The 72,089-nt window shown below is 45.0% G+C and overlaps 1 protein-coding gene and 1 pseudogene across 1 annotated transcript; both read left to right on the top strand.

Moving 5' to 3' along the window:
* Positions 1 to 33,361: 33,361 nt before the first annotated feature.
* On the top strand, positions 33,362 to 38,085 carry LOC147974126 (uncharacterized; annotated as a pseudogene).
* A 27,662-nt stretch (positions 38,086 to 65,747) lies between these two features.
* LOC125506571 (putative glycosyltransferase 6) lies at positions 65,748 to 67,613 on the top strand. Its single transcript, XM_048671362.2, has one exon. It carries the CDS (start codon positions 65,995 to 65,997, stop codon positions 67,411 to 67,413), a length of 1,419 nt encoding a protein of 472 aa, XP_048527319.1. The 5' UTR covers positions 65,748 to 65,994; the 3' UTR covers positions 67,414 to 67,613.
* The last annotated feature ends 4,476 nt before the right edge of the window (positions 67,614 to 72,089 follow it).

Genomic DNA, 72,089 nt, shown 5'->3' with positions numbered 1-72,089 from the left:
TGCAGTGCTCAAGAGGTAGCAGTATGTGGTGCTTGTATTGCAGACCCGGACATGTTCATTACGTCTGAAGACTATCTTGGAGTATTCGGAAAGGGGAACCCGCCTTGCAATGCCGAAGACAATTTGCGCGCCGGACTCCTCGTCATTGAAGCCTGGTTCAGGGGCTACTGAGGGAGTCCTGGACTAAGGTGTCCTCGGGCATCCGACCTATTGGATATGGGCCGGACTGATGGGCTGTGAAGATACAAAGACCGAAGACTCTACCCGTGTCTGGATGGGACTCTCCCTGGCGTGGAAGGCAAGCATGGCGACTAAATATGAAGATTCCTTTCTCTGTAACCGACCTTATATAACTCTAGATCCCTCAAGTGTCTATATAAACTAGAGGGCTAGGACCGTAGATACACATCCTCATAATCATAGTCAGACAGGCTAGACTTTTAGGGTTTAGCCATTACGATCTCGTGGTAGATCAACTCTTGTAATACTCATATTCATCAAGATCAATCAAGCAGGAAGTAGGGTATTACCTCCATAGAGAGGGCCCGAACCTGGGTAAAACATTGTGTCCCCCGTCTCCTGTTACCATCGACCTTAGATGCACAGTTCGGGACCCCCTACCTGAGATCCGCCGGCTTTGACACCGACAATGATCACCATGACTCTTGTATAAGTGTAGAAGATAAAAGTGAAAGATAGGCCCTTCGCAGAGGGAAGCAGAGGTTGTCATGCGCTTTTATGGTTGGATGCACAAAATCTTAATGCAAAAGAATGTCACTTTATATTTCCACTTGTGATATGGACCTTTATTATGCAGTCCGTCGCTTTTATTTCTTCCACATCACAAGATCATATAAAGCTTATTTTCTCCACACTAATAAATCATACATATTTAGAGAGCAATTTTTATTGCTTGCAACAATGACAACTTACTTGAAGGATCTTACTCAATCCATAGGTAGATATGGTGGACTCTCATGGAAAAACTGGGTTTAAGGATATTTGGAAGCACAAGTAGTATCTCTACTTGGTGCAAAGAATTTGGCTAGCATGAGAGGGAAAGGCAAGCTCAACATGTTGGATGATCCAAGACAATATAACGTTTCGGATATAGGAAAACATAACCCATTAAGTTGTCTTCCGTGTCCAACATCAAACTTTTAGCATGTCGTATTTTAATGAGTGCTCACAATTGCAAAAGATGTCCAAGATAGTATATTTATATGTGAAATCTCTCTTCCTTCAATATTCTTTCATGAATTGTTCAAGTGACCAATTCTGCGTTTGCTAACTTCCAATAAGTTTACTAGCTATACTTATTATGTGTGAAGTCAGTACTCCCCATGTTGTAAGCATATGAAACATGTATAAATTCAGATTTATGATATTCAATTCATTCAACCATTTACTCATAGGATATATGTGAAGCACGTGAGTAAATGACAAACTACTCCAAAAAGATATAAGTGAAGAGTACTGAGTAGTCAAATAATTAAATATCCATGGGAGGATTATTTTTCATTCAAGATTTCAGATCCAATGATTTTATTCAAACTGCAAGTAAAATTTAAAATACGCTCCAAGAAAAACACATATCATGTGACGAATAAAAATATAGCTCCGAGTAAGGTATACCAATAGTTTTGAAGACGGAAGAGGGGTTGCCTTCCGGGGCATCCCGAAGCTTAGGCACTTGAGTCTTCCTTGAATATTACCTTGGGGTGCCTTGGGCATCCCAAAGCATAGGGTTTGTCCACTCCTTATTCTCCTCATATCGATATCTCAACCAAAGCTTGAAAACTTCAATCACACAAAACTTAACGGAACTTTGTGAGATAGGTTAGTATGATAAAGAATAAACCATTCACTTTGGTACTATAAAAGACAAGGCTCATAATTGTTCTCACACAATGCCTACTATAACATATCATTTCTACAATTTATATTGAGAAATATAAGCCATAGAAACTAGAAAACAAGCAAACTATGCAATGAAAACAGAATCTGTCAAAAACAGAACAGTCTGTAATGATCTGAACAGAAACCATACTTCTGCTACTCCAAAAATTATGAAATAAATTTGTGGACGTGAGGAATTTGTCTATTAATCTTCTGAAAAAAGAATCAACTCAATCGCACTCTTCTGTAAGAAATGACAGCTAATCTCGTGAGCACAAAGTTTCCGTTTTTTACAGCAAGATCACATTAACTTTCACCCAAGTCTTCCCAAAGGTCTTACTTGGCACTTTATTGAAGCAAAATCTATAATACATGATTACTACAGTAGCTTAATCATGAACACACAAAAACAGTAAGGCTAAATATTAGGTTGTCTCCCAACAAGCGCTTTTCTTTAATGCCTTTTAGATAGGCATGATGATTTCAACGATGCTCACATAAAAGATAAGAATTGAAACATAAAGATAGCATCATGAAGAATGTGACTATCACATTTAAAACTAACCCACTTCCTATGCCTAGGGATTTTGTGAGCACACAATTTATGGGAACAAGAATCAACTAGCATAGGAAGGCAAAACAAGTATAACTTCAGAACTTTAAGCACATAGAGAGGAAACTTGATATTATTGCAACTCCTACAGGCATGTATTCCTCCCTCATAATAATTTTCAGTAGCATCATGAATGAGTTCAACAATATAACCAGCACATAAAGCATTTTGTTCATGATCTACAAGCATAGAAAATTCACTGGTCTCCACATAAGCAAAATTCTCCTCATTCGGAATAGTGGGAGCAAACTTCTTCTAAATCCACTTTAGATGATAGTATCATTCATACTCCAAAAGATATAAGTGAAGTTCATGGAGCATTCAACAATCAATATAGACTAACCAATATCCAAGCTCAAAATATATAAGTGAAGCACACGAAGCATTCTATAAAACCATCCTCAAAAGATTTAAGTGAAGCACAAAGAGCAATTCTATAAGATCATACATAAAAGATATAAGTGAAGCACATGAAGCATTCTATAAATCAATGAAGGGCTATATCATACTAGCATGGTTCTTAAAGGAAAAACAAAAAACACAAATGACACAAATCATGTGAACAAAACAAAAACCGAGGTGTACCGATAATTGTTGAAGAAGAAAGATGGGATGCCAACCGGGGCATCCCCAAGCTTAGATGCTTGAGTATCCTTAGAATATTTACTTGGGGTGCCTTGGGCATCCCCAAGCTTGAGCTCTTGCCTCTCTTTATTCTTCTCACATCGGTGACTCCTCGTTCTTCGAACACTTCGTCCACACAGAACTTTAACAAAAACTTTGTGAGATCCGTTAGTATAATAAAGCAAATCACTACCTTTAGGTACTGTTTCAAACTCATTCCAATTTCATATTAGAACTATATCTACTGTATTCTAACTTCACCATGGTTCATACCCCCCGATACTACCCATAGATTCATCAAAATAAGCGATCAACACATAGAAAAGAGAATTTGTCAAAAATAGGATAGTTTGTAGTAATCTGGAAGTTTAGTAAACTTCTGTAACTCCAAAAAATTCTAAAAATGTGAAAATTTAAACAATTTGTACATAAGTAATGTGCAAAAAGTTTCAGACCCATTCAACTTTCCAGTAAAGAATGTAAAATCATGAGCTATAGCCACAGTTTTTGTTTTTGTACTGCACAAAGTAAACAAGCAATCTAATCATCCTAAAACCAGGGATTCACACATTATTTTATAATACAATGGATATATACAAGGGATAATTATTTTCAGAGAAGCTTCCATGAAATTTTTTACATTGTTTCCATGAGCATGAACACAAGTGTTCAAGGTCGACCCTCGTTTGTCCAATGCATAACCTTCCAATCACTTCTCTTATTGAAAAACTTTTTAGGTATGAGAGGCAAGTAATTTTTTTTGTATTTTCATTCTTTAAAAAAAAGCTTGATAATCCCCAAGTGCAGGGAATCATCGTAGAAATTCCCAATGGTGGAAGTGATAAGTATGGAGTGTCGAACCCACAAGGAGCTAAAGGTAAGATCAATATTCTCTCAACCCCTATCTGCCACTGATACGACTCTACGTACACCGAACGTTTGCTTCCAACTAGAAACGAGAAATAAAACTACCTTGTGGGTATGAAGAGGGTAACTTTGCATGGTATCGGAGAGATAAAATATAAAAGTAGGGGTTGTTATCATGAATTTGGAATATATTACTAAATATTATAAATAGCGAGTGTGGACTAATGATGGATCGGTGTGCGGAATTGTCTTAGGCAATTGTTAACAAGACCGGTGGTCGTCATTGCAATTTCATATGAGGGAGAGGCATAAGCTAACATACTTTTTCTTCTTAGATCATATGCACTTATGATTGGAACTCTAGCAAGCATCCGCAACTACTAAAGATCATTAAGGTAAAACCCAACCATAGCATTAAAGCATCAAGTCCGCTTTATCCCATACGCAACAACCCCCTTACTCAGGTTTATGCTACTGTCACTCAAGCAACCCACTATAAGTGAATCATGAACGTATTGCAACACCCTACATCGGGAATCCCTCACGCTTGCACGACATGCAGGGCACAATAGGACAGCACCAAAATAAAACATACAACTCGTACCAATCTGGATCATCAATCAACCCAAAGACAAAGGATATCTACTCAAAACATCATAGGATGGCAACACATCATTGGATCATAATATGTGGCATAAAGCACCATGTTCAAGTAGGGATTACAGCGGGGTGCGGGGGAGTGGACCGCGTAAAAGAGATGAGGGTGATGATGATGATGGTGATGTTGATGAAGACGATCACCGCGGCGATGATACCCTTCTCGATGGCACTCCGGTGCCACCAAGAGAGAGGAGGAGAGGTTCTCCCCTTGTGCTTCCTCTTCCATGGCCTCCCCCTGGATGGGGAGAGGTTCTCCCTCTGGTCCTCGGCCTTCATGGTGATGATGGCCCCTCCAGGATCCTCCTCCATAGCCTCCGGTGATGATGCCCCCCTCCGACAGGGTGCCAGAGAGGTCCTAGATTGATTTTTCATGGCTACAAAGGCTTGCGGCGGCGGAACTTCCGATCTAGGTTATTTTCTAGGGGTTTCTGTATTTATAGGAATTTTTGGCGTTGGTTTCATGCCAGGGGGGTCTCCAAATCGTCCACGAGATAGGGGCCCACTCCCAGGGGGGTAGGGCGCCCCCCACCCTCGTGGACAGCCCGAGACTCTTCTGGCCCAACTCTTTTACTCCGGGGCTTCTTTTGGTCCATAAAAAATCATCAAAAATTGGCACGTCAATTGGACTCCGTTTGGTATTCCTTTTTTGTAAAACTCAAAAACAAGGAAAAAACAGAAAGTGGCACTGGGCTCTAGGTTAATAGGTTAGTCCCAAAAATCATATAAAATAGCATATAAATGCATATAAAACATCTAAGATGGATAATATAATAGCTTGATTACTTCATAAATTATAGATACGTTGGAGATATATCAGAGATTTACCATGTAATCGAGTTAGTTTTGTTACAGTTTGATCCCTAGTATCCATTATGTTCTAAGATTGATGTTGCTATGACTTTGCTATGCTTAATGCTTGTCACTAGGGCCCGAGTGCCATGATTTTAGATCTGAACCTATTATGTTTTCATGAATATATGTGAGTTCTTGATCCTATCTTGCAAGTCAATAATCACCTACGATGTTTTATGATCCAGTAACCCCGAAGTGACAATAATTGGGACCACTCTCGGTGATGACCGTAGTTTGAGGAGTTCATGTATTCACTAAATGTTAATGCTTTGGTCCAATACTCTATTAAAAGGAGGCCTTAATATCCCTTAGTTTCCAATAGGAACCCGCTGCCACGGGAGGGTAGGACAAAAGATGTCATGCAAGTTCTTTTCCATAAGCATGTATGACTATATTCAGAATACATGCCTACATTACATTGATGAACTAGAGCTAGTTCTGTGTCACCCTATGTTATAACTGTTGCATGAGGAACCGCATCCGACATAATTATGCATCATTGATCCATTGCCTATGAGCTTTTTCACATATTGATCTTTGCTTAGTTACTTTTCTGTTGCCACCGTTACAATTGCTACAAAAACTGCTACTATTACTTTTGCCACCATTACCTTTACTTCCATACTACTTTGCTACTAAATATTTTGTTGCAGATATTAAGCCTTTTAGGTGTGGTTGAATTGACAACTCAACTTTTAATACTTGAGAATATTCCTTGGCTCCCCTTGTGTCGAATTAATAAGTTTGGGTTGAATACTCTACCCTCGAAAATTGTTGCGATCCTCTATACTTGTGGGTTATCAAGCCTATTTTCTGGCGCCGTTGCCGGGCAGCATAGCTCTATTCTTTGAGTCACTTGGGATTTATATCCTTTGATCACTATGAGGAACTTGAAAGATGAAAGAAACAAGATTTTTCCCTCAAGTACGAGGGGAGATAAGGAACTGCCATCTAGCTCTGCACTTGATTCACCTTCTGTTTTGAGTAAACTTGCGACACCTACTCCTGCTATTGATTCTGATATGTCGCATGTTATTGATGATGCCACTTCTTCTATGCATGATGCTTATGATGAAACTACTTCTATGCTTGATAATACCGTGCCATTAGGTGAATTTCTTGATGAACAACTTGCTAGGGTTAGAGAGAATGAAATTATTGAAACTGATAATACTAATGAAAGTGATGATGAAGATTCTCCCCCTAGATATGAATTGAAACTGATAATACTAACAATTATTGTGCCATTAGGAAAATTGACTCTCCATAATAAAGAACGGAGATCATCCTGTCTCCAAGTCTTGGCCTACGCACAATGTTGCTTCCAAGTAGCTCTATATGATGGTTCAGACATTTTTTGAAATCATTTATTATCATGGCTTCCTCGCTTTTAGAAATCCGGTATGGAGAGGAGTGATGTGGATACTGCGGCTGACCTGGCCGTGGTGGCCATAAGCTCATAACATTAACACGACCTCTCGTCAACATCAGATGAGGCACACAATCCATCGGGATTTTCTGTTCAAAAACATAGTAATAACTTTGTAGTTAGCAATATAGTTTAGTTTTAGAAGAATTTATGCAAAAGATGCACATATGTCGTAATAGTAGAAAATCTTACCATGATATCTCCATTGATGTTACCGTAGTTCAACACATTCACTAGTGGCACGTATTGACCATAATGTGGAGGAGTTTGATAATAGCTATTGTAATTCTCAATATCAGTAAAAAAATGCGATAAGACCATCTTGCTCCTTATAAGTTAATTGTGCTTCATCATGGTAGTAGTAGGTTCTGTCTACCATTTTCCGTACATTTTTTGAAGAATGAAAATAAGCTGTCAAATATTTTGAAATAAACAATATAAATTACTTAGTAAATATGTTTAAGAAACTCACACAGCGGTAGAACTGGAAGCGTGTCAACAAGGACCCAAATGGTCATATCGTTTTCGTCGATGTCAGGATCACCAAGATCGAAGTTGAGAAGCATACCCTCATGAAAATCATACGCCTTGCAAAGGGCTTCCCAATTCAGGCAACCAAAATTGGATGAGTCCACATAATTGTATAGATTTACAGCAAAATCATAACCATGATGGGTCCTCAGTTGAATTATCTTTGTCTCCATTCTTTCATGATCTTCAAAACCCATCTTCTCCAAGACATAGCGTCTTACATGGCATGGGATAATCTAGTCGAACTGTAAAAGACGGAAATTACACGTTGAAGAAGCAAAGAAGTCGTGCAAAAAATAACAAAAAACACTTGTCGTCGTTGCGTACCGTTTCAACATCGAAGGTCTCTTGGAGCTTGATGCTGAAGCGCCGACCTTCTACCAAGTGAGGCCTGTCACACAGACCACGCTCATCTTCGCAGTACTCGCACATAGTGAATTCCCTTTCGTCGTCAGACATTTCCTAATAGGTAATTAATAATCCATCATCGAATACATATATAGTAGTTTGTAGCAAAGATCATCATATAACAACTAAAACACCTAAAATTTGTAGTTTGTAGTAGTTTGTAGCAAAGATCAACATCGAACCTAGTTTGTAGCAAAGATCATCATACAATCCATCATCGAATACATATATAGTAGTTTGTAGCACAAACCGCGCTCATCTTTTGCATTCAATAAGCAAATAACTAATAGGTAATTAATAATCCATCATCGAATACATATATAGTATTTTGTAGCAAAGATCACCATATAACAACTAAAACACCTAAAATTTGTAGTTTGTAGTAGTTTGTAGCAAAGATCAACATCGAACCTAGTTTGTAGCAAAGATCATCATATAATCCATCATCGAATACATATATAGTAGTTTGTACCACAAACCGCGCTCATCTTTTGCATTCAATAAGCAAATAACTAATAGGTAATTAATAATCCATCATCGAATACATATATAGTAGTTTGTAGCAAAGATCATCATGTAATATTACTAATACATCTCGAATAATAGCTCCTCTAGGTTCAGTGGGCCACGGTGTACACCCAAAGAGAAGGAACCATCACCGGATCATAGCTCCGGTGAGATCCCCAAATAATCTGCCAGGTATTCGAGAACCGGCCATTTGCCAACGCAACCAAGTAGTGCTGGACGTGCGCGTTCTCCTCCGTGACACGGTGCTGTACCACCTGCGCGGGGGACCCAAGCCTCTCCACCGATGCAGGCCCACGTGACCGCCACCAAAGAAGCTCCGGGTCGACGATGGGCTGGCTCCTCACTAAGCTGCGCTCACCAGAAGGTAGCACAACCCAGTACCAGCCCGGCGGAGCCCAGTCCCGGACATGGCCCCTCGGCTCAACCAGGAGTCCTCCGCCGAGTCGACGACGAGGATGCGGGATAGGCATCATCGACGTCGAGAACTAAATGCTTAATTATGAAAACAAAATTAATAAACACTTAGCAAAATTTGGCATGACCTTTGCTAAAAATAGGACATATCAAGAGCCTGAAATTTGCCAGAACGTAAACGAATCAACATTTCTGGCAAAACATAGGCCACTTGGAAAAATATGAAATGTCCAAAATGTGACATGTTCAAAATATGACATGTCCACTGCAAATTTGCATATAACAGGAAAAATTGCTTTAACTAAAAAAATAACAACAATTGCTTTAACTAAAAAATACCTACAATTCCGTTAACTACACCTAAAACAACTAAAACACCTAAAATTCTGTTAACTACACCTAAAACAACTAAAACACCTAAATTCTATTAACTACACCAAATTAAAAACGTAGCTAAATTTCTGTCCTAACTTTAAAACCTAGCTAAATTTAAAAACCTAGGGTTCATATGAATTAACTAGGGTTCATACCTAATTATTCTAATAACCTACATTTTTTCAACTACATAGGATTCAAAATAACTACTATAATAACTATAACTAGGGGGAGGGAGGAGGAGGAGGAAGGAGAGGGAGGAGTACCTCTTAGTACGATGGAGGAGGGCCGGCGCGGGTGGCGGGGTGGCTGGCTTGGGAGGAGGCTGAATCGGGGGAGGGTGGTCGGCGAGGAGGAGGGCCGGCTCGGGCGAGGGCGGCCGAAGCAACAGGGAGGAGGGCCGGCCCGGGGGACGGCAACGTGCGGGTCGACGGCTGTGCGGGGGGGAGGGATTGAGAGGGAGGAGTGTGGAGTGTGAGTGAGCTTTAGTGAGAGATGAGGCAGGCTGGGCCGGGGGCGCGCGGGGGGAGAGGGAGTGGGCTTAACAACAGCGCGGGCAATGGGCCAGCGCTACTGCTAAGCCCACTAGTTGTAGCGCTGGCACAAAACAAACGCTACAGCTAAGTGGCCTGCCCTTTGGCCCCGGCGGCCCGCTAAACAGCAGCGCGGCCCACGCCAACCAGCGCTGCTACTACTCAGTAGCAGTAGCGCCCGTTCTGGCCGGCGCTACTGGTAAATACCAGTAGCGTGTGTGCCCAAATAGGCGCTACTGCTAAAATTCTATGTATAAGCTTTTTCCTAGTAGTGAGGCAATGACTATGAAATATAGGCATCACGTCCGTGTTAAGTAGACCGAAATGATTCTACATCTACTACTATTACTCCACACATCGACCGCTATCCAGCATGCATCTAGAGTATTAAGTTCATAAGAACAGAGTAATGCTTTAGGCAAGAAGACATGATGTCGAGGGATAAACTCAAGCAATATGATATAAACCCCATCTTTTTACCCTCGATGGCAACAATACAATACGTGCCTTGCTGCCCCTACTGTCACTAGGAAAGGACACCGCAAGATTGAACCCAAAGCTAAGCACTTCTCCCATTGCAAGAAAGATCAATCTAGTAGGCCAAACTAAACCGATAATTCGAAGAGACTTGCAAAGATATCAAATCATGCATATAAGAATTCAGAGAGAACCAAATATTGTTCATAGATAAACTTGATGATAAATCCACAATTCATCGGATCTCGGCAAACACACCGCAAAAAGTATTACATCAAATAGATCTCCAAGAACATCGAGGAGAACTTTTTATTGAGAACCAAAGAGAGAGAAGAAGCCATCTAGCTAATAACTATGGACCCGAAGGTCTGTGGTAAACTACTCACACATCATCGGAGAGGCTATGGTGTTGATGTAGAAGCCCTCCGTGATCGAATCCCCCTCCGGCAGATCGCCGGAAAAGGTCCCGAGATGGGATCTCATGGGTACAGAAGGTTGCGGCGGTGGAAAAGTGGTTTCGTGGCTCCCCTGGATGTTTTTAGGGTATAAGAGTATATATAGGCGAAAGAAGTACGTCGGTGGAGCTACGAGGGGCCCAGGAGGGTGGGTGGCGCGTCCTCCTGCCTCGTGGCCGCCTTGTTGCATCTCTGACTTCCACTCCAAGTCTCCTAGATTGCGTTTCTTCCAAGAAAGATCCTCGCGAAGGTTTCGTTCTGTTTGGATTCCGTTTGATATTCCTTTTCTACGAAACAATGAAATAGGCAAAAAGCAGAAACTGGCACTTGGCCTCTGGTTAATAGGTTAGTCCCAAAAATAAAATAAAAGTGCATATTAAAGCCCATTAAACATCCAAACCAGGTAATATAATAGCATGGAACAATCAAAAATTATAGATACGTTGGAGACATATCAGCATCCCCAAGCTCAATTCCTGCTCGTCCTCGAGTAGGTAAATGATAAAAACAGAATTTTTGATGTGGAATGCTTCCTAAAATAATTTTCAATGTAATTTTATTTATTGTGGCATGAATATTCAGATTCGAAAGATTCAAGACAAAAGTTTAATATTGACATAAAAATAATAATACTTCAAGTATACTAACCAAGCAATTATGTCTGCTCAAAATAACATAGGCAAAGAAAGCTCATCCCTACAAAATCATATAGTTTGGCGATGCTTCATTTTCGTCACACAAAATGCTCCCATCATGCACAACCCCGATGACAAGCCAAGCAATTGTTTCATACTTTAGTATTCTCAAACTTTTTCAACTTTCACGCAATACATGAGCGCGAGCCATGGACATAGCACTATAGGTGGAACAGAATATGATGATGGAGGTTGTGTGGAGAACACAAAAAAAGGAGAAAGTCTCACATCGATGCGACTAATCAACGGGCGGCTATGGAGATTCCCATCAATTAATGTCAATGCGAGGAGTAGGGATTGCCATGCAACGGATGCACTAGAGCTATAAATGTATGAAAGTTCAACAAAAGAAACTAAGTGGGTGTGCATCCAACTTTCTTGCTCACGAAGACCTAAGGCATTTTGAGGAAGCCCATTGTTGGAATATACCAGCCAAGTTCTGTAATGAAAATTCCCACTAGTATATGAAAGTGACAAAATAAGAGACTCTCTATCATAAAGACCATGGTTCTACTTTGAAGTTACATTGTCCCTTCTCTCTTTTTTCTCTCATTTTTTGGGCCTTTTTTTATTTGGCCTTTCTCTTTTTTTATTTCCTCACACGGGACAATGCTCTAATAATGATGAACATCAAACTTCTATTTATTTACAACTCAAAAATTACAACTCGATACTAGAACAAAATATGAATCTATATGAATGCCTCCGGCGGTGTAGCAGGATGTGCAATGATTCAAGAGTGACATGTATAAAAAATTATGAGCGGTGGCTTTGCCACAAGTACGATGTCAACTACATGATCATGCAAAGCAATATTACTATGATGAAGCGTGTCATAATAAACGGAACGGTGGAAAGTTGCATGGCAATATAGCTCGGAATGGCTATGGAAATGCCATAATATGTAGGTATGGTGTTGTTTTCAGGAAGGTAAATGATGGGTTTATGATACCGGCGAAATATGCGCGACACAAGAGAGGCTAGCAATGGTGGAAGGGTGAGAGTGCGTATAATCCATGGACTCAACAGTAGTCAGAAAGAACTCACATACTTATGGCAAAAATCTGCAAGTCATCAAAACCAAGCACTACGCGCATGCTCCTAGCGGGATAGATTGGTAGGAAAAGACCATCGCTCATCCCCGACCGCCACTCATAAGGAAGGCAATCAAAGAACACCTCATGCTTCAAATTTGTCACACAACGGTTACCATACGTGCATGCTACGGGACTTCCAAACCCCAACACAAGTATTTCTCAATTTAACAATTACTCAACTAGCACGAATCTAATATCACCATCTTTATATCTCAAAACAATTTTCAAGTATCAAATTTCTCATAGTTTTTTAATGCACTCTATATGAAAGTTTTTATTATACCCATCTTGGATGCCCATCATATTAGGACTAATTTTATAACCAAAGAAAATTACCATGCTGTTCTAAAAGACTCTCAAAATAATATAAGTGAAGCATGAGAGATCATTGATTTCTATAAAGTAAAACCACCACCGTGCTACAAAAAGATATAAGTGAAGCACTAGAGCAAAATTATCTAGCTCAAAAGATATAAGCGAAGCACATAGAGTATTCTAATAAATTCCGATTCACGTGTGTCTCTCCCAAAAGGTGTGTACAGCAAGGATGATTGTAGTAAACTAAAAAGCAAAGACTCAAATCATACAAGACGCTCCAAGCAAAACACATATCATGTGGTGAATAAAAATATAGCCTCAAGTAAACTTACCGATAGACGAAGACGAAAGAGGGGATGCCTTCTGGGGCATCCCCAAGCTTAGGCTTTTGGTTGTCCTTGAATTTAACCTTGGGGTTCCTTGGGAATCCCCAAGCTTAGTCTCTTTCAACTCCTTGTTCCAAAATCCATCAAATCTCTACCCAAAACTTGAAAACTTCACAACACAAAACTCACCAGAAAATCTCATGAGCTCCGTTAGTATAAGAAAGAAAACCACCACTTTAATATACTGTAATGAACTCATTTTTTATTTATATTGGTGTTAAACCTACTGTATTTCAACTTCTCTATGGTTCAAAACCGCCGATACTAGCCATAGATTCATCAAAATAAGCAAACAACACACGAAAAACAGAATCTGTCAAAAACAGAATAGTCTGTAGAAATCTGGATAGTTCGAATACTTCTGTGACTTCAAAAATTCTTAAAAATTAGGAAGACCTAAATAATTTTCATATTGATCTACTGCAGTTGGAATTGGTATTTTATCGCTCTCTAGTAGAAAATGAAAATTATTCTTGTGAGCGCATACTTTCTGTTTTTATCAGCAAGATCAAACAACAATCACCCAAGAAGATCCTAAAGGCTTTACTTGGCACAAACACTAATTAAAACATAAAAAACCCACTCATAACAGAGGATATATGATTTATTTATTACTAAACAGGAACAAAAATAAAATTGGGTTGACTCCCAACAAGCGCTATCATTTAACGCCCCTAGCTAGGCATTGACAATTTTGATGATGCTCACATGAAAGACAAGAATTGAAGCACAAAGAGAGCATCATGAAGCACGTGACAAACACATCTAAGTCTAACATACTTCCTATGCATAGACATCTTATAGACAAACAAATTATCATAGCAAGAGAAAACTAGCATATGCAAGGAAGCGGAAAGAAACAATAGCAATCTCAACATAACGAGAGGTAATTTAGTAACATGAAAATTTCTGCAATCATATTTTCCTCTCTCATAATAACTACATGTGGGATCATAAGAAAATTCAACAAAATAGCTATCACATAAACTCAAGCAATATGATATAAACCTCATCTTTTTATCCTCGATGACAACAATACAATACATGCCTTGCTGCCCCTACTGTCACTGGGAAAGGACACCACAAGATTGAACCCAAAGCCAAGCACTTATCCCATTGCAAGAAAGATCAATCTAGTAGGCCAAACTAAACCGATAATTCGAAGAGACTTGCAAAGATATCAAATAATGCATATAAGAATTCAGAGAAGAACCAAATATTGTTCATAGATAAACTTGATGATAAATCCACAATTCATCGGATCTCGGCAAACACACCGCAAAAAGTATTACATCGAATAGATCTCCAAGAACATCGAGGAGAACTTTGTGTTGAGAACCAAAGAGAGAGAAGAAGCCATCTAGCTAATAACTATGGACCCGAAGGTTTGTGGTAAACAACTCACACATCATCGGAGAGGCTATGGTGTTGGTGTAGAAGCCCTCGGTGATCGTATCCCCCTCCGGCAGATTGCCAAAAATGGTCCCCAGATGGGATCTCATGGGTACAGAAGGTTGAAGGGGTGGAAAAGTGGTTTCGTGGCTCCCCTGGATGCTTTTAGGGTATAAGAGCATATATAGACGAAAGAAGTACGTCGGTGGAGCTACGAGGGGCCCACGAGTATAAATCTTCACCTCCGGACTATTCCAGAACTCCTTGTGACATCCGGTATATCATCCGGGACTCCGAACAACATTCGGTAATCACATACAAATCTTCCTAATAACCCTAGCGTCATCGAACCTTAAGTGTGTAGACCCTACGGGTTCGGGAACCATGCAGACATGACCGAGACAACTCTCCGGTCAATAACCAACAGCGGGATCTGGATACACATGTTGGCTCCCACATGTTCCACGATGATCTCATCGGATGAACCACGATGTCGAGGATTCAAGCAATCCCGTATACAACTCCCTTTGTCAATCGGTACGTTACTTGCCCGAGATTCGATCGTCGGTATCCCAATACCTCGTTCAACCACGTTACCGGCAAGTCACTTTACTCATTCCATAACACATCATCCCGTGACCAACCCTTTAGTCACATTGAATCTCATTACGATGATGTCTTACCGAGTGGGCCCAGAGATACCTCTCCGTCATATGGAGTGACAAATCCCAGTCTCGATTCGTGCCAACCCTGTTGGGGAACGTAGTAATTTCAAAAAAAATCCTACGCACACACAAGATCATGGTGAAGCATAGCAATGAGAGGGGAGAGTGTCATCTACGTACCCATGTAGACCGACAGCGGAAGCGTTAGCACAACGCGGTTGATGTAGTCGTACGTCTTCACGGCCCGACCGATCAAGCACCAAAACTATGGCACCTCCGAGTTCTAGCACACGTTCAGCTCGATGACGATCCCCGGACTCCGATCCAGTAAAGTGTCGGGGAAGATTTCCATCAGCACGACGGCATGGTGCCGATCTTGATGTACTACCGTCGCAAGGCTTCGCCTAAGCACCGCTACAATATTATCGAGGATTATGGTGGAAGGGGGCACCGCACACGCCTAAGAATATGATCACGTGGATCAACTTGTGTGTCTAGGGGTGCCCCCTGCCCCCGTATATAAAGGAGCAGGGGGAGGTGCGGCCGGCCAGGAGGAGGGCGCGCCAGGAGGAGTCCTACTACCACCGGGAGTAGGATTCCCCCCTTTCCTAGTTGGAATAGGATTCGGGAGGGGGAAAGAGGAGAGAGAGAAGGAAGGGGGCGCCGCCCCCCTCTCCTTGTCCTATTCGGACTAGGGGGGAGGGGCGCGCGGCCCAGCCCTGGCCACCTCTCCTCTCTTCCACTAAAGCCCACTAAGGCCCATATACCTCCCGGGGGGTTCCAGTAACCTCCCGGTACTCCGGTAAAATCCCGATTTCACCCAGAACACTTCCGATATCCAAATATAGGCTTCCAATATATCAATCTTTATGTCTTGACCATTTCGAGACTCCTCGTCATGTTCGTGATCACATCCGGGACTCCGAACAAACTTCGATACATCAAAATGCATAAACTCATAATATAACTGTCATCAAAACCTTAAGCGTGCGGACCCTACGGGTTCGAGAACTATGTAGACATGACCGAGACACGTCTCCGGTCAATAACCAATAGCGGAACCTGGATGCTCATATTGGCTCCCACATATTCTACGAAGATCTTTATCGGTCAGACCGCATAACAACATACGTTGTTCCCTTTGTCATCGGTATGTTACTTGCCCGAGATTCGATCATCGGTATCTCAATACCTAGTTCAATCTCGTTACCGGCAAGTCTCTTTACTCGTTTAGTAATACATCATCTTGCAACTAACTCATTAGTTGTAATGCTTGCAAGGCTTATGTGATGTGCATTACCGAGAGGGCCCAGAGATACCTCTCCGACAATCGGAGTGACAAATCCTAATCTCGAAATACGCCAACCCAACATGTACCTTTGGAGACACCTGTAGAGCTCCTTTATAATCACCCAGTTACGTTTTGACGTTTGGTAGCACACAAAGTGTTCCTCCGGCAAACGGGAGTTGCATAATCTCATAGTCATAGGAACATGTATAAGTCATGAAGAAAGCAATAGCAACATATTAAACGATCGGGTGCTAAGCTAATGGAATGGGTCATGTCGATCACATCATTCTCCTAATGATGTGATCCCATTAATCAAATGACAACACATGTCTATGGTTAGGAAACATAACCATCTTCGATTAACGAGCTAGTCAAGTAGAGGCATACTAGTGACGTTTGGTTTGTCTATGTATTCACACAAGTATTATGTTTCCGGAAAATACAATTCTAGCATGAATAATAAAAATTTATCATGATATAAGGAAATAAAATAATAACATTATTATTGCCTCTAGGGCATATTTCCTTCAGTCTCCCACTTGCACTTGAGTCAATAATCTAGATTACACAGTAATGATTCTAACACCCATGGAGCTTTGGTGCTGATCATGTTTTGCTCGTGGAAGAGGCTTAGTCAACGGGTCTGCTATATTCAGATCCGTATGTATCTTGCAAATCTCTATGTCTCCCACCTGGACTAGATCCCGGATGGAATTGAAGCGTCTCTTGATGTGCTTAGTTCTCTTGTGAAATCTGGATTCCTTTGCCAAGGCAATTGCACCAGTATTGTCACAAAAGATTTTCATTGGACCCGATGCACCAGGTATGACACCTAGATCGGATATGAACTCCTTCATCCAGACTCCTTTGTTTGCTGCTTCCGAAGCAGCTATGTACTCCGCTTCACATGTAGATCCCGCCACAATGCTTTGTTTAGAACTGCACCAACTGACAGCTCCACTGTTTAATGTAAACACGTATCCGGTTTGCGATTTAGAATCGTCCGGATCAATGTCAAAGCTTGCATCAACGGAACCATTTACGATGAGCTCTTTGTCACCTCCATATACGAGAAACATATCCTTAGTCCTTTTCAGGTATTTCAGGATGTTCTTGACCGTTGTCCAGTGATCCACTCCTGGATTACTTTGGTACCTCCCTGCTAGACTTATAGCAAGACACACATCAGGTCTGGTACATAGCATTGCATACATGATAGAGCCTATGGCTGAAGCATAGGGAACATCTTTCATTTTCTCTCTATCTTCTGCATTGGTTGGGGATTGAGTCTTACTCAATTTCACACCTTGTAACACAAGCAAGAATCCTTTCTTTGCTTGATTCATTTTGAACTTCTTCAAAACTTTGTCAAGGTACGTGCTTTGTGAAAGTCCAATTAAGTGTCTTGATCTATCTCTATAGATCTTAATGCCCAATATGTAAGCAGCTTCACCGAGGTCTTTCATTGAAAAACTCTTATTCAAGTATCCTTTTATGCTATCCAGAAATTCTATATCATTTCCGATTAGCAATATGTCATCTACATATAATATCAGAAATGCTACAAAGCTCCCACTCACTTTCTTGTAAATACAGGCTTCTCCAAAAGTCTGTACAAAACCAAATGCTTTGATCACACTATCAAAGCGTTTATTCCAACTCCGAGAGACTTGCACCAGTCCATAAATGGATCGCTGGAGCTTGCACACTTTGTTAGCTCCCTTTGGATCGACAAAACCTTCCGGCTGCATCATATACAACTCTTCTTGCAGAAACCCATTCAGGAATGCAGTTTTGACATCCATTTGCCAAATTTCATAATCATAAAATGCGGCAATTGCTAACGTGATTCGGACAGACTTAAGCATCGCTACGGGTGAGAAGGTCTCATCATAGTCAATCCCTTGAACTTGCCGAAAACCTTTTGCGACAAGTCGAGCTTTGTAGACAGTAATATTACCGTCAGCATCAGTCTTCTTCTTGAAGATCCATTTATTCTCAATTGCTTGCCGATCATTGGGCAAGTCAACCAAAGTCCATACTTTGTTCTCATACATGGATCCCATCTAAGATTTCATGGCTTCAAGCCATTTTGCGGAATCTGGGCTCACCATCGCTTCTTCATAGTTCGTAGGTTCATCATGATCTAGTAGCATGACTTCTAGAACAGGATTACCGTACCACTCTGGCGCGGATCTTACTCTGGATGATCTACGAGGTTCAGTAGTATCTTGTTCTAAAGTTTCATGATCATTATCATTAGCTTCCTCACTAATTGGTGTAGGTGTCACAGAAACTGGTTTCTGTGATGTACTACTTTCCAATAAGGGAGCAGGTACAGTTACCTCGTCAAGTTCTACTTTCCTCCCACTCACTTCTTTCGAGAGAAACTCCTTCTCTAGAAAGTTTCCGAATTTAGCAAAAAAAGTCTTTCCTTCGGATCTGTGATAGAAGGTGTATCCAATAGTTTCCTTTGGATATCCTATGAAGACACATTTCTCCGATTTGGGTTCGAGCTTATCAGGTTGAAGTTTTTTCACATAAGCATCGCAGCCCCAAACTTTCAAAAACGACAACTTTGGTTTCTTGCCAAACCACAGTTCATATGGCGTCGTCTCAACGGATTTTGATGGTGCCCTATTTAACGTGAATGCGGCCGTCTCTAGAGCATATCCCCAAAACAATAGCGGTAAATCAGTAAGAGACCTCATAGATCGCACCATATCTAGTAAAGTACGATTACGACGTTCGGACACACCATTACGCTGTGGTGTTCCGGGTGGCGTGAGTTGCAAAACTATTCCACATTGTTTTAAATGTACACCAAACTCGTAACTCAAATATTCTCCTCCACGATCAAATCGTAGGAATTTTATTTTCTTGTTACGATGATTTTCAACTTCATTCTGAAATTCTTTGAACTTTCAAATGTTTCGGACTTATGTTTCATTAAGTAGATATACCCATATCTGCTTAAGTCATCTGTGAAGGTGAGAAAATAACGATATCCGCCACGAGCCTCAACATTCATCGGACCACATACATCTGTATGTATGATTTCCAATAAATCTATTGCTCTCTCCATAGTACCGGAGAACGGTGTTTTTGTCATCTTACCCATAAGGCACGGTTCGCAAGTACCAAGTGATCCATAATCAAGTGGTTCCAAAAGCCCATCAGTATGGAGTTTCTTCATGCGCTTTATACCGATATGACCCAAACGGCAGTGCCACAAATAAGTTGCACTATCATTATCAACTCTGCATCTTTTGGTTTCAACACTATGAATATGTGTGTCACTACTATCGAGATTTAATAAGAATAGACCACTCTTTAAGGGTGCATGACCATAAAAGATATTACTCATGTAAATAGAACAACCATTATTCTCTGATTTAAATGAATAACCGTCCCGCATCAAACAAGATCCAGATATAATGTTCATGCTTAACGCTGGCACCAAATAACAATTATTTAGGTCTAATACTAATCCCGAAGGTAGATGTAGAGCTAGCGTACCGACTGCGATCACATCGACTTTGGAACCATTTCCCACGCGCATCGTCACCTCGTCCTTAGCCAATCTTCGCTTAATCCGTAGTCCCTGTTTCGAGTTGCAAATATTAGCAACATAACCAGTATCAAATACCCAGGTGCTACTGCGAGCATTAGTAAGGTACGCATCAATAACATGTATATCACATATACCTTTGTTCACCTTGCCATCCTTCTTATCCGCCAAATACTTGGGACAGTTCCGCTTCCAGTGACCAGTCTGCTTGCAGTAGAAGAACTCAGTTTCAGGCTTAGGTCCAGGTTTGGGTTTCTTCTCTTGAGTAGCAACTTGCTTGCTGTTCTTTTTGAAGTTCCCCTTCTTCTTCCCTTTGCCCTTTTTCATAAAACTAGTGGTCTTGTTGACCATCAACACTTGATGCTCCTTCTTGATTTCTACCTCCGCAGCTTTCAGCATTGCGAAGAGCTCAGGAATAGTCTTATTCATCCCTTGCATATTATAGTTCATCACGAAGCTCTTGTAGCTTGGTGGCAGTGATTGGAGAATTCTGTCAATGATGCAATCATCTGGAAGATTAACTCCCAATTGAATCAAGTGATTATTATACCCAGACATTTTGAGTATATGCTCACTGACAGAACTGTTCTCCTCCATCTTGCAGCTATAGAACTTATTGGAGACTTCATATCTCTCAATCCGGGCATTTGCTTGAAATATTAACTTCAACTCCTGGAACATCTCATATGCTCCATGACGTTCAAAACGCCGTTGAAGTATCGATTCTAAGCCGTAAAGCATGGCACACTGAACTATCGAGTAGTCATCAGCTTTGCTCTACCAGACGTTCATAACATCCGATGTTGCTCCAGCAGCAGGCCTGGCACCCAGCGGTGCTTCCAGGACGTAATTCTTCTGTGCAGCAATGAGGATAATCCTCAAGTTACGGACCCAGTCCGTGTAATTGCTACCATCATCTTTCAACTTTGCTTTCTCAAGGAACGCATTAAAATTCAACGGAACAACAGCACGGGCCATCTATCTACAATCAAACATAAACAAGCAAGATACTATCAGGTACTAAGTTTCATGATAAATTTAGGTTTAATTAATCATATTACTTAAAGAACTCCCACTTAGATAGACATCCCTCTAATCCTCTAAGTGATTACGTGATCCAAATCAACTAAACCATGTCCGATCATCACGTGAGAGGGAGTAGTTTCATTGGTGAACATCACTATGTTGATCATATCTACTATATGATTCACGCTCGACCTTTCGGTCTCCATGTTCCGAGGCCATATCTGTATATGCTTGGCTCGTCAAGTATAACCTGAGTATTCCGTGTGTGCAACTGTTTTGCACCCATTGTATTTGAACGTAGAGCCTATCACACCCGATCATCACGTGGTGTCTTAGCATGAAGAACTTTCGCAACGGTGCATACTCAGGGAGAACACTTCTTGATAATTAGTGAGAGATCATCTTATAATGCTACCGTCAATCAAAGCAAGATAAGATGCATAAAAGATAAACATCACATGCAATCAATATAAGTGATATGATATGGCCATCATCATCTTGTGCTTGTGATCTCCATCTTTGAAGCACCGTCATGATTACCATCGTCACCGGCGCGACACCTTGATCTCCATCGTAGCATCGTTGTCGTCTCGCCAATCTTATGCTTCCACGACTATCGCTACCGCTTAGTGATAAAGTAAAGCATTACATCGCGATTGCATTGCATACAATAAAGCGACAACCATATGGCTCCTGCCAGTAGCCGATAACTCGGTTACAAAACATGATCATCTCATACAATAAAATATAGCATCATGTCTTGACCATATCACATCACAACATGCCCTGCAAAAACAAGTTAGACGTCCTCTACTTTGTTGTTGCAAGTTTTACGTGGCTGCTACGGGCTTAAGCAAGAACCAATCTTACCTACGCATCAAAACCACAACGATAGTTTGTCAAGTTGGTGCTGTTTTAACCTTCGCAAGGACCGGGCGTAGCCACACTCGGTTCAACTAAAGTTGGAGAAACTGTCACCCGCTAGCCACCTTTGTGCAAAGCACGTCAGGAGAACCGGTCTCGCGTAAGCGTACGCGTAATGTCGGTCCGGGCCGCTTCGTCCAACAATACCGCCGAACCAAAGTATGACATGCTGGTAAGCAGTATGACTTATATCGCCCACAACTCACTTGTGTTCTACTCGTGCATATAACATCAACACATAAAACCTAGGCTCGGATGCCACTGTTGGGGAACGTAGTAATTTCAAAAAAATTCCTACGCACACGCAAGATCATGGTGATGCATAGCAACGAGAGGGGAGAGTGTTATCTACGTACCCTTGTAGACCGACAGCGGAAGCGTTAGCACAACGCAGTTGATGTAGTCGTACGTCTTCACGGCCCGACCGATCAAGCACCGAAACTACGGCACCTCCGAGTTCTAGCACACGTTCAGCTCGATGACGATCCCCGGACTCCGATCCAGCAAATTGTCGGGGAAGAGTTCCGTCAGCACGACGGCGTGGTGACGATCTTGATGTACTACCGTCGCAGGGCTTCGCCTAAGCACCGCTACAATATTATCGAGGATTATGGTGGAAGGGGGCACCGCACACGCCTAAGAATATGATCACGTGGATCAACTTGTGTGTCTAGGGGTTCCCCCTGCCCCCGTATATAAAGGAGCAGGGGGAGGAGGGCCGGCCAGGAGGAGGGCGTGCCAGGAGTAGGATTCCCCCCTTTCCTAGTTGGAATAGGATTCGGGAGGGGGAAAGAGGAGAGAGAGAGAAAGAAGGGGGGGCCGCCCCCCTCTCCTTGTCCTATTCGGACTAGGGGGGGAGGGGCGCGCGGCCCAGCCCTGGCCACCTCTCCTCTCTACCACTAAAGCTCACTAAGGCCCATATACCTCCCGGGGGGTTCCGGTAACCTCCCGGTACTCCGGTAAAATCCCGATTTCACCCGGAACACTTCCGATATCCAAATATAGGCTTCCAATATATCAATCTTTATGTCTCAACCATTTCGAGACTCCTCGTCATGTTCGTGATCACATCCGGGACTCCGAACAAACTTCGGTACATTAAAATGCATAAACTCATAATATAACTGTCATCAAAACCTTAAGCGTGCGGACCCTACGGGTTCGAGAACAATGTAGACATGACCGAGACACGTCTCCGGTCAATAACCAATAGCGGAACCTGGATTCTCATATTGTCTCCCACATATTCTACGAAGATCTTTATCGGTCAGACCGCATAACAACATACGTTGTTCCCTTTGTCATCGGTATGTTACTTGCCCGAGATTCGATCGTCGGTATCTCAATACCTAGTTCAATCTCGTTACCGGCAAGTCTCTTTACTTGTTTCGTAATACATCATCTTGCAACTAACTCATTAGTTGTAATGCTTGCAAGGCTTATGTGATGTGCATTACCGAGAGGGCCCAGAGATACCTCTCCGACAATCGGAGTGACAAATCCTAATCTCGAAATACGCCAACCCAACATGTACCTTTGGAGACACCTGTAGAGCTCCTTTATAATCACCCAGTTACGTTTTGACGTTTGGTAGCACACAAAGTGTTCCTCCGGCAAACGGGAGTTGCATAATCTCATAGTCATAGGAACATGTATAAGTCATGAAGAAAGCAATAGCAACATATTAAACGATCGGGTGCTAAGCTAATGGAATGGGTCATGTCGATCACATCATTCTCCTAATGATGTGATCCCATTAATCAAATGACAACACATGTCTATGGTTAGGAAACATAACCATCTTCGATTAACGAGCTAGTCAAGTAGAGGCATACTAGTGACGTTTGGTTTGTCTATGTATTCACACAAGTATTATGTTTCCGGAAAATACAATTCTAGCATGAATAATAAACATTTATCATGATATAAGGAAATAAAATAATAACATTATTATTGCCTCTAGGGCATATTTCCTTCAAACCCAATAGACACTTCCGGAGATACCGTAGTGCACCTTTATAGCCACCCAGTTACGTTGTGACGTTTGGCACACCCAAAGTATTCCTACGGTATCCGGGAGTTGCACAATCTCATGGTCTAAGGAAAAGATACTTGACATTAGAAAATCTCTAGCAGACGAACTACACGATCTTGTGCTATGCTTAGGATTGGGTCTTGTCCATCACATTTTCCCCTTAATGATGTGATCCTGTTATCAATGACATCCAATGTCCATAGTCAGGAAACCATGACCATCTGTTGATCAACGAGCTAGTCAACTAGAGGCTGACTAGGGACATGTTGTGGTCTATGTATTCACACATGTATCACGATTTCCAGATAATACAATTATAGCATGAACAATAGACAATTGTCATGAACAAGGAAATATAATAATAACCATTTTATTATTGCCTCTAGGGCATATTTCCAATAGTCTCCCACTTGCACTAGAGTCAATAATCTAGTTGCATTGTGATGAATCGAACACCCATAGAGTTCTGGTGTTGATCATGTTTTGCTCGAGGAAGAAGTTTAGTCAATGGATCTATGACATTCAGGTCCGTATGCACTTTAAAAATATCTGTGTCTCCATTTTGAACATTTTCACGAATGGAGTTGAAGCGGCGCTTGATATGCCTGGTCTTCCTGTGAAACCTGGGCTCCTTGGCAAGGGAAATAGCTCCAATGTTGTCATAGAAGAGAGTCATCGGGCCCGACGCATTGGGAATAACTCCTAGGTCGGTAATGAACTCCTTCATCCAGATTGCTTCTTGTGCTGCCTCCGAGGCTGCCATGTACTCCACTTCACATGTAAATCCAGCCATGATGCTTTTCTTGCAACTACACCAGTTGACTGCCCCACCATTCAAAATATACATGTATCCGGTTTGTGACTTGGAGTCATCCAGATCTGTATTGAAGCTAGCATCGACGTAACCCTTTACGATGAGCTCTTCGTCACCTCCATAAACGAGAAACATATCCTTAGTCCTTTTCTGGTACTTCAGGATATTCTTGACCGCTGTCCAGTGTTCCATGCCAGGATTACTTTGGTACCTTCCTACCAAACTTATGGCAAGGTTTACATCAGGTCTGGTACACAGCATGGCATACATAATAGACCCTATGGCCGAGGCATAGGGGACGACACTCATATTTTCTCTATCTTCTAACGTGGTCGGGCATTGAGCCGTGCTCAATCTCATACCTTGCAATACAGGCAAGAACCCCTTCTTGGACTGATCCATATTGAACTTCTTCAATATCTTGTCAAGGTACGTACTTTGTGAAAGGCCAATGAGGCGTCTCGATCTATCTCTATAGATCTTGATGCCTAATATATAAGCAGCTTCTCCAAGATCCTTCATTGACAAACACTTGTTCAAGTAGGCCTTTATGCTTTCCAAGAATTCTATATCATTTCCCATCAATAGTATGTCATCCACATATAATATGAGAAATGCTACAGAGCTCCCACTCACTTTCTTGTAAACACAGGCTTCTCGATAAGTCTGCATAAACCCAAACGCTTTGATCATCTCATCAAATCGAATGTTCCAACTCCGAGATGCTTGCACCAGCCCATAGATTGAGCGTTGGAGCTTGCACACCTTGTCAGCATTCTTAGGATCGACAAAACCTTCTGGATGCATCATATACAATTCTTCCTTAAGGAAACCATTAAGGAATGTTGTTTTGATGTCCATTTGCCATATCTCATAATCATAGAATGCGGCAATTGCTAACATGATTCGGACAGACTTCAGCTACGCTATGGGTGAGAAAGTCTCATCATAGTCAACCCCTTGAACTTGTCGATAACCTTTAGAGACAAGCCGAGCCTTATAGATGGTCACATTACCATCTGCGTCTGTCTTCTTCTTAAAGATCCATTTATTTTCTATGGCTCGCCGATCATCAGGCAAGTCCATCAAAGTCCATACTTCGTTTTCATACATGGATCCTATCTCGGATTTCATGGCTTCCATCCATTTGTCGGAATCTTGGCCCGACATTGCTTCTTCATAGTTCGAAGGTTCACCATTGTCTAACAACATGATTTCCAGGACAGGGTTGCCGTACCACTCTGGTGCGGAACGTGTCCTTGTGGACCTACGAAGTTCAGTAGCAACTTGATCTGAAGTTTCATGATCATCATCATTAACTTCCTCTCTAGTCCATGCAGGCACCTCAGAAACATTTTCTTGAGCTGAGCCACTCTCCGGTTCAAGAGGCAATACTTCATCAAGTTCTACTTTCCTCCCACTTACTTCTTTTGAGAGAAACTCTTTCTCTAGAAAGGATCCATTCTTGGCAACAAAGATCTTGCCTTTGGATCTAAGGTAGAAGGTATACCCAATAGTTTCCTTAGGGTATCCTATGAAGACGCATTTTTCCGATTTGGGTTCGAGCTTTTCAGGTTGAAGTTTCTTGACATAAGCATCGCATCCCCAAACTTTCAGAAATGATAGCTTAGGTTTCTTACCAAACCACAATTCATACGGTGTCGTCTCAACGGATTTCGACGGAGCCCTATTTAAAGTGAATGTGGCAGTCTCTATAGAATAACCCCAAAATGACAGCGGTAGATCGGTAAGAGACATCATAGATCGTACCATATCCAATAGAGTGCGATTACGACGTTTGGACACACCATTACGTTGAGGTGTTCCAGGCGTCGTGAGTTGTGAAACAATTCCGCATTTCCTTAAGTGCGTGCCAAATTCGTGACTCAAATATTCTCCCCACCGATCTGATCGTAAGAACTTGATTTTCCTGTCACGTTGATTCTCAACCTCACTCTGAAATTCCTTGAACTTTTCAAAGGTCTCGGACTTGTGTTTCATTAAGTAGACATACCCATATCTACTCAAGTCATCAGTGAGGGTGAGAACATAACGATAGCCTCCGCGAGCCTCAACACTCATTGGGCCGCACACATCAGTATGTATGATTTCCAATAAGTTGGTTGCTCGCTCCATTGTTCCAGAGAACGGAGTCTTGGTCATTTTTCCCATGAGGCATGGTTCGCATGTGTCAAATGATTCGTAATCAAGAGACTCCAAAAGTCCATCTGCATGGAGTTTCTTCATGTGTTTGACATCAATGTGACCAAGGCGGCAGTGCCACAAGTATGTGGGATTGTCATTATCAACCTTACATCTTTTGGCATTTACACTATATATGAATATGTGTAACATCACGTTCGAGATTAAATGAGAATAAACCATTGACCAATGGCACATGACCATAAAACATGTCTCTCATATAAATAGAACAACCATTATTCTCAGATTTAAATGAGTAGCCATCTCGTATTAAACGAGATCCAGATACAATGTTCATGCTCAAAGCTGGTACTAAATAACAATTATTGAGGTTTAAAACTAATCCCGTAGGTAAATGTAGAGGTAACTTGCCGACGACGATCACATCGACCTTTGAACCATTCCCGACGCGCATCGTCACCTCGTCCTTCGCCAGTCTCCGTTTATTCCGCAGCTCCTGTTTTGAGTTACAAATATGAGCAACCGCACCGGTATCAAATACCCAAGAGGTACTACGAGCGCTGGTTAGGTACACATCAATAACATGTATATCATATATACCTTTGACATTGTCGGCTTTCCTATCCGCTAAGTACTTGGGGCAGTTCCGCTTCCAGTGACCGTTTCCCTTGCAATAAAAGCACTCGGTCTCAGGCTTGGGTCCATTCTTTGTCATCTTCCCGTCAGCTTGCTTACCGGGCGCGGCAACTCCCTTGTCGTCCTTCTTGAAGTTCTTTTTACCCTTGCCTTTCTTGAACTTAGTGGTTTTATTCACCATCAACACTTGATGTTCCTTTTTGATTTCCACCTCCGCTGATTTCAGCATTGAATATACCTCAGGAATGGTCTTTTCCATCCCCTGCATATTGAAGTTCATCACAAAGCTCTTGTAGCTAGGTGGGAGCGACTGAAGGATTCTGTCAACGACCGCATCATCCGGGAGGTTAACTCTCAACTAAGACAAGCGGTTGTGCAACCCAGACATTTTGACTATGTGCTCGCTGACGGAACTATTATCCTCCATCTTACAACTGTAGAACTTGTCAGAGACTTCATATCTCTCGACCCAGGCATGAGCTTGGAAAACCATTTTCAGCTCTTGGAACATCTCATATGCTATGTGTTGCTCAAAACGCTTTTGGAGCCCCGGTTCTAAGCTGTAAAGCATGCCGCACTAAACCAGGGAGTAATCATCACCGCGCGTCTGTCAGGCGTTCATAATGTCTTGTTCTGCTAGGAAAACAGGTGCTTCACCTAGCGGTGCATCAAGGACATATACTTTCTTGGCAGCTATGAGGATAATCCTCAGATTACGGACCTAGTCCGTGTAGTTGCTGCCATCGTCTTTCAGCTTGGTTTTCTCTAGGAACGCGTTGAAGTTGAGGGCAACATTAGCGTGGGCCATTTGATCTACAAGACATATTGCAAAGCTTTTTAGACTATGTTCATGATAATTAAGTTCATCTAATCAAATTATTTAATGAACTCCCACTCAGATAGACATCCCTCTAGTCATCTAAGTGATACATGATCCGAGTCAACTAGGCTATGTCCGATCATCACGTGAGACGGACTAGTCATCATCGGTGAACATCTTCATGTTGATCGTATCTTCTATACGACTCATGTTCGACCTTTCGGTCTTCCGTGTTCCGAGGCCATGTCTGTACATGCTAGGATCATCAAGTCAACCTAAGTGTATTGCGTGTGTAAATCTGGCTTACACCCGTTGTATGCGAACGTTAGAACCTATCACACCCGATCATCACGTGGTGCTTCGGAACAACGGACCTTAGCAACGGTGCACAGTTAGGGGGGACATTTTCTTGAAATTATTGCGAGGGATCATCTTATTTATGCTACCGTCGTTCTAAGCAAATAAGATGTAAAACAAGATAAACATCACATGCAATCAAATAGTGACATGATATGGCCAATATCATTTTGCTCCTTTTGATCTCCATCTTCGGGGCGCCATGATCATCATTGTCACCGGCATGACACCATGACCTCCATCATCATGATCTCCATCATCGTGTCTTCATGAAGTTGTCTCGCCAACTATTACTTCTACTACTATGGCTAACGGTTAGTGATAAAGTAAAGTAATTACATGACGTTTATGTTGACACGCAGGTCATAAATAAATTAAGACAACTCCTATGGCTCCTGCAGGTTGTCATACTCATCGACATGCAAGTCGTGATACCTATTACAAGAACATGATCAATCTCATACATCACATATATCATTCATAACATCCTTTTGGACATATCACATCACACGGCATATGCTGCAAGAACAAGTTAGAAGTCCTCTAATTGTTGTTGCAAGTTTTTTACGTGGCTGCTATAGGTTTCTAGCAAGAACGTTTCTTACCTACGCCAAAACCACAATGTGATATGCCAATTTCTATTTACCCTTCATAAGGACCCTTTTCATCGAATCCGATCCGACTAAAGTGGGAGAGACAGACACCCGCTAGCCACCTTATGCAACTAGTGCATGTCAGTCGGTGGAACCAGTCTCACGTAAGCGTACGTGTAAGGTCGGTCCGGGCCGCTTCATCCCACGATGTCGCCGAATCAAGATAAGACTAGTAACAGCAAGTAAATTGACAAAATCGACGCCCACAACAACTTGTGTTCTACTCGTGCATAGAAACTACGCATAGACCTAGCTCATGATGCCACTATTGGGGATCGTTGCAGAAAATTAAAAAATTCTACGCATCACCAAGATCAATCTATGGAGTAACTAGCAACGAGAGAGAAGGGAGTGCATCTTCATACCCTTGAAGATCGCGAGTCGGAAGCGTTGCAAGAACGCGGTTGGAGGAGTCGTACACGTAGCGATTCAGATCGCGACCGAATCCGATCTAAGCACCGAACAACGACGCATCCGCGTTCAACACACGTGCAGCCCGGTGATGTCTCCCGCGCCTTGATCCAGCAAGGAGGAGGGATAGGTTGAGGAAGAAGGCTCCAACAGCAGCACGACGCTGTGGTGGTGATGGAGTGGCAATTCTCCGGAAGGGCTTCGCCAAGCTCACGCGGAGGAGGAGAGGTGTTGGGAAGGGGAGGGGCTGCGCCTTGGATGTGGTGCTGCAGCCCTCCCCTCGCCGCTCTGTTTATAGGGACAAGGGGGAAGGGGCCGGCCCCTCTAGATGAGATCTAGGGGGGCGGCGGCCAAGGGGGAGGGGCCTTGCCCCCCAAGCAAGGGTGGCCCCCCCTTTAGGGTTCCCCCCAAACCCTAGGCGCATGGGCCCTAGGATGGGATGGCGCCCAGCCCACTAGGGGCTGGTTCCCTTCCACCTACAGCCCATAAGGCCCTCTGGGGTAGGTGGACCCCCGGACCCCCTCCGGTGGTCCCGGTACAATACCGACATACCCCCGAATATTTCTGGTGACCGTATGATGACTTCCCATATATAAATCTTCACCTCCAGACTATTCCGGAACTCCTCGTGATGTCTGGGATCTCATCCGGGACTCTGAACAACATTCGGTAATCACATACAAATCTTCCTAATAACCCTAGCGTCATCGAACATTAAGTGTGTAGACCCTACGGGTTCGGGAACCATGCAGACATGACCGAGACAACTCTTCGGCCAATAACCAACAGCGGGATCTGGATACCCATGTTGGCTCCCACATGTTCCACGATGGTCTCATCGGATGAACCACGATGTCGAGGATTCAAGCAATCCCGTATACAATTCCCTTTGTCAATCGGTACGTTACTTGCCCGAGATTCGATCGTCGGTATCCCAATACCTCGTTCAATCTCGTTACCGGCAAGTCACTTTACTCGTTCCGTAACACATCATGTCGTGACCAACCCTTTAGTCACATTGAGCTCATTACGATGATGTCTTACCGAGTGGGCCCAGAGATACCTCTCCGTCATACGGAGTGACAAATCCCAGTCTCGATTCGTGCCAACCCAACAGACACTTTCGGAGATACCCGTAGTGCACCTTTATAGCCACCCAGTTACATTGTGACGTTTGGCACACCCAAAGTATTCCTACAGTATCCGGGAGTTGCACAATCTCATGGTCTAAGGAAAAGATACTTGACATTAGAAAAGCTCTAGCAGACGAACTACACGATCTTGTGCTATGCTTAGGATTGGGTCTTGTCCATCACATCTTTCCCTTAATGATGTGATCCCGTTATCAATGACATCCAATATCCATAGTCAGGAAACCATGACCATCTGTTGATCAACGAGCTAGTCAACTAGAGGCTCACTAGGGACATGTTGTGGTCTATGTATTCACACATGTATCACGACTTCCGGATAATACAATTATAGCATGAAAAATAGACAATTATCATGAACAAGGAAATATAATAATAACCATTTTATTATTTCCTCTAGGGCATATTTCCAACAGGGAGTGCGGCCGCAGCGCGGGGCCGGAGAGGCGAGCGCCTCCGCGAGCGCCAGTCCCCAGAAGCCGCGGGGCGGGGGGAGCGGGACAGGCCCCGGGAGCCGTGGCGAGCCGGGGAGCGGCGCTCATGACGGCGTCCGTCACGGAGCGCGCGGAGCTCCCGCTGGAGCTCCTCCTCCCAGCACAAGGCATCAGGGGAGGGGCGGGCCTCCTCGTGCCGGTCAACCGAGCGCCGTTTGGGGCGGGACGCCCCGTTGTCCCACTCGCGCGGCATAGCCGGGAAAGGCGAGGGGGAGGGGAGGGCGGGGGAGAGGCGAACACCGAGGGAGGCTGGACGGAGGAGGCGACAGGTCGGGGGAAGGAGGGAGCAGGCAGGGTCGGGGGAGGCGGCGGTGTGAGGAACTGAGGCGGACGGAAGGCCACCTGGGAGCCAGATTGATGCCACCAGAGGCCTGGATCTAGGGCACGAAGCCAACCCAGGAGCAGCCGGCCGGTCCGGCGGATGGGGCGGGGGCCCAGGATCGGGGAGCCGAGGATGGGCCGGGCCACGGCCCAGGAGGCCGTCCACAGGTGAGGCGCGGGCCAGTAGGTCGTCCGCAGGCGAGGCGCGGCCCAACGAGCGAGGAGGAGCCACGGTCCGTAGGGTTTCCCCCCGGGAGCCGGACTCGCCGCCGTCGCTGCCGCCGGCGACCCGGCCGCAGGGACCAACCACGGACTATGCCAGGGAATGGATGCCCGGAAGCACAGCGTGGAGGAGCCGAAAGAGGCAATGAAAGGGCGGAAGAGCGATGCGCGTACCACCGAAGCCGCGAGGAGGAAATCACGGCGAGCCACTGGCAGGGCCGGAGACGCCGGGCTTCCGCAGACCACCGAGCGGCGCCACGACGAGCGAGCACGACCCTGGTCGGAGCGGCCAGCCACCCTCCCCAAGACCGCGGCCGACGGCGACGAACCCCTCCCGTGCGCAAGGACGTGCCTTGAATCCCACCGGCCCGAGTCGAGCTCGAGGGCGGCGTCGGCGTCCGCGGCGGCCGCGAGCCGGCGACTGAAACCCTCACGTGGGGGGCTGAGCCACCGGCCCGGCTGGGCCTAGCGGAGCGACAGGAAGCGACGGGCAGGGGAGAGGGGCGTCCAGTCAAGGGAGACAGCGGCTCCTTGTAGGCCAGATCGGCCCAGCGCACGCGAGGGACGGGGGCCGGGGCGGGCGAAGGGAGGGGAGGGACGAACACGTCGCTAGGCGCCGGTGAGGCGGGGGGTGCTCGGACACCGGGGGGACGTCGGAGCCCGGGGAGGCGGCGGGGGCGTCGACCAACGGAGGCGGGGGCGAGCCACCACCGCAGTCGCTAGGGCGCGCAGCAGCCATCTTTAAGCGTCAATTAGCCCCGGATCGTCCTGGTTTATTAGCCCCCCTCATATTTAGTGTCATACTTTGACCATGATTTTAACTAAGAAAAATATAAGTTATACATATTAAGAATAATATCAACGAAAACTATGTTTAAATATGAATCAAATGATATAATTTTTTTATAAAATGCGTTAATATTTTATTAGTTAAATCTATGATCCAACTTTAACATAAAATACAAAAAGGACTAATAAATCGAGACGGAGATAGTACACGCATAACAACTGTAGTTTTCCTAACAGTGTTATACGTGTGGCCCACATGTCCTGAGCTCCCTGTGGCTTAGTCCACGCAGCTGGCCTTCGGGGCCTTTTCTTGACCGAACCAGAAGAGATTCTTCTTAGTGCAAAACCATGGGGATTCTCTTCCCTGAACTGGCTGAGTTTTTTTATTATACGCATGACTTATTGCAACAAAATAGCTATTTTATTAACACAAATATTAACAACATAAAGTATAACTTTAGTTTTATGAGCTGTATAAACAATTGTCTGTTCTACCCAACAACTGTAGTGGGTGGCGAGTTACTATACAAGTTTGCAGATGAAGAGGAGGAGATGCATAGAGGCAAACAAACAGGAAGCAACGGTTAGGATGTTGTTAGAGCATCTCCAGCCGCGCCCCAGAAAGGACTCCCCAAGCGAGATTTTCATGTCGGCGCAGAAAAATCGGCCCAGTCGCGCCCTCAGAAGCCCGATTTTCGCCGACCTAGGCTGAAATTAACGCCGGCGGACCCGGGCCAAACCCGGCGCGCTGGGGGCGCTCGGAGACGCCGGGGCGAGCGGTTTTGGCGCGAAAAAGCCGTGGGCCCGCCGCGTCAGCGACACCGCGCGTCGTCTTCCCCCCCCCCTCCCCCCCCCCCCCACGCCTCGGTTTCCCGCGGGGAATCAATGGCAAGGCTGCCGCGGGTCAGCTTTACCATTGATTCCTCACGGGCGGCGCGTCACGGGACGGCGCCGATGCCTCCCCTCCCTCGCACGCGTACACACGGGCGCGACGCGGCTATAGAAAGCCAGCGGCTTCCCTCGCCTCTGGCCACACCAGCCCTAGCCCTAGCCGCCCTAGCCGCCGAGCTCTGCCTCTCCCGAGAGCCGCCGCCGAGCCCCCCTCTCCCGAGCACCGCCGTCGAGCCCTCGCTCTCCCTCCCTCTCCCGATGGCCGATCGTTTCCCCGAAGATGAGGCGGCGGCCAACGGCTTCGGCCGCCGCTCGCTCCGCGAACAGGAGTCTTGGCTCCTGTTCCAGGCGAACATCCCGGCGCCGCCGGACATGCGCGCCGGGCCGACGGGCTGGAAGCTCAGCAACGGGGGAGTGCCCATTCCCCTGTTGCCCGACGCCGTGGCCAAACCCGGGTACTTCGCGGAGGAGGTCGACGTCGTGCGCGCCTCCCTCACCGCCGCCCAACTCTCCCTCCCCCAGTACGCCGCCGACAACCATGCGGCTTGGGCGGCGTACTTCGAGCGCCGTCAGCAGCAGCGGCTGGCATCCACCAACGGCGCGGCGATGGTCGGCGGCATGAAGAACAGCGAGGGGCGCCGCCTGTGGTGGGGCGTCCCCGACCGCACACTCGAGGGCGTGCTGACGCACCTCGAGGGCGGCAACGACCCGCCGTTGGCGTACCCCCCAGCGAGGGCGGCCACCCAGGCGCACCATCGACGCGACGGGCCATGGGGGCCAAGGAGGTTCGGCTCCTCCTCTTCTTCCTCCTCCTCGCGCTCTTCGTCGCACTCCTCCGGCACTCCGGCGCTGCTCGGCGTCAAGGCCGAGCCCGCGGCGGAGTCGCCGCTCGGCCGGCGCACTCGCAGCGCCGGCATTGTGATCAACGAGGGCGGTCGGCGCGCCTCCTCATTGGCTCCTCCTCCGCGCTTCGTCAAGCCAAAGACGGAGTCGGGGCTCGCGCCGGTGAAGGCAGAGCCGGGGCTCGCCGCCGTGACGATGGAGCACGGCGAGGTCGAGCGCGATGACGACGCGGCCCTTGAATGGGCACGCCAGGACTCCCTCAAGATGGAGATGGAGCGTCAGTGCGCCGCCCTGCAGCGCTTCGCGGAGCGCCGCCGGGGCCGCGACGAAGTAGAAGTCGTCTTCATCGACGACAGCGACGACGACGACGCGCCGCCGCCGCCACCAGTCCGTCATGGCGACGCCGGGTCCAGCAGGGGCGTCAGCGTCAAGGAGGAGAAGGCCGCCGACGAGAATGGCGGCGACAACGGCGACTACTCGGTGTTCAGCAAGTTTCTTTTAGATTAGTTTATTATATATTTGCTATGTAATGAAAATCGGCGAACTTTGTCCAAATATATGCCCAAGTTGGCCAAAATTTGTCGTGTTTAGCCGAACTTCGCCGAACTGTGCCAAAATTTGCTATACTTTTTTTATTTAATCACGCCTGGGGGCGGCGGCTGGGGACCAACTTGCGCCTAGGCCCATTTTTTGCGCCGGCTCACCCCCAGGCAGCGATTTTAGGCGCCCCCTGGGGGGCCAACGGCTGGAGATGCTCTTACAGTACAAAAGCATGTGTGATACAAGAGAGGTAATGATATCTATCCTAAGATTTTAAGTTCATATTAAGATAAATCAGGTTACAGCGGAGCAATTTGTGTTCACCCAAAAAACCGTGTACTCATTTGGTATTTGTTTTGAGATCATGGATGAACCCAGACTAGCAATAATAACATAAGCTGAATAATTGTTTTATCCGATGCTAATAGCTAAGCAAACAAATCATGTGGAGATGGATCAAATCAATATTACGCTAATTTCTGAATAATAAGAGTAACAAGATAACTATTTCAGAGAAGACATGTTTGATAAACAAGCATGTATCTTTGCAGGTTAAGGCGCATTACATCACACATGATGACATTCTTGTTGGTCTTGTAAACTTGATAAAGAAGCTCAAAATAAAGAGAATTGTCATCGGTTCAAGGTGAGATCTTAAATGAACTCATCCCCCAAAAAAGAGCATTCCCTCTTGATATATGTTACTTGAGCAACATGTACACAATAAATGTATTAAGTTTCATGCATAAACCAGTAGAACCAAAAGTCCAAACTTCAACAACCCCTCTCACGTGTGGCTGGATAAGGCCTAACATGGACAAAAGGAGTGCAAGCAATTTTTTACTTAAATTCCGAAAACTGATATTTGAACCCAAGACCTCTTGGCATTGATACCACATTAAGTTCATGGACCAGCCAGTTTACCCAAAAGACCGTAGACCAAACTGATGGAGAAGGGCGGGCACTCCCCTCACTTCTAGGCTTCTTCAGGCCTTGGACGTGCGATTGATGTAGGATGCAACTATTTCTATTTAATAGTGCGTTGTCTAGGCCTTGAATTTGAGTCTTGGCTCTGATGTCATATTAAGTATCATGCACCAACCAGTAGAACCAAAAGCCTGAACTGATGAAAAAGGTTGGGCAATCCAAGTATACTTCAACAAAATGAATAGTACCTTAGCGCATATAACTGTATAACACTGAAGCAAGTTATGCAGGAAAATGGCAAAGCAAGAGGAGCTTCGCAAATGCTGTCGGGTTTGGGTCGTGCACAATGGAAAATACATGTCCACTAGGTATACTTTGTCTTAAGTCCATAACTGCAGATGAACTACTCTTGGTAACATCTGGATCAAATCCAGTAATTACTTGATGATCATTCCTAAGTGCAGTAATGATTATCTGAAGCATACGGGACACATTGGATATAGGAGGAGCTCTGATCTGTTGGCGTCTATACATGAGTTAACTCAGCTGACCGAGGAATCTGATGAATATGCAACACCACCAAGTGATTTTGTAAGTGACCTTTTAGTAAAGCATTACACACATTGTTATCCAAAAGAGCATTACATATATGCAAATACTAATAACTGTTCCAGTTTACAAGTTTATGACTATGGTTCAGAGTTTTGGTCCTAACTTGTGGTGTATTCTCAAGTATGTCTCATTTTAGACAGATGATATCATGAATGGGGACGGGGTTATTCAGATGGATGGTTTTGAATCAGCAAAGGTATAACTCATGGCGTTCAGGACAACTACTAAAACATGTCTTTCAGAAAATCTTCCCATAAACAAATATCCAGGGTTTTGTATTCTCTTTGCTCTCTCTTGCAAATATCCAGGGTTTTGTATTCCATGATGTACTATGTATTTGAGCTCAATGAAGATGGCACCTCGAGCGCCTTTTCCTGTTAAAAAAATGGCATTGTATTTGAATTCACTCTGCTTAAGCATGTTTGACCAGAACTATATTTACCACTGCTGCCACAAAGGCAGGTTGATAAACTATATGTGGTAAAAAAACAAAGTGCTACCTATGACTTTTGAAATGTGCAATTTGCGTAAATAACATTAAGTTTTGCTACATTCCAGGATGATGTGCAGGAAGCTGAACAAGGTGTCGAGGAATCAAATGCTTATGAGGAGGAGATGGAGATTTTTTCTGAAGATGGCGCTGATAAATCTGATGAGATACAGAGTGCCAGAAATATTTCTGAAGAAGCTGCAAAATTGATGGTAGAAGTCACATGATGCAACTTTTGTTACAGTCCATTCCTTTTGAAATGTGAAACGGTAGAGCTTGGACAGAAAAACATGGCTAGGTGAAGGTTCCAACATATGAGGACGATAACACATTCAAAATGAAATTAGTACTGACGAAGATAAGCTAGAGACGTTGCGTTTCACGAACAGAAAAATAGGTGATAGAAAATCATGGGAACAAGGTGTATATCACACAACATTGGTAGTTTGGTACACCGTACACCATTGAATCTCTTCTTCAGTATGCAGCTTTTTGTTTTGTGCAGGATGAAATGGAGAAACTCCAAAGGAAATTAAAAGATCTGCAAGATGAGGCCTATAATCATGAACAAAGTATCTTGTCACCCAGAAAAGGGAATGTTTTGCTGAGGGAGAGGACCTTATCAAAAAAAGATACCCGGAGCTGCACATTCCAGATCACATTGCAGAGTTCCCCATGTCGCGTATTGAGGAAGCGACCAATAACTTCCACTCACAAAATCTCATAGGAGAAGGAGGCTATGGCGTCATAGTGGCCGTCAAGTTGTTGGGACCCCATGGTAAACAAGGTTTCCCAGAGTTTCAGCAGGAGGTAAATATATCGGGTCATTCATTTAACTGTCTGAGTATGCACACAGAATGGCTTAAGATTAACTGCAGAGCAATAAGCAAGTAGTCCACCCTAAAAAAAAGCAAGTAGTTCTATCTGAACTGTAGTAGAATCCCGACAGGATCCCTGTTTCTTCACTTCTTTTATGAGAACTGTTTCCTCCTTTGCATATATAAAAGAACTTGCAGAAGTAGGTAACAGACCTGCATACCTGGCTACTTGGCGAGGCATCATGGACGCAGAAAGGTTTGTGCCCTTCTAGAATCTCCCCTGATTCATATAATACAATAACATAAATGAAAGAGTAATGAAAACAAGAATTAAAAAGTAAAAGAATTAAAAAAATTATTGAGTTGTGTGTTTCATAATTAACTAAATCTCACCAATCATAGAAATTAATTAACAATGTTTACATATTCCCCCCACCAAGAAACAAAAATAGAAAAGGTGAAAATAAAAAAGTTAAAAACATCAAGTAAAAAAGAATAATATAGAAAATAGAAAATAAAAAATAACATTTAGAAGGAAAAGAACAACACAAAAAAGAAATGCAAAAAAAAGAATTGAGCGCTCATCTTCTTCGAGCTCCACCCTTTCGTACAACCCATATATAGCCCATGACAAAACCAAAAAAAATAAAAAAGGCCAGCATTCATAATAAAGCCCATACCAACCAAAAAGAAAAAATCAGCAATAATTAATATGGATTGTAGGGAGTATTGTTGGGTTTCGTAGTAATTTCAAAAAATTTCCTACGCACACGCAAGATCATGTGATGCATAGCAACGAGGGGGAGAGTGTTGTCTACGTACCCAACGCAGACCGACTGCGGAAGCGATGACACGACGTAGAGGAAGTAGTCGTACGTCTTCACGATCCAACCGATCAAGCACCGAAACTACGGCACCTCCGAGTTCGGGCACACGTTCAGCTCGATGACGATCCCCGGACTCCGATCCAGCAAAGTGTCGGGGAAGAGTTCCGTCAGCACGACGGCGTGGTGACGATCTTGATGAACTACAGCAGCAGGGCTTCGCCTAAACTCCGCTACAGTATTATCGAGGTATATGGTGGCAGGGGGCACCGCACACGGCTAAGGAATAGATCACGTGGATCAACTTGTGTGTCTAGAGGTGTCCCCTGCCTCCGTATATAAAGGAGTAGAGGGGGGAGGCTGGCCGGCCAAGGAGGAGGCGCCAGGAGAGTCCTACTCCCTCTGGGAGTAGGATTCCCCCCCCCCCCAATCCTAGTTGGAATAGGATTCGCGGAGGGGGAAAAGAGGAGGAGGGGGCCGGCCACCTCTCCTAGTCCTATTAGGACTAGGAGAAGGGGGGAGGCGCGCAGCCCATCTAGGGCAGCCCCTTCTCTTTTCCACTAAGGCCCACTATGGCCCATATAGCTCCCGGGGGGTTCCGGTAACCCTCCCGGTACTCCGGTAAAATCCCGATTTCACCCGGAACACTTCCGATGTCCAAACATAGGCTTCCAATATATCAATCTTTACGTCTCGACCATTTCGAGACTCCTCGTCATGTCCGTGATCACATCCGGGACTCCGAACAACCTTCGGTACATCAAAATGCATAAACTCATAATATAACTGTCATCGTAACCTTAAGCGTGCGGACCCTATGGGTTCGAGAACAATGTAGACATGACCAAGACATGTCTCTGGTCAATAACCAATAGCGGGACCTGGATGCCCATATTGGCTCCTACATATTCTACGAAGATCTTTATCGGTCAGACCGCATAACAACATACGTTGTTCCCTTTGTCATCGGTATGTTACTTGCCCGAGATTCGATCGTCGGTATCCAATACCTAGTTCAATCTCGTTACCGGCAAGTCTCTTTACTCGTTCCGTAATACATCATCTCACAACTAACATATTAGTTGTAATGCTTGCAAGGCTTATGTGATGTGTATTACCGAGAGGGCCCAGAGATACCTCTCCGACAATCGGAGTGACAAATCCTAATCTCGAAATACGCCAACCCAACATCTATCTTTGGAGACACCTGTAATGCTCCTTTATAATCACCCAGTTACGTTGTGACGTTTGGTAGCACCCAAAGTGTTCCTCCGGTAAACGGGAGTTGCATAATCTCATGGTCATAGGAACATGTATAAGTCATGAAGAAAGCAATAGCAACATACTAAACGATCGGGTGCTAAGCTAATGGAATGGGTCATGTCAATCAGATCATTCAACTAATGATGTGACCTCGTTAATCAAATAACAACTTATTGTTCATGGTCAGGAAACATAACCATCTTTGATTAACGAGGTAGTCTAGTAGAGGCATACTAGTGACACTTTGTTTGTCTATGTATTCACACATGTATTATGTTTCCGGTTAATACAATTCTACCATGAATAATAAACATTTATCATGATTATAAGGAAATAAATAATAACTTTATTATTGCCTCTAGGGCATATTTCCTTCAGTCTCCCACTTGCACTAGAGTCAATAATCTAGATTACACTGTAATGAATCTAACACCCATGGAGCTTTGGTGCTGATCATGTTTTGCTCGTGGAAGAGGCTTAGTCAACGGGTCTGCAACATTCAGATCCGTATGTATCTTGCAAATCTCTATGTCTCCCACCTGGACTAGATCCCGGATGGAATTGAAGCGTCTCTTGATGTGTTTAGTCCTTTTGTGAAATCTGAATTCCTTTGCCAAGGCAATTGCACCAGTATTGTCACAAAAGATTTTTATTGGACCCGATGCACTAGGTATGACACCTAGATCGGATATGAACTCCTTCATCCAGACTCCTTCGTTCGCTGCTTCCGAAGCAGCTATGTACTCCGCTTCACATGTAGATCCCGCTAGACGCTTTGTTTAGAACTGTACCAACTGACAGCTCCACCGTTTAATGTAAACACGTATCCGGTTTGCGATTTAGAATCGTCCGGATCAGTGTCAAAGCTTGCATCAACGTAACCTTTTACGGTGAGCTCTTTGTCACCTCCATATACGAGAAACATATCCTTAGTCCTTTTCAGGTATTTCAAGATGTTCTTGACCGCTGTCCAGTGATCCATTCCTGGATTACTTTGGTACCTCCCTGCTAAACTTATAGCAAGGCACACATCAGGTCTGGTACACAGCATTGCATACATGATAGATCCTATGGCTGATGCATAGGGAACATCTTTCATATTCTCTCTACCTTCTGCAGTGGTCGGGCATTGAGTCTTACTCAACTTCACACCTTGTAACACAGGCAAGAACCCTTTCTTTGCTTGATCCATTTTGAACTTCTTCAAAATTTTGTCAAGGTATGTGCTTTGTGAAAGTCCAATTAAGCGTTTTGATCTATCTCTATGGATCTTAATGCCTAATATGTAAGCAGCTTCACCGAGGTCTTTCATTGAAAAACTTTTATTCAAGTATCCCTTTATGCTATCCAGAAATTCTATATCATTTCCAATTAGCAATATGTCATCCACATATAATATCAGAAATGCTACAGAGCTCCCACTCACTTTCTTGTAAATATAGGCTTCTCCGAAAGTCTGTATAAAACCAAATGCTTTGATCACACTATCAAAACGTTTATTCCAACTCCGAGAGGCTTGCACCAGTCCATAAATGGATCGCTGGAGCTTGCACACTTTGTCAGCTCCCTTTGGATCGACAAAACCTTCCGGCTGCATCATATACAACTCTTCTTCCAGAAATCCATTCAGGAATGCAGTTTTGACATCCATCTGCCAAATTTCATAATCATAAAATGCGGCAATCGCTAACATGATTCGGACGGACTTAAGCATCGCTACGGGTGAGAAGGTCTCATCGTAGTCAATCCCTTGAACTTGCCGAAAACCTTTTGCGACAAGTCGAGCTTTGTAGACAGTAACATTACCATCAGCGTCAGTCTTCTTCTTGAAGATCTATTTATTTTCAATTGCTTGCCGATCATCGGGCAAGTCAACCAAAGTCCATACTTTGTTTTCATACATGGATCTCATCTCAGATTTCATGGCTTCAAGCCACTTTGCGGAATCTGGGCTCACCATCGCTTCTTCATAGTTCGTAGGTTCATCATGATCTAGTATCATGACTTCCAGAACAGGATTACCGTACCACTCTGGTGCGGATCTTACTCTGGTTGATCTACGAGGTTCAGTAGTATCTTGATCTGAAGTTTCATGATCATTATCATTGGCTTCCTCACTAACTGGTGTAGGTGTCACTGAAACAGTTTTCTGTGATGAACTACTTTCCATTAAGGGAGCAGGTACAGTTACCTCGTCAAGTTCTACTTTCCTCCCACTCACTTCTTTCGAGAGAAACTCCTTCTCTAGAAAGGATCCATTCTTAGCAACGAATGTCTTGCCTTCGGATCTGTGATAGAAGGTGTACCCAACAGTTTCCTTTGGGTATCCTATGAAGACACATTTCTCCGATTTGGGTTCGAGCTTATCAGGTTGAAGCTTTTTCACATAAGCATCGCAGCCCCAAACTTTAAGAAACGACAACTTTGGTTTCTTGCCAAACCACAGTTCATAAGGCGTCGTCTCAACGGATTTTGATGGTGCCCTATTTAACGTGAATGCGGCCGTCTCTAGAGCATAACCCCAAAACGATAGCGGTAAATCAGTAAGAGACATCATAGATCGCACCATATCCAGCAAAGTACGATTACGACGTTCGGACACACCATTACGCTGTGGTGTTCCAGGTGGCATGAGTTGCGAAACTATTCCACAATTTTTCAAATGTACACCAAACTCATAACTCAAATATTCTCCTCCATGATCAGATCGTAGAAACTTTATTTTCTTGTTACGATGATTTTCAACTTCATTCTAAAATTCTTTGAACTTTTCAAATATTTCAGACTTATGTTTCATTAAGTAGATATACCCATATCTGCTTAAATCATCTGTGAAGGTGAGAAAATAACGATAGCCGCCACGAGCCTCAATATTCATCGGACCACATACATCGGTATGTATGATTTCCAACAAATCTGTTGCTCTCTCCATAGTACCGGAGAACAGTTTTTTAGTCATCTTGCCCATGAGGCACGGTTCGCAAGTACCAAGTGATTCATAATCAAGTGGTTCCAAAAGTCCATCAGTATGGAGTTTCTTCATGCGCTTTATACCGATATGACCTAAACGACAGTCCCACAAATAAGTTGCACTTTCATTATCAACTCTGCATCTTTTGGCTTCAACATTATGAATATGTGTATTACTACTATCGAGATTCAATAAGAATAGACCACTCTTCAAGGGTGCATGACCATAAAAGATATTACTCATATAAATAGAACAACCATTATTCTCTGATTTAAATGAATAACCGTCTCGCATTAAACAAGATCCAGATATAATGTTCATGCTCAACGCTGGCACAAAATAACAATTATTTAGGTCTAATATTAATCCCGAAGGTAGATGTAGAGGTAGCGTGCCGACCGCGATCACATCGACTTTGGAACCGTTTCCCACGCGCATCGTCACCTCGTCCTTTGCCAATGCCCGCTTATTCCGTAGTCCCTTGTTTCGAGTTGCAAATATTAGCAACAGAACCAGTATCAAATACCCAGGTGCTACTGCGAGCTCTAGTAAGGTACACATCAATAACATGTATATCACATATACCTTTGTTCACCTTGCCATCCTTCTTATCCGCCAAATACTTGGGGCAGTTTCGCTTCCAGTGACCAGTCTGCTTGCAGTAGAAGCACTCAGTTTCAGGCTTAGGTCCAGACTTGGGTTTCTTCTCCTGAGCAGCAACTTGTTTGCCGTTCTTCTTGAAGTTCCCCTTCTTCTTCCCTTTGCCCTTTTTCTTGAAACTAGTGGTTTTGTTAACCATCAACACTTGATGCTTCTTTTTGATTTCTACCTCCGCAGCTTTCAGCATTTGCGAAGAGCTCGGGAATAGTCTTGTTCATCCCTTGCATATTATAGTTCATCACGAAGCTCTTGTAGCTTGGTGGCAGTGATTGGAGAATTCTGTCAATGACGCAATCATCTGGAAGATTAACTCCCAATTGAATCAAGTGATTATTATACCCAGACATTTTGAGTATATGCTCACTAACAGAACTGTTCTCCTCCATCTTGCAGCTATAGAACTTATTGGAGACTTCATATCTCTCAATTCGGGCATTTGCTTGAAATATTAACTTCAACTCCTGGAACATCTCATATGCTCCATGACGTTCAAAACGTCGTTGAAGTCCCGATTCTAAGCCGTAAAGCATGGCACACTGAACTATCGAGTAGTCATCAGCTTTGCTCTGCCAGACGTTCATAACATCTGGTGTTGCTCCAGCAGCAGGCCTGGCACCCAGCGGTGCTTCCAGGACGTAATTCTTCTGTGCAGCAATGAGGATAATCCTCAAGTTACGGACCCAGTCCGTGTAATTGCTACCATCATCTTTCAACTTTGCTTTCTCTAGGAACGCATTAAAATTCAACGGAACAAGAGCACGAGCCATCTATCTACAATCAACATAAACAAGCAAGATACTATCAGGTACTAAGTTCATGATAAATTTAAGTTCAATTAATCATATTACTTAAGAACTCCCACTTAGATAGACATCCCTCTAATCTTCTAAGTGATTACGTGATCCAAATCAACTAAACCATAACCGATCATCACGTGAGATGGAGTAGTTTTCAATGGTGAACATCGTTTATGTTGATCATATCTACTATATGATTCACGCTCGACCTTTCGGTCTCCGTGTTCCGAGGCCATATCTGCATATGCTAGGCTCGTCAAGTTTAACCTGAGTATTCTGCGTGTGCAAAAATTGGCTTGCACCCGTTGTAGATGGACGTAGAGCTTATCACACCCGATCATCACGTGGTGTCTGGGCACGACGAACTTTGGCAACGGTGCATACTCAGGGAGAACTCTTCTTGATAATTTAGTGAGAGATCATCTTATAATGCTACCGTCAATCAAAGCAAGATAAGATGCATAAAAAGATAAACATCACATGCAATCAATATAAGTGATATGATATGGCCATCATCATCTTGTGCTTGTGATCTCCATCTCCGAAGCACCGTCATGATCACCATCGTCACCGGCGTGACACCTTGATCACCATCGTAGCATCGTTGTCGTCTCGCCAATCTTATGCTTCCACGACTATCGCTACCGCTTAGTGATAAAGTAAAGCATGTCCGTCATGTCCGTCTCGTCATATCAATCTTTACGTCTCGACCATTTCGAGACTCCTCGTCATGTCCGTGATCACATCCGGGACTCCGAACAACCTTCGGTACATCAAAATGCATAAACTCATAATATAACTGTCATCGTAACCTTAAGCGTGCGGACCCTACGGGTTCGAGAACAATGTAGACATGACCAAGACATATCTCTGGTCAATAACCAATAGCGGGACATGGATGCCCATATTGGCTCCTACATATTCTACGAAGATCTTTATCGGTCAGACCGCATAATAACATACGTTGTTCCCTTTGTCATCGGTATGTTACTTGCCCGAGATTCGATCGTCGGTATCCAATACCTAGTTCAATCTCGTTACCGGCAAGTCTCTTTACTCGTTCCGTAATACATCATCTCACAACTAACATATTAGTTGTAATGCTTGCAAGGCTTATGTGATGTGTATTACCGAGAGGGCCCAGAGATACCTCTCCGACAATCGGAGTGACAAATCCTAATCTCGAAATACGCCAACCCAACATCTACCTTTGGGGACACCTGTAATGCTCCTTTATAATCACCCAGTTACGTTGTGACGTTTGGTAGCACCCAAAGTGTTCCTCCGGTAAACGGGAGTTGCATAATCTCATAGTCATAGGAACATGTATAAGTCATGAAGAAAGCAATAGCAACATACTAAACGATCGGGTGCTAAGCTAATGGAATGGGTCATGTCAATCAGATCATTCAACTAATGATGTGACCTCGTTAATCAAATAACAACTTATTGTTCATGGTCAGGAAACATAACCATCTTTGATTAACGAGCTAGTCTAGTAGAGGCATACTAGTGACACTTTGTTTGTCTATGTATTCACACATGTATTATGTTTCCGGTTAATACAATTCTACCATGAATAATAAACATTTATCATGATTATAAGGAAATAAATAATAACTTTATTATTGCCTCTAGGGCATATTTCCTTCAAGTATATCATACAAAGGCACATCATGGCTCCCTAAAAGACAGAAAAAATCTCACCATAGGTATGGTGGGAGAAAAACAGACCAACACGAATCCCGGGACATTAATCAATAGATATGGAGTTGAATATGACTTAACTATTTCTCGGATGACTAAAAATCAGTGAGCCCGACATTAATCCAATAGATATGGAGTTGAATATGACTTAACTATTTCTCGGATGACTGAAAATCAATAAGGCCATTCAATTAATTTTTTTGCATGCGGCCTAGTAAATCGGGGCGTGGTTAGGTGGTTGGTGGCTAATGGATCTGAAAGAAGAGAGTAGAAAATAAATTCAATATTTTTGTAAGGCTATAAATATGAATTCAATTGATAGCTAACATTTATTTATTTTCATAAGTAATCACAGCAACAATAAAATGCCCTATTGCAGTTGCAATGACATGCAAGTATATATGTCTTTTTACACGGTATCAAGTCTACATAACATTTTAAAATTGACATCGACTATTTTGCTTTAAATAAAGATAAAAACCACTGGATTACATGTGTTATGCACACTCGAAAGAAAGAGTTCCAAATTCTTGATTCTTTGAGGGGGGGAGAAAATATCTCTGAAGCTATGTAACACCCTCGATGCGACTATATCTCCCACGTGTCGAGGCACGACTTAGAGGCATAATCGCATTGAAGGCATATGTCACAAGTGAGGTAATCTTCACACAAACCATGTAATATAATAAGGGAAAGAGGTTACATAGTTGGCTTACAATCGCCACTTCACACAATTAAATGAATAAAGCATTACATCATCCAAATACAATCAAGGCCCGACTACGGAGCCAAAATAAAAGAAGAACCCCAAATGCGACAAAGGTCCCCGATCGACCCCAACTGGGCTCCACTACTGATCAACTAGAATGAAACAACATAAAGGACAAGATCTTCATAGAGCTCCTCCATGAGCTGGGTTGCGTCATCTGCACGGACTCATCGGCACCTGCAAGCTGGTTTTGGAAGTATCTGTGAGCCACAGGGACTCAGCAATCTCGCACCCTCGCGATCAAGACTATTTAAGCTTATGGGAAAGGTAAAGGTATGAGGTGGAGCTGCAGCAAGCGACTAGCATATATGGTGGCTAACATACGCAAATGAGAGCGAGAAGAGAAGGCAAAGCACGGTCGATAAAAGTATGATCAAGAAGTGATCCTAAACAACCTACGTCAAGCATAACTCCAACAACCGTGTTCACTTCTCGGACTCCGCCGGAAAGAGACCATCACGGTTACACACGCGGTTGATGCATTTTAATTAAGGTCAAGTTCAGGTTTTCTACAACCGGACATTAACAAATTCCCATCTGCCCATAACCGCGGGCACGGCTTTCGAAAGTTCAAATCCCTGCAGGGGTGTCCCAACTTAGCCCATCACAAGCTCTCACGGTCAACGAAGGAATAGACCTCCTCCCGAGACATTCCGATCAGACTCGGTATCCCGGTACAATAAGACATTTCGACAGGGTAAAACTAAACCAGCAACACCGCCCGAATGTGCCGACAAATCCCGATAGGAGCTGCACATATCTCTTTCTCAGGGCACACTCAGATGAGCGCTCCATACAACTAAAACGAAACCTCGAGTTTCCCCGAGGGGGCGCTGCACAGGACTCTAGTTTGGACCAACACTCAGAGGAGCACTGGCCCGGGGGGGTAATATAATGATGACCCTCAGGAGCGCGACTCCCAAGAGAAAAGAAAAGGCTAGGTGGCGAATGGTAAAACCAATGTTGGGCATTGCTGGAAGAGCTTTACTTAAGGCAAACTGTCAAGGGGTTCCCATAATAGCCCAACCGCGTAAGGAACGCAAAATCCGGGAACATAACACCGATATGACGGAAACTAGGGCGGCAAGAGTGGAACAAAACACCAGGCATAAGGCCGAGCCTTCCACCCTTTACCAAGTATATAGATGTATTAATTAAGTAAGATATATTGTGATATCCCAACAAGTAAATAAATGTCCCAACAAGGAACGGCCTCCAATCTTCACCTACAACTAGCAACGCTATAAGAGGGGCTGAGCAAAGCGGTAACATAGCCAATCAACGGTTTGCCAGGACAAATGGTGGGTTAGAGGTTTGACATGGCAATTTGGGAGGCTGACAAGCAAAAGGTAGGCATCGTAGCATTGGCATAGCAAAAGAGCGAGCAAACTAGCATAGCAAAGATAGTAGTGATTTCGAGGGTATGATCATCTTGCCTGAGATCCTGCAAGGAAGAAGAACGAGTCCATGAAGAAGACAAACGGAACGTAGACGAACGAATCCTCACAACACGACGTTATCGGAACCAACCCAAAGAAGCACACCGGAAAGAAGCAGACAACATAGTAAACAACCACGACATCATTATGGCATGATGCGCAAACAAGTATGATGCATGTCCGGTTTAAGTATGCATGGCATGGCAAAGTGCACAAATAATCCTACAAATTAAGTGGAGCTCAAATATGCAACGAGTTGCATATTGACGGAACACCACGATAAGTTATTTAGTTTGATCCCGTTTATGTACCCAACAATATTAAATTTTGTTAAACATGGAAAGAGGGTGAAGCACAACAAAACTACCTATCTAGGCAAGTTTAAATGAGGCCGGGAGCAACGAACAACAAATCCAGAAACTCCTCATGAGCATAAATTAGGTTTTGTACTGTTCTGCCCTAAACATAATTTTAGATTTGTTAAGAATGCAAGATGTGTGCACCATGTTAAACTAGACAAAATTCTACCCCAATTACATATAAAATTTATTAAATTTCGAGTTACGGTTATTTAGTTATGAATTAAACCATTTTAGCATGACATAGGAGCAAATTAATGCAAACAACATTTTAAATATTTTAAACATGGATGAAAGTTGTATATTATTAATCTACACAAAATTCTGAACAAGTTTCATATATAAATCATTTTAATCCGATGCACGGTTAGTGAGTTATTAAATGCATGAACTAGGGGGACTATTCTGCAAAACTGGCAATCTCTGGAATAATTAGGAAAAATCCCAGGCGCTGAAAAAAAACATCACGGGCCGAAATGGACTAGCCCAACAGCAGGAAGGAAAAAAAAAGAGGCGGGGCGCTGGGGGTGTCTCACCCCTGGGCTGCGGCCCGTGAAGGAAGAGGAGGCAGGCCGGAAGGGCGGCGCGGATCTGGAGCTAGGCCGGGGAAGCTAGAGAGATGGGCCGGCCCACGAGGCACAGGTGAGCGAGAGCCCCGTCATGCTCCTCCTGAGCTCGAAGCCGAGGATGACCATGGCGGCGGCGCGGCGGTACAGGGACTCCGGCGAGGGCTGCGAAGGCCGGGGGCGCGCGGGAGGCGCCGGAAACGGGTAGATCGGCGGCGGGGCAACCGGATCTGGGGCGGAGGACGCCCAAGGACGATGGGGAGGCCGGGTTCGACGAGAGGGCGGCAGCTCCGGTGAGACCCGTCCACTCCGGCGACGAGCACGAGGCATGGGACTCCGGCGAGGACCCCCTGGGGAGAACAGAGAGAGGACGCTCATGAGAGAGAGAAGCAGAGAGGAAGAGGATGGCGGCGCTGGTGACCTGGCGAAGCGGCTGGGCGAAGCTCCGGCGATGGCCGGCAAAGGGGCGGCGGCGGCGCGCCGATCCGGCAAGGCGAAGGGGAGCCGGGCGCTCCTGTGCGGCGGCGGCGAAACTGGGCCCGCGCGGGCCCCGGATGGGCTCCGCGGGCCGACAGCGAAGTGGGGCGGCGCGGGCGCTGACATGGCGCGCTGTGGTTGGAGGAGAGTGGCGGCGAGGCGATGTGGCGGCTTCTGATTGGATAGCGTGAGGTGGAAGCTGGACGCGTCCGGCGGGCGCGGACATGTCCGGCGGCGGAGTGGGAAGAAGCTAGGGTTAGATCTGCGCGAGGATTTCGGAGGGAGACACATATATATAGGTAGAGGGAGCTAGGAGAGTCCAAATGAGGTGCGGTTTGCGGCCACGCAATCGTGATCGAACGCTCTAGATGATGGAGCAGAGTAAGGTGGGTTTTGGGCCAAATTGGAGGGGTGTTGGGCTGCAACACACACGAGGCCTTCTCGGTCCCTCGGTTAACCGTTGGAGTATCAAACGAAGTCCAAATGATACGAAACTTGACAGGCGGTCTACCGGTAGTAAACCAAGGCCGCTTGGCATGTCTCGGTCCAATCCGGAAATGTTTAATCCCCACACAAGAAAGAAAGGTAGAAATGACCACCGGAGGAGAACGAAGCGCCGGAATGCAAAACGGACAACGGGGAAAAAGCTCGGATGCATGAGACAAACACGTATGCAGATGAAATGCACATGATGACATGATATGCAATGCATGACACGCAAGCAATGCCAAGGCAACACCAGCGAATAACTGAACGACACCTGGCACATCGGTCTCGGGGCGGTACAACACTCCACCACTACGAGAGGATCTCGTCCCGAGATCTAGAATGGCACCGGAGGGAAAACGGAGGAGAAAGAGAAGAGGTAAACTAAGTTGCTTCTTTGACAAACGAGTGAAACCAAGAACCTTGCGAGGTTGAACAAATTCGAGAAAAGAATACAACGAAGGAGAACAAAGTCGAAAACACTCCGTTAGAAAAGAGGGACAAAGAACATTGCTTGAGGTTGAAAGGCAAGATATATATTGAAAACACGCCGGTTAAGGAAGGGGATCAAGAAAGACCAAATTCAGGCAGCACTCCGGTTGAAAGGAGATGCAAGGCTTGATAAGGCGAAAAGAACTTGAGCAAAAAGGCACAACACTCCGGTTAAACAAGATCGGGAAGGAATAAGAGTGATATAATTTGGACAGCACTTCGTCTGTAAATGGAAGGAATTGAACTTGACAAGATGAGAGGATACTTGAAAAGAGGACACAACACTCCGGTTAAAAAGGATAGGCATGAAAAGAACATGATCCTGACAGAACGAAAAGATGGGTTGAAGAGAGCAACATTAGAAAGCCTCTGGAACAAAAGAATAGAAGATAGATAATTGAAATAAGAGAATTGAGAAGAAAATGCCAATTTCTGCCACAAAAGAGTTTGAAAAGGCATCTTTAGGAGAAGGGTCGAACGGAGTTGTTGGAAAACCAACAATGAAAATACTAAGCTTGATATGGTCTTATGGAATATATCTCAAATATATGAGGTGACAACCTGCCACTCACGGAAAAAGAATTGGATTGGAATGAACAAGGAGACGAGAAAGCTATATCACCGGAAGGATAATGAAGAACTTGGGTCAATTATAAGCACCAAAATTAGCAACAATCCTTAGGGAAGGCTATAGGTGAAATATAACCCAAGATAACTCCAAAGAAGAGATTGATGGATTTAAAATATCTCATTCTTGATAACTTGTGACTCACGAAGCAACGAAGGGGAATTATCAAGAAGGACATAATACCACCTCCAAAGATACGGTAGAAAGAAATTGCACTCCGGATAGCAAGATGAAGAATGCTTGAGTTTCTTAGAAAAGAATCTTGATGAACACTTCGAGAAGAAATATAAATCCTTGATGAACCATCATGTAGAACTTCCATGAAGAACTCGGTAACAAAAAGATGATCAAAACGAAATGAAGGAGAAGTTGAAAACACAAGTTGAACCCTTGCAATGGTTAGATAGATCTTTGGAATGATAATTAGAGCTTGGAACTCCGGGAAAGGAAAGATAAGATGAACAATTGAGATCAAGAATTTTGATAAACCTCCGAAATAGGGAATTAATCACTTGAATGAAACAAGCATAAGAATTACATTATGCTTATCCTTCACCAATTAATTTGGTGGCAATGGATTTGGCATATTACTTATTCTCGTAGAAAGGATTAAGAGAGATATAACATAATCTTGAGAACGTCTTTAACGAACCACCGGTAGGATTGGAACAACAAATGAATTGATATGATGAACAAGGAAGAGAGATCTTGAAAGAACCACCGTAAGAATTGAAAATGCTCGAAGTAGGGGTGCATCACCGGTAAGAATTAGCAAATGAACGAAGGTACTTGAGAGAATTTAGATGGAATTTAATATAATAGATCATGGACCGATTAGAGATCACTTGAACGCTGCACCGGTAAGATCGGAGAATGATAACTGAGAGCTGAGAAAGAATAAACCTGACTTGATGTACTCCGGATAACAAACTGAGAAGACTCTTAAATTGCTCCGGAAGGGGAAAAGAATTCTCACGATCAAAACAATTACGAGAGGATGACAACAAGCTAGAATCACGAATCTTGAAGAGAATAGAGCAAGATTAAAGAGAAACTCTTCTTCGGTCTTCAAATGATGAGAATGACAACGAGAAACAGCACCAAGAATTATTTAGACACTCCGGAAGAATCAAACGAAGAGGTTGAGCCAACAATGAAAAGAATTTGAAAGAACTTGGAGAAATACATTTGACTGATGATAATTCATTCTTACGTCAAACTTTGAAAAGAATTTGAGAATAACTCCGGGAAAATAAGAAGAGTCAGGTAAGATCCTGGGAAAAGACCTGTGGGTTAAGGCCCACTCAAAAGAAAACACCGTTGAACAATTTAAAAGAGAGGTTGCACCGGTTGAATTAAATGACTAGAATGAGATACCATCCTCGAAATAGGTTGAACGTATTAAGAGCGGAAACACGAATCTTCTGAGATATCTTTAGCATTCCGGAACAAAAGAATAGCAAGAAATGACTAAATGTGATGTGCACCGGCATGAGAAAGCATTGAAACGAGGAAAGGATATGATCAACAAAGCTTGACTTGAAACCACCGGAGAAGAGAAGAAACAAAGAATGATAACTGAAAGCTCCGTTAGGATCTTCATGAGAATCACCGAGTAAGAACATTAACGGAAAAGAATGGAGATACTTCTCATCACTGAGATGATACTTGATTGAGAAATCTGAGGACTTATGAGAAACAAGGGTGGGGGGTGGGAAAAACAAAGACAACTTGGAATGGATGAAACAAACACCGTTGAGAAGAAGTGATGATAGATCTTGCTGATATTGGAATGACCGGATCCACTTGAAGAGAAAACACGCCGATGAGAAGAAATTGAAATGACAAGCTCAATGATCGAGGAGGATTTGTATTCACATAGGAATATGAGAACACTACTTAGGGAAGGTATGGAATCCACATTTGACTTCGAAGCAACTCGAATACCACAACTCAAAAACAAAACATAGGATTGGCTTGCAAAATAAGCCGGAACAAACATATGATAGAGATTTCGTCCGAAGTTTTTGTGGTGGGGCCTACACGGGCTCGATCGTACAGCACCATCATGTACAAGGCAGTGCACATGACATACGAAGTGTCCCCGAGTCGGCATAGCCAAGGACTCTTTAAGACACAACGAGACCACTATAAAACCGACCGTGAATAGGCGGACCACTAGACGTCGAACCCCAATTTCATATCATACATCTGTCGGAAAGATATCCTAAGAGCTACTTGAATTCCCACCTATGAAACTCCCGAACTTTTCCGGTTATACAATCAGGTGTTGGGGATACAGGGGAAGCATAATATCTCACCCAAAACTAACAAATCCTACATCCAGCTGTATCCATCCTTCAACACATAACCAAGAAACCTTCGGAAATCATCTACCTCAACCTTCGAAAAGCATCCGTTATACAAGTTATGGCGATACTCCCGAACTCCCGCCCCAGTACTGGGTGGCGTCGAGGTTATCTCACCAACGAACTGCATAAAAGAGATTTTCGATGTCGGCGTACTAAGCTCAGGTATTCCAGAACTGCAACGATAAAATTATGACGACAACACCTCAGAGCTCAACTCCCCGGGACACTTCCACTAAACCCCTGACAGGAGGCACCAAGACAATGTTCTCATCATAAAACCATCGGAACGATTCCAAGATACCCACATGATCCTAAAAAAAATTTAGTGAAATTTGAGAAGAGAAGAGTCAAAACTCTACGTCAGGATGCCTAACCAGAGCGATGAGGAGACTGGGAAGTAAAAAGAATTCCTAAACTCTCCGATATATAATTCCTAAATGACTCAAAACATTTTTCTAGACACAACTCGGCCGCTAATAACGATCAAGCAATGAGGCTCCTAAGGTCGGGGAAGGCTCTGATACCAACTTGTAACACCCTCGATGCGACTATATCTCCCACGTGTCGAGGCACGACTTAGAGGCATAATCGCATTGAAGGCATATGTCGCAAGTGAGGTAATCTTCACACAAACCATGTAATATAATAAGGGAAAGAGGTTACATAGTTGGCTTACAATCGCCACTTCACACAATTAAATGAATAAGCATTACATCATCCAAATACAATCAAGGCTCGACTACGGAGCCAAAATAAAAGAAGAACCCCAAATGCGACAAAGGTCCCCGATCGACCCCAACTGGGCTCCACTACTGATCAACTAGAATGAAACAACATAAAGGACAAGATCTTCATAGAGCTCCTCCATGAGCTGGGTTGCGTCATCTGCACGGACTCATCGGCACCTGCAAGCTGGTTTTGGAAGTATCTGTGAGCCACAGGGACTCAGCAATCTCGCACCCTCGCGATCAAGACTATTTAAGCTTATGGGAAAGGTAAAGGTATGAGGTGGAGCTGCAGCAAGCGACTAGCATATATGGTGGCTAACATACGCAAATGAGAGCGAGAAGAGAAGGCAAAGCACGGTCGATAAAAGTATGATCAAGAAGTGATCCTAAACAACCTACGTCAAGCATAACTCCAACAACCGTGTTCACTTCCCGGACTCCGCCGGAAAGAGACCATCACGGTTACACACGCGGTTGATGCATTTTAATTAAGGTCAAGTTCAGGTTTTCTACAACCGGACATTAACAAATTCCCATCTGCCCATAACCGCGGGCACGGCTTTCGAAAGTTCAAATCCCTGCAGGGGTGTCCCAACTTAGCCCATCACAAGCTCTCACGGTCAACGAAGGAATAGACCTCCTCCCGAGACATTCCGATCAGACTCGGTATCCCGGTACAACAAGACATTTCGACAGGGTAAAACTAAACCAGCAACACCGCCCGAATGTGCCGACAAATCCCGATAGGAGCTGCACATATCTCTTTCTCAGGGCACACTCAGATGAGCGCTCCATACAACTAAAACCAAACCTCGAGTTTCCCCGAGGGGGCGCTGCACAGGACTCTAGTTTGGACCAACACTCAGAGGAGCACTGGCCCGGGGGGGTAAAATAATGATGACCCTCAGGAGCGCGACTCCCAAGAGAAAAGAAAAGGCTAGGTGGCGAATGGTAAAACCAATGTTGGGCATTGCTGGAAGAGCTTTACTTAAGGCGAACTGTCAAGGGGTTCCCATAATAGCCCAACCGCGTAAGGAACGCAAAATCCGGGAACATAACACCGATATGACGGAAACTAGGGCGGCAAGAGTGGAACAAAACACCAGGCATAAGGCCGAGCCTTCCACCCTTTACCAAGTATATAGATGTATTAATTAAGTAAGATATATTGTGATATCCCAACAAGTAAATAAATGTCCCAACAAGGAACGGCCTCCAATCTTCACCTGCAACTAGCAACGCTATAAGAGGGGCTGAGCAAAGCGGTAACATAGCCAATCAACGGTTTGCTAGGACAAATGGTGGGTTAGAGGTTTGACATGGCAATTTGGGAGGCTGACAAGCAAAAGGTAGGCATCGTAGCATTGGCATAGCAAAAGAGCGAGCAAACTAGCATAGCAAAGATAGTAGTGATTTCAAGGGTATGATCATCTTGCCTGAGATCCCGCAAGGAAGAAGAACGAGTCCATGAAGAAGACAAACGGAACGTAGACGAACGAATCCTCACAACACGACGTTATCGGAACCAACCCGAAGAAGCACACCGGAAAGAAGCAGACAACATAGTAAACAACCACGACATAATCATGGCATGATGCGCAAACAAGTATGATGCATGTCCGGTTTAAGTATGCATGGCATGGCAAAGTGCACAAATAATCCTACAAATTAAGTGGAGCTCAAATATGCAACGAGTTGCATATTGACGGAACACCACGATAAGTTATTTAGTTTGATCCCGTTTATGTACCCAACAATTTAAATGTTGTTAAACATGGCAAGAGGGTGAAGCACAACAAAACTACCTATCTAGGCAAGTTTAAATGAGGCCGGGAGCAACGAACAACAAATCCGGAAACTCCTCATGAGCATAAATTAGGTTTGGTACTGTTCTGCCCTAAACATAATTTTAGAGTTGTTAAGAATGCAAGATGAGTGCACCATGTTAAACTAGACAAAATTCTACCCCAATTACATATAAAATTTATTAAATTCCGAGTTACGGTTATTTAGTTATGAATTAAACCATTTTAGCATGACATAGGAGCAAATTAATGCAAACAACATTTTAAATATTTTAAACATGGATGAAAGTTGGATATTATTAAACTACACAAAATTCTGAACAAGTTTCATATATAAATCATTTTAATCCGATGCACGGTTAGTGAGTTATTAAATGCATGAACTAGGGGGACTATTCTGCAAAACTGGCAATCTCTGGAATAATTAGGAAAAATCCCAGGCGCTGAAAAAAAACATCATGGGCCGAAATGGACTAGCCCAACAGCAGGAAGGAAAAAAAAGAGGCGGGGCGCTGGGGGTGTCTCACCCCTGGGCTGCGGCCCGTGAAGGAAGAGGAGGCAGGCTGGAAGGGCGGCGCGGATCTGGAGCTGGGCCGGGGAAGCTAGAGAGATGGGCCGGCCCACGAGGCACAGGTGAGCGAGAGCCCCGTCGTGCTCCTCCTGAGCTCGAAGCCGAGGATGACCATGGCGGCGGCGCGGCGGTACAGGGACTCCGGCGAGGGCTGCAAAGGCCGGGGGCGCGCGGGAGGCGCCGGAAACGGGTAGATCAGCGGCGGGGCAACCGGATCTGGGGCGGAGGACGCCCAAGGACGATGGGGAGGCCGGGTTCGACGAGAGGGCGGCAGCTCCGGCGAGACCCGTCCACTCCGGCGACGAGCACGAGGCATGGGACTCCGGCGAGGACCCCCTGGGGAGAACAGAGAGAGGATGCTCATGAGAGAGAGAAGCAGAGAGGAAGAGGATGGCGGCGCTGGTGACCTGGCGAAGCGGCTGGGCGAAGCTCCGGCGATGGCCGGCAAAGGGGCGGCGGCGGCGCGCCGATCCGGCAAGGCGAAGGGGAGCCGGGCGCTCCTGTGCGGCGGCGGCGAAACTGGGCCCGCGCGGGCCCTGGATGGGCTCCGCGGGCCGACGGCGAAGTGGGGCGGTGCGGGCGCTGACATGGCGCGCTGTGGTTGGAGGAGAGTGGCGGCGGGGCGATGTGGCGGCTTCTGATTGGATAGCGTGAGGTGGAAGCTGGACGCGTCCGGCGGGCGCGGACATGTCCGGCGGCGGAGTGGGAAGAAGCTAGGGTTAGATCTGCGCGAGGATTTCGGAGGGAGACACATATATATATATGTAGAGGGAGCTAGGAGAGTCCAAATAAGGTGCGGTTTGCGGCCACGCAATCGTGATCGAATGCTCTAGATGATGGAGCAGAGTAAGGTGGGTTTTGGGCCAAATTGGAGGGGTGTTGGGCTGCAACACACACGAGGCCTTCTCGGTCCCTCGGTTAACCGTTGGAGTATCAAACGAAGTCCAAATGATACGAAACTTGACAGGCGGTCTACCGGTAGTAAACCAAGGCCGCTTGGCATGTCTCGGTCCAATCCGGAAATGTTTAATCCCCACACAAGAAAGAAAGGTAGAAATGACCACCGAAGGAGAACGAGGCGCCGGAATGCAAAACGGACAACGGGGAAAAAACTCGGATGCATGAGACGAACACGTATGCAGATGAAATGCACATGATGACATGATATGCAATGCATGACACGCAAGCAATGCCAAGGCAACACCAGCGAATAACTGAACGACACCTGGCACATCGGTCTCGGGGCGTTACAAGCTACCAGGAAATTCGTTGAAAATTTTGTAAGTTTCGTATTTATGTGTGTACAATTTTTTTGGGTGAATATTCATGTGTGTACAATTAACCATATAATTTGTTTACCGTATGTAGTCAACGTGTTTGTATTTTTTTGTCAGAGAGAGCAACTTGTAGGAGATATCCAAGATGCAAATGATAGTGCAATTATGTCGTTCCTCGATGTGTCTGCATGGCCTACAGTCCCGTACGACATGCCTCAACAAGAAGATGGGTGAGTTACATGTTGCATGTGCTTTCGAAATACATTAATTGATTCAGTGTTATCTTACTTAACGTGCTTTGAAAATTCCACTTGTGATTTTCGAACACAGGAACTCATGTGGGATGTTCGTTCTTCGCTGTTTTCAATACTGGGACGGAGAAAATTTTATACTGCTATTTCTTAGGTGGTACATTTTTAGTATGAAAAATTAGTACTCCCTCCATTTCCTTATACAAGGCCGCAAACTCAAATTACAGGTACCAAGGTAAAATTTAATGACTGCTTTGCAAGTCCACTTTTCTTTTCGTTAGCTGTGATCATTAATACTCCCTCATGCATGCAAGAAAGGAATTAGAAGGAAGTAGCACAGTGTCATTATGACTACATGCATGTAAGTATTAAAACAGTTGATAGCACGAGAAAACATCATTAATTTTTGCATCGATTATAGTTAGTGGCCTTGTATAGATGCAAATTTTATTTTTCATAATGACCTTGTATAAGGGAATGGAGGGAGTACATCATATTATGTATAAGTGATGAAATTAAAATTATTTTTATTTCTTTTTAGGAATCTATTGATAGTTCGAGAGAAAGAATGATAGCTGGAATTATTTTGTCCCCAGAAAATAAGTTACAGAAGTGAATAACAATGTAATTCGACTTGCGAAGAGGAAACAAAAATAAAAATCTAATATGAGAATTCTACGTGGTTTTCAAAACATTATGTCTTCATGAGTGAGAATTGTGTGTGGATGCTATATTTTTTATGTGAGTTCCAAATATTTTTTACATGACTAGATTATGTAGCCTGACAAATTTATTTAAAGTACATTTTAATCATTTGATATTTTAAAATTTAATTTATATTTTGTGTTGAATGAGTGTTCACGCAAATGTACGATGTTGGGCTTTAAAATACCCAGTTGATATATGATGATGACGTATCAGAGGCGAGCGTCGCCCACGCCGCAGGAGGCGAGCGTCGCTTGCGCCGCGCCGCACCTCACGTGCTCGCCTGGTGCGGCTCAGACGGCACCACGTGTTCGGCGTGAGATGGCGCACGTGGGCCGCGTCATTTGGCCAGCCGGCCCGCGCCGCGTGTCGCTCCAGGATTGGCCTGTCCCGCCCCCAAGGTTGATTCCCCGTCGGCCCACTTGCACCCTGGGCGGCGTCTGCCTCGGGATCATCATCTGCGGCGGCATCAGAATCGTCTTCGTACGTAGTGCCCCTTTGCGCCCGTTGGCGCCACTCAAGGCCAAGCGGCTGTTAACGTTTTTATTTTAAATTAAAGCAACCGGCGCTGTACAACGCCTTCGATTGCCCAACATGCATGTTTTATACATGGAATCATATATTTCTCTGAAAATAATGTATACATCATATATTCTATTAAAAACAATGCCTATAGCGCCAAGAAATATATATTATAACGTAAAATGTGTATGTCGCATATCATATTAAAAACAACGAGTGTACTGTCAACAAATATGACATAAGTAAACACCGATTACAAGTCTTCCGTATTGATGTGCCGAAACAAATATATAAGTACTATTCTTTAATTCAACCAAATAAATCGTCAACTTTATTCTGAAGTTGTTCTTTTTATTCAAATAATCCTTGCTATGATCATCATGTCATGTTCCTGCATAGAAAGATTATAATATATGTCAAAATTTTGTAAAGAACAAACTAAACAAGAAAAGAACGTTAATAAAAAGGTCTGCACATACTTAGGATTCTGAGGACAATTATTTTTGAATTGACCTTTTATTCTACATAAACCGCATAGGCGTACAGGAGGTTTCTCATCGAAACCTTTAGGTCTACCGTTTGTAGTCACGACAGGTTCCTTACCACGGCCTTTGTTATTCTGCCCTTTCGGTGCTCCTTTCGTATTGATTTTCTCTGGATCACCAACAAAAACATGATCTTGATCCGGCACAAAAGCATCGTCATGTGCAACCCTATGCTGTCTCACATAATCTTCCTCCTCAACGTCCTTGTTTACTATCACATCCTCCAGAGCAGCCTTCAGTTTGTCAAATAAGAATGGTCTATGACAATGCCACATGATTTGCTTCCGCAGACAAGATAGTCAACTCACTGTACTTAGTTCTCTCCTCAGTACCTGCCCATCCCCATGCGAAGAGATCGCTAGTGCGTTTCATGGGCAGACCACCTCTAGCATTCTTGGTGAATCTTCGCAGCCTTAGGTAAGTCCTTCACGTTCAACCTGGCCAAAACATAAAGAACATGCTTGCATGGAAGACCTTTACGTTTCATACTATCACAATTGCACTTCACTGTTTCTTCTGAATTAGTAGGTGTATAGTCCACTTTGAAGCTCAGTTGCCTATTATTTTTCCATGCCACTATGAATCTCCTACTGGCGGCTCCACTGAGTCTATCTATGATCTCAAGATCCGCTGCCTTCTTCATTTCTTTCTGCAAGAGGTAAAAGTTCACCGTAGTGAAGTCACGAGCAGCGGCTTTTTCAATGCATTTGAACTCGTCGACTGCTGGTACAGGGAGTGTCTGTGTGGACATGCAGTCGTCGCGTGACTCGTTCTCACGGAGCCGAACAATGCAGTTTTCATAATGCACAACCATATCAACAATTAATTGTCATGCCAGAGTCAAGATGCATATGAAGGCAAGAAGGCAAGAGTTCAGACTCTCGCTCCTCTGGTTACTCCGCATACCAAGGAAGAACCCACCGGCGAGATATGACGCAGCCCAAAGCCTTTTCTTCCTGTACATCCTACGCAACCATGTTTCAGTTTTCTTCGACTCCCATTTAGCTCTAAAAGCTGTCCATCTCGCCTCAAACTCATCATGTGTAGTAGCATAGTAAATAAGAGACCTGAACTCCTTAAGGGACTTGTGATGGAGGTGTTTCTGCATGTTTTTCTCTATATGCCACAAACAAAGTCGATGCCACACGTCAATAAGGACCTTCCTGACGGCCCTTATCATGGCCGTGTCTCCGTCGGTAATTACAGACCTCGGCTTCTTCTGACAATGAGCTCTCAAGAAGGTCTGCAACACCCAAACATATGTATCCTTCGTCTCATCTGATACAACAGCACAACCGAACACAATGGTGCAACGATGGTTGTTTAGACCAACAAAAGGTATGAATGGCATTTCGTACCTATTTATCTTGTAAGTGTTGTTGAATATGATTACATCACCAAAGTCAAGGTGATCCCGACGTGACTGAGAATCACACCAGAACATGTTCTTTAGCTTGCCTTCTGCGTCAACAGTGTGCTCAAAGAAAAAGTCTGGATCCCTTGCCTTTCTCGTCATCATGATACCAATCGCAGTGTCCGCGTCACCCTTTGCTAGCAACTTCATTTTCTCCCTATAACACATGTTATAAAGCTTCCTCCTCCCGAAACCAGCCCGTGCATATGATCCATACCTACTAATGAAGTTTTCATAAATCCAATGTTTTTTTAGCCCAGCACCTGCCATTGCTAAGATCTCGAGCTTCTGGTATTCCTTTATCTGATTATGAGATCGAAGATATATAACTTCATCCGGTCTAGCAAGAGTGTGACTATGATCTCACAGTTAGATGGGCCTCGCAATAGCACCGAGTCTCCGCTCTCAGCCCGCGCTTCTTCCCTTCCATGATACAAAACTTGGCATGTCGTTTCCCGGCCCTTGAACAGAGAAACCTCCTCAAGCGCCTACGTGCGTCGATACCCTTTGCATATTTCAAGTTGTCCTTCCTAATGCTGAAGCCACGCTTTTCGCATAGTCATTATAGAAATCATATGCCTCCTCGTCTGTCCTGAACGTCGTGGACATCACCGTCCAATGCATGTCCAGTGATTCTTGCTGATATTCATCGTACCCAGTGTCAAAATTGCACTCATCACCATCGGCATCATCATCGTTTTTGCATGCGCCACCAACCTCTCCCTGAAAAAAATACAAACAACCTTATATGTCAGTAAATAGTTGTATAAGGATTATCATATGTATTCACTTTGCACTACTTACTTTGCTCGAGCTATCATTATAAGATGCATCGATATCATTTTCGTCATTGCCATCATCGAAAAAATTCCACTCATAGTACCCTTTCACTTCCATCTGCGCAAATTTTAAATATGATATGTAAGATTTGATGTGTTTTTCATGTCACTTTAAAATAACCTACATTAATCTAAACCTACATGGCTTCCGCTTTCAGCATATGAATCATCTACATCCATATCGTCATTGTCATCATCCCCTCCTACCTGTGCAAAGTCAAACATGTTATTGTCATCGTGGATGCTTGTATTTAATATGGTTAACAACATGCAGAACACTTACATTGTCACTGTAAGACTCATCCAAACTCATATAATTTTCGCCATCATGTTCGTCTTCATCCAATGACAATGATCCGTCCTCTCTACCGCCATCATCACCGTCATATCCTATTTCAGCCTCCATCTATACACGTTCATATATAATCAAAGATCCATTCAAACATCACGTAACATCTTCGCAATTAAAATTCGTTTTTAAATCACTATGCCAGCGCCTCACGTACCTCGTTGCCTTCGTCAGACATGATTGTCTGAGAATAGTGTTGGGATTCGTCGGAGGCTCGACGGCGAACAGGTACGAGCTGACGGCCGCGGAGGCGTCTGCCCGACCGAGGCGGTTGTCGGCGTCTAGTCACGCACAACGCGAGGGCGAACAGCACGCCGAGCTGACGACGGCGCCGCCGTCTGCTCCACCTAGGCGGTTCTCAGCGTCCAGTAGCGCATAACGCATAGGTCTTTTTCCCGTCGGCCAGGTACTGGCGGAGATCGCGGCGGCGGCGGCGGCAGCGGCGCGAGAGGCGGTGGTGGCGGCGCGAGAGGCGGCGGCTGAGGCGACGTGAAGATAGGGTTCGCCCGATCGGTTTTTTTTAATCACTCGAACCGCATGGGCGTACGCAGCGGGGCAGGGGTCCATGCGGGCGGGCGTACACCGGACGTGGGCGCGGACGGGGGGCGTACGCGACAGCGCCGTATGACGACGCGGGCGTGCGTACGGCGGATGGGTATTTTAGTACGGCGTGTGAAATGGCCGCCCTATCCTTTATACGATTTTTTTGAGAAGGATCCATCGCCGCCGCCGTAGCCGTAGTACAAAGAGGAACGCCGCCGCTCATTTCGATCGCCGGCCAGCCCAGTTGGTCTCGATTTTGAGATGGGCTAGGCCGCCATGTACACTTGTTATCTACTTTGGGCTTTATGACTAACTTACGGGTCTTCGCCAAAACGGGCCAACCTATGGGCCTTTTGTATCTCTTTTTTTCTATATTTTTTTCATGAAGTTTGTATTTGTTCTACTACGAAACAACTCCAATTTCCTGGTACGATTCTGCATCTAGGGACGGCCCTCTTCATCTGGGCAACGATTTTGCATACAGAGCTCCCTCAGCGACCGAAACCTCCAAGGATACGATGCAGGTATACCTTCATGGATTCGAAAGGAAATGCGAACATGACAGACAAATTGGAGACCGAAACACGCATCTTTCATGCTCTGTGTGTCACAGATGACTTTACCGTCTCATGATCAAAAGGTCATCGGTGACAAGCAGCGTATCAAAGTTGCCTTCGAATCGAAGAGGGGGACTTTTAATTTCTAGGTAGCTACAACTGGACCGCGATTGAGTATATATCTTGCACCTAATTAGAGAGTAGGAGTGATCAGTGCTTACTTAACTTGCTAGTGGCCATGCATATGCCTAATTTTGGTGGGGAAATTTGTGGCCCTGGATCAACCTCCGTTTCCTACCATACCGCCATACGTATACTAGCTTAGCTTCGTTGGTCTGCCTTGGTGTTGCGGACTCCTCCATATAGTGCATGCTCTTCCTCTATGGCTAGACATATAGTTCATTTTCTAGAAATGTTCAGATGGAGAAAAAGAAAGGGAAACCTCCTTATTTTCAGCACGGGCACAACGTTGGGCCTATATGGGCTCTGCTCGGACTTTGAGATAATAGCATAGGGTCCACATTGGGCCTATATGATATGAGCCTAGTTTAGGCTTGGACGCCAACGGAGAGATGTCGTCAACCATATAATACATGGAGAGAAGTTGGGGGTACACGATGAAGAACAACAGCTACCGCTAGTGCTTCTTTCGGCCCCCTCGCCTTCGGTGTTCATATTGGCGCTGAGAGGTGGGGGTGCCTCAGATGTTAGAGTTTTGTGGCCTCCATCAGGTCTCATTAATGAAGGGGGCATGTGCTTTACAAATGAATTTACTCTCTCTTTTTTGGCAGCTCCATGGACGCAGAAAGGTTTGTGCGCTTCTAGAATCTCTCTCGATTCATAATACAATAACAAATGAAAGAGTAATGAAAACAAAAATAACAAAGTAAAAAAAATTATTGAGTTGTGTGTTTCATAATTAACTAAATCTCACCAATTATAGAAATTAAGTAACAATAGGTTAAAAACATCAAGTAAAAAAGAATAATATAGAAAATAGAAAATAAAAAAAGAACATTTAGAAGGAAAAGAACAACACAAAAAAGAAATGAGCGCTCATCTCCTTCCAGCTCCACTCTTTCGTACAACCCATATATAGCCCATGACAAAACCAAAAATAAAAAATAAAAAAGGCCAGCGTTCATAATAAAGCCCATACCAACCAAAAAGAAAAAGAAAAAATTCAGCAATAATTAATATGGATCGAAGAGAGTATCATACGAAGGCACATCATGGCTTCTTAAAAAGACAGAAAAAATCTCACCATAGGTTGCCTGACCTCGTATCATGGGAGAAAAACAGACCAACATGAATCCCGGGACATTAATCAATAGATATGGAGTTGAATATGACTTAACTATTTCTAGGATGACTAAAAATCAGCGAGCCCGACATTAATCCAATAGATATGGAGTAACTATTTCTCGGATGACCGAAAATCAATAAGGCCATTCAATTAATTATTTTTTTTTGCATGCGGGCTAGAAATCTCTCTTTACAAATAAGGAAGGCATAGGCGTATCAGAAATGCATCTCCAAAATAGTACATGTACACACAAGCCAGAATTAGGCGCAGATCTCGATGCGCATTAATGGCGTGATCCGAATCGGAGGGGATGAGGTGTGCCTACGCCTCGGCAATTCCAATCTATCTACACACACTGTTAGGAGGAGTGGTCCAAAAAACTTAACGGGAAGAAAACAAATCCCAAAGAAACAAAAACAAGGCCCATGCAAGCCCCACGCCGCTCCCGGCGCCGGCGGCCGACACATCCCAGAAGAGAAGAGAAGAGAAGAGAAGAGAAACAAGATCCATCCCCTCGACCTCAATCCGCGGCCCCGCGCTCCCGTTCCACCCTGCCATTCCCCGGTCCAACCCCAAACCCCATCCCCCACGCCATCACCTTTCCCGCCGCTGCCTGCCTGCCTGCTGCCTGCTGCCTCACAGCGCCACGCCCCTCGTTTCGCCTCACACTCCACAGTCCTCACTGGCCTTGCTTTTCCAGCTCTGCTTTTGGGCTTAAAGACACCGCGCGGCCCTCGAGGGAACTCACCGCCACTATGGCCTCGGAGACCGCGCCGTTCGGCCTCACGGGGACGGCGGGCAAGGCCGGCGCGTCCGCGGCGCACAGGCCGCACGGCCACGTCGTGCTCGCCGCGCGCGTCCACGACGCGCTCGTCTTCGCCGCGGGCGCCGTCGCGGCCGTGCTCCTCCTCCTCTGCTTCTCATCCCTGCTCGCGCCCGCGCCCGTGCCCAACCTCGTCGCCGGCCCCTCCCTCCCCTTCCCCACCTCCTTCCCGCAGCAGCAGGAGAACGACTCCGAGGAAGGCCTCTACGCCAGGGTCGCCGCACGCCCGCGCACCTTCTACGACGACCCCAAGCTCTCCTACGCCGTGGACCGGCGGGTGGCCGGCTGGGACGCGAAGCGCGCCGAGTGGCTGCGCCTGCACTACCCGCGCGGCCTCCGCGCGCGCCGCGGCCCCGGGGAGCGCGTCCTCATGCTCTCCGGCTCCCAGTCCTACCCCTGCGCCGGCGACGGCGGCGACCACATGCTGCTCCGCTTCCTCAAGAACAAGGTCGACTACGCGCGCCTCCACGGGATCGAGCTGCTCTACAACACGGCGCTGCTGCAGCCCGACATGGTGGCCTACTGGGCCAAGATCCCCGTGGTGCGCGCCGCCATGCTCGCCCACCCGGAGGCCGAGTGGGTCTGGTGGCTCGACGCCGACGCCGTCGTCACCGACATGGACTTCGCGCCCCCGCTCGCCACCAGGTACAAGGACTACAACCTCGTCGTCCACGGCTGGGACAGGGAGGTGTACGAGGCCAGGTCCTGGGTCGGCCTCAACGCCGGCGTCTTCCTCATCCGCAACTGCCAGTGGTCGCTCGACTTCATGGACGCATGGGCCAGCATGGGCCCGGCCTCGCCGCAGTACGCGCGATGGGGCAAGACCCTCAAGGCCACGCTCAGCGACAAGCCCGACGCCGAGTCCGACGACCAGTCGGCGCTGGCATACCTGCTGCTCAAGAACCCCAAAAAATGGGGCGCCAGGACCTACCTCGAGAACCAGTACTACTTCCAGGGCTACTGGGCGGAGATCGTGGACAAGCTCGACGGCGTCGCGGAGCGGTATCGGGCGGCGGAGCGGCGGTTCGGGCCCGCGCTCCGGCGGCGGCACGCGGAGGGGGAGCACGCGCTGTACGCGGCGGCGAGGAACGCGGCCCTGAGGAAGAAGGACGGCGGCGTCCCGGGGCCCGACGGGGGCGGGCAGAAGGCGTCCGCCTGGCGCCGGCCCTTCGTGACGCACTTCACCGGATGCAACCCCTGCGGCGGCAGGCCCAACGAGATCTACTCCAACGAGAGCTGCGCCGAGGGGATGCGGCGCGCGCTCAACCTCGCCGACGACCAGGTGCTCCGCGCCTACGGATTCCGCCACGCCGGGCCGCTCAAGGACGACGTGCGCCCGCTCGTAGCCTAGTCTTGTCAAACTGAGCGTGCACTTTGGTGGTTGTTACACAAGACAGAAATATCGAATCACCATTTTGTTATTTTGTACACTGTTTTATTATTAGCGAAATGAAAAGATGATGACATGACAGGGTTGCTTCCGCTGCATCTCTGGGCCGCTGTCGCTGTCACTGGATGTGGCGGTGCATCCTTGTAGCTTGATTTTGGGTCCTTGCTTGACCCCCTCCTTTTTTTGTACTTCTTCTTAAACTTCATCCAAGCATATATATATAGGGAGCACCAATAAATCAGTTGTTCAAAAGAAATACTTCATCCGTCCCGAATTACTTGACCAAACATATGTCTAGATACATTCATTTCTGTAAGCCACGTCTTCGCCCCGTATCGGCCTCGGGTACTAGGCGAAATCGACTGAATTGAACACATTTTCTACTTGCTCCGCTAACAGCAAATCTGGTACATAAATGACAGTGATATCAAGATTAGTAGATTACCAGCAGTAGTAGTTTTTGACGATGCGTGTTGACAATTTGTACCACATCCAGATCCAGAGGAAGTACTACTACTTGTACGTGCCCAGAAATCAAATCGTGTTCACGGACCTTATTTTAAGAGTAGGCTGACACGTGTTGACTAAGATATCCTATTCGTACATGTCAGATCGCATTTAAGGAAAACAGATTCGTACTTTGATTTGAATAAGCTGGTCAACTGATTGCCCCCAGTACGAGATTCTATGCTTATTTTCTTACCTTCTCTTCACCACGTGTCTCTCTATCATTGGTTCACTCTTCTTCTCGCGATTACAAATTAATTAAGCTTTTTTAGGGAACAAATTAATTAAGCTAATCAAATGGAGGCGCGGGAGATCCTGATTCTCCGGCGGCTTTGGTGCCACCACATTGTCCTTGTTCTTCAGGGCCTCCTCACCTTGAGCTTCTGGACCAACCCATTCCATTAGTTTCAAAGACCGGACTGCTTGGGTCAAAAAACAAAAACACAATCGGTGTTCCTAGTGGTTTCTCAAGCCATGTGGACCATCTACAAGAGTTTTTTTTTAACATCAGTACAGACACAAGCGCTCATATACACACACGTACGTTCATCCCTATAAACGCACACATGCACACCCTATCCCCTATGAGCATCTTTGAAAGACCAAGCTAGCATATCATCTTGAGATTTACGAAGTCACCGTAGACGCCTTGTCGTCGACGGGAACGTCTCCTTCCACTGAATGCGCATCGCCGGAAATGCTGAAATAAATCCAGAAATAAATGCGAGCACCGGGATTTGAATCCTGATGGACTAGGAATACCACAATCCCTCTAACCATCCAACCACAGATTGGTTCACACCGTCCACAAGAGTTAGCCCATCGAATCATGCGAGAGGATTCAAACTCAAATCTCCATCAATATCTTGGCTCCTCTAACAAATCATGCGGAGCATTTTCTGCAAACACCCTCAAGAACAAGTGAACACCATATATAAGATTATTTGTTGGGAACTGTTGAGCCTGATAGGACAGAAGCCTTTCTAGCCGCCGCCTCCTCCTCCTCCACAAAAAAAGCTAGGGTTTCTGCCTCCTGTCGGCGCCGCCGTAGGTCCGCGCCCTCTCCGGTGGCCCTAGGGCCATGGGGGCGTGGTGGATCTTCGCAAGGGCCAGCAGAAGGGCTCCGTTTTTAGCCGTTTCTTTTAGTTTTCCTAGGGTTTGTGTCCTACTCAAGAAGACAAGACGACGGCGGCTCCCTGAAGATGGAACAAAGGTCTCCCCGCCTAGTCCCCGTTCCGGCGGTGCGTCTAGCACCGTTGGTGGGAGTGTGGAGGTGTCTCCGGCGGATCTATCTTTGGTGGATTTGCTCGGATCTCGTCGTTGTTCGTCTAAGTCCATGTGTCGTTGGATTGGATCCTTCCGATCTACGTTATTCTTCATCTGCGGCGGTTGCTCTTCTGGTGCGCTGGTCCTACGGGGCCTTAGCACGACGACTTCCTGACTGTCTACTACAACAAGTTGTGTCTGATTCCGGCGATGGAGGGGCGATAACGGCGGCGCGCATTCGGCTCGCTTCAGTGCTTGTAGTCGTCACTAGGTGGTCTACGGATCCGAATGTAATTTCTATTATTTCTGATCTTTGTTGTACTGCCATGATTGAAAATGAATAGATCGAAAAATTTCTCGTAAAAAAAAGGAACTGTTAAGCCTGAACCCAAAATGCTATTCATTCACTCGATTGTCCGCAACTAGTTGGGCTTTCCAACTAGGATATGTTTTGGGCTTTATATCCATAAATGGTTTCACAAAATACTCTAGTTGACTTGTATGCGTCTTGAAAATTGTAGACCTACAGCAAGTACTAAGGCTGGTCGTAATGGGAGTATCATAACTAGTATCATGCATGCCAACTAGGCAATTTAGATGATGTGACATAGAATTAAATGAAGAAAGAGAAGGTTGAGTATCATATTATGATACCGTATCATAATTAATGCTACACTACTATGTGTCATGCATGGCAATAAATAAAGTCATACATGATACTACTATATGATACTATGCATTAGAGAGGTAGTATCATACACTAGTATCATATGCATGATACTAACTTATGATACTACCCATTACAAGCAGCCTAAGAATTCGTCTTCCAGCTGCATTTTACACCCCTTCTTCATAGCACATAAAACTTAGCTGTTATTTTGTTGGAGGGCACTTAATACAAGATCGTATCCTGCTAAATGAATGCTTTCTTAACACTCACGAAGATACAATTTTGCCCAATATCCCAGATGCCATTTCTTCATCACATGTTTCTCTATCATTAGTTCCCTCTTGTTTTCACAATAACCCTCATGGTGAGAGAGGTCTTGATTCTCCAACGACTTTGGCGGCACCCCATTGTATGTCGAGGGGGAGCACATGATGTACGCAGCGGCGAGGAATGCGTCCGTGAGGAAGGCGGGGTGTCCTGGGGCCAAGTGGGGGCGGGTAGAAGCAGTCGTGGCGCCAACCATTCGTGATACATGTTGACCAAGATATACTATTGGTACATGTCAGATGACATGTAAAGAAATCTCGTACTGCTACTACTTCTGTATAGAGTGGTCAACGGTTTGTCACGAGTACGAGATTCTATGCCTATTTGGCTGTTTCACCTTCTCTTCATCACCGTGTGTTTCTCCATCATTGGCTCACTCTTCTCTGACAAATCAATTAAGCTAATCAATGGAGGGACGGTGATGCGGATGTGGTTGTAGATCATGGGGCGAGAGATCCTGATTCTCTGGCGGCTTTTGATGCCACCACGTTGTCAGAGCATCTACACACATGATATCCGCCCAAGACGACCGGACGGGCCAAAACTTCTCAGCCGGTCGGACTTGTAAATTTGGTCCAAACGTCCGAACTGATTGGCACTTTCTATACCTGACCAGTATTTAGGGTGGCTATGGGAACGTCTGGGCTTGCTCAGATGCGCTCGCCACGTAGGACTGACCAAAGGGTCCGTGCCAATTCATCCATATCGTATCCTTACCTTCCTCGCTCGACCAGCCCACTCCTCTTCTCTTTTGACCTCGTCAGCCGCCATCGGAGTTTCGCCGCAATCGTTGTTTCGCCTTCATCCCCGACCTAGTTCTTCGCCACCCGAGGCCCGAACCCACACTGTCGTCGACCGTGCCAATCTATCAAGGTCGCCGCCCCCGGAGGCTGCCTCGATGCATCTACCCCCCTCCCCCCCTACGCGACTTTGATTGTAGTGTGTTAAGAAAAAAGAAGTCGCGGTGATCCTCTCGCGCACACGTTATATGTCTTGCCATCTCATCTAAGTGTTCCATGAGGGATTCCTTATATGATGGTCTAGGTTCTTGTCAATTTTTGAGGTGGGACTAAACCCTCTCCCACCTCTACCAGGTGCCTTCCACTTCCAGTTCGACCCTATGAATGTTTTAGTGGGCTTGCTACCAACCCATACGTTGGTGTCACACATAGCCTTCTTTGGCAAAACACACGATAAACCAAGAAATAGACCAGTGGGATACCGACTTTACATATGAAGTACATAATCATGAACCACATGGATAACCTAAAACAAAAGGAACAAGCAAAGCCAAGCTAAGCACTTAGACTAAAGAAGCTTGTTTGCTCCTGACAACGTGCACAAGTCTTTGAGGAGCACCTCCAGATCTGCCACTAACTCAACATAACATCTTACACATGCCGCCAACAACATACACCCATATGGAGTTTGAAGGAGGATGGCAACAGTGGTGACAGCTACAAGGAAGGAAGCGGTCCCCCGAAGAGGTTGTAGTCATCGGCATGACCATTGGCATGCAATGCTTTCACCGGTGCCCCATCTCCCAACCCTAGAGATCAATCTCGACAACGACCAATCACAAACTGTGGTCTATGACACGTGCATAAAACATCAATAACTCCCATGGCATACCTGCAAAAAAAGACTCCCATGGCATAGTCGCAAAAAAAAAAACTCCAATGGCATGACACCGATCCTTACACCCCATAGGTTTGAGGATGGCCACCTAAATCAGGAAATCCTACCGTCTAAATGCAACATGGAGAAACAGTAAAAAAAACGATGGTGTCGTAAAGAACCTGAGGTGAACCCCACCAAGTGTTGCACCTGCCCAGAGCACCCCCGAGGAGGCGCCAGAAGAAGCCGA

This window comes from Triticum urartu, chromosome 5A (genome assembly GCF_056163025.1).
Source record: "Triticum urartu cultivar PI428250 chromosome 5A, HENAU_Tu73, whole genome shotgun sequence".
Taxonomy (NCBI): domain Eukaryota; kingdom Viridiplantae; phylum Streptophyta; class Magnoliopsida; order Poales; family Poaceae; genus Triticum; species Triticum urartu.
The sequence above is the reverse complement of the archived record's forward strand: the minus strand, read 5'-3'. Positions and strand labels throughout refer to the sequence as shown.

What these genes read in the sequence shown, in the direction of transcription:
- LOC125506571 (XM_048671362.2), top strand. Translation starts at nt 65,995, where the DNA reads ATGGCCTCGGAGACCGCGCCGTTCGGCCTCACGGGGACGGCGGGCAAG.